Consider the following 66,451-nt stretch of genomic DNA (forward strand, 5'->3'; position numbering starts at 1 on the left):
TTACTGTAAGTCCAAATTCCTTTCTAAGGAATAGTATTCAATCAGCTGATTAAAGACAATAATTGTAAATTTATGTATAAATATAGGGAGGGATAAAATAAGGAGTACTCCCTCCACTTTTGGGGCCTCCAAAACAAGAAGGTCATTGAGCTGTTGGAGCAGGCATAACTTCCCTCATCCCCCCATCCACCCCCCACCCCCCCCCAAAAATTGTGTATCCTTTCTGCTTCCTACATCAGACCTCCAGACAAAAATCTTTTTAATTTTCCCAATTTAGGGAAGAGTCAATAAAGTTTTCTTTGCTTTGCTTTTTGAAATCATCTCTGTTAAGTCAATGGACTTCCTGTGTCTTACAGCCATATTTTAAATGTTAAGTTCTATCAGTTCTATCAGTCCATCAGAAAAAAAATCTCATAAGCTGACAAAGATAGAGCTTAGATTTGCTTTGCAGTTTTGAATGTTTAAGATATTAAAAAAAAAAAGGGTGGGGGGGGGGTGGAAGTAGGGGGTAGGGGGGAGAAAGCCAGCAAACAATACAGTTCAAACCTTAACAATAATTGATACTGACTTTCTGGTAAAACATATCCTTACCTGGAATCCAACTGGTTACTTCTGCCGCCTGCAGACAACAGTCAGACCACATATTCAGCACCAAAAAAGACAAAGGATGGCATATCAGTTCTTTCATTAGAAATGAGACTACAGTTTGCACATCTGATTTATTCCTACAAATAAAAGTAAGCTTGCGATATGAAAGAAACACCTTACAATATAAAGTATTGTGCCTCATATATTCATATTTAATATATGTACATCCTAGCCAGTATGGCAAAGGAATATGTAATCTGTTCCCTAATGTGATTTTGTATGAATAAAGGGATGATTTAAGCTTTTTTCTATCAGTATATTACAGAAGAAATTACAATACTGTTATTATTGTATTTCTTTGTTAATCTTAAGAACTTCAAAAATAAAGAATGGAAACTTCAACCATTTTATTCCTAAAACTAACAAGTATGGGAAACATTTCCATATCATATAATAAAATATATAAAAAAAGAAAGTGTAATGTCAACTTCTGTATATTCAAGAATATGCAAATTATAAAACAAACAATGATCTATATTTTAATATTTCTTCCCTCTATGTTAGGGAATATTGCTTCCTTTTTTTCTGTAAAACAGTTATGTGTAACCAAGAGTCAGTGTACTTCAAAACTCTTTTAAAGAAAACAATGGAAAACTGATGCATTTGTTGAGAAATTTGGTCTTTCCTTTCTTTGTTTTCCTCTATGATGCATTATAGTAACAAAAAAAAAAAAAAACTTCTAGGATTTGTTTCAGATCAAATTGTATCCAGTGATTCAGTCACAAAACAGTTGTGTTGCGAACATTTGTATTTTACCTCAACATGTCTTCTGTCTGCACCTGGGAAATTCTAAAGCATCTCTGTAGTGAACACGCTTAAATCACAACTTTCAATTGCTTAGCAGTACTAACATGTTTTAAAATGAGTCACTGAAATTGAAACAATTTTTTTGTTTTAATTTGAGCACATTTTAAGAATGGTGTTCAAAGGATAACTGCTTGCATTTCAAGGATCTTGTGAAATGCTTTCACTAAATTTTGCACATTTTTATAGGTTCCTAATGTCATTACTTTGTAGCATTTGGTTCTGAGTCTCCAGTTAAGCATTTCTTATTTGCATGAAAGGAAGCAAAATATTGACTATATGGCTTTATCAGAGGAATGGCATTGGAGCTTGGCAATAAACTGAAGTCATAAGCACTTTTTCAGAATCATAGAATGGCTTGTGTTGGAAAGGAATTCAAAGATCATCTGGTTCCAATACCACTGCTGATGGCAGGGTTCCAACCAATAAATTGGGCTACCCAGGGCCCTATTCAGCCTGGCCAAGGATGGGGCATCCATAACTTCTCTGAGCAACCAGTTCTAGTGCCTCACCACTTTCAAAGCAAAAAATTTCCTCCCAGAATCTAGCCTAAATCTCCCTTTTTTTTTTTTAGTTTAAAACTGTTTCACCTTGTCCTATTACTGTATGCCCATGTAACAAGTTGGTCTCTTTCCTGTTTATAAGCTTCTTTTACATACTAGGAGGCTACAATGATGTCTCCCCAGAGCCTTCCCCAGGCTGAACAAGCCCAGATTCTTCAGCCTGCCTTCATAGGAGAATGCTCCAGTCCTCTGATTATTTTCCACAGACCTCCTCCAGACTTGCTCTATCAGCTCAGCGCCCTTAGGCTAGAGCCCCAGACTTAGATGTAGTACTCCAGATGAGGCCTCATGAGAGCAGAGTAGAGGGGGACAATCACCTAACTCACCCTGCACACAACCCCTCTTTTGCATCCCAGGATACAGCAGGCCTTCTGACCTCCAAGTGAACACTGTTGGCTTCTGTGAAGCTTTTCATCCACCAGAATCCCTAGGTACTCCTTCTCAAGGCAACTGTCAGTGTGTTCATCTCCCAGTCTCCCATAAATGGATTGCCACAACCCAAGGGCAACACCTTACACTTGGCCTTGTTGAACCTCAGTATAGGCCCACCTGTCAAGATCCCTTCAAATAAAATCCCTTTCTTTCTGTTGATTCAATTGCACCACTAAGCTTGGTGTCATCAGCAAACTTGCTGAGGGTACTCTCAATCCTTTGCACTTAGGCAAAGCTAGTACCAAGATCTGATCTGAAAGATCATTTCCACATCCTCACCTTTGGAAAAAAATTCCTGAGTTCTGCTGGGCTCCTCCTCAGAACTACATATCTTTGGAGTCTTAGAGGAAGAAACAAAATTAGAAAGCACAGCTTATGTACTTCTGTTGACAATCTTCGTCTTTGATCAGGGAAGATATTCATAGCAGTTCAAATAAGAGGTGTCAACCAATTGCATCAAAAAGTCTTTTTCTGCCTCATAGCAGCAGTTCGTTCAATGTCCCTCCTAACAAAAAATACCAATGGCAGCAGTGGAAGAATTAGCACATACTACAATTGCTGGATCAGCTAGATTTAAATAAACAAATAAACAAACAAGGTATCAGCCAATTGCATCAAAAACCTTTTTCTGCCTCATAGCGACAGTTTGTTCAATGTCCTTCCTAACAGACAATACCGGTGGCAGCAGAGGAAGAATTAGAGCATATTACATTTGCTGGGTCAAAAAAAAAAGTCAAGATGAGAAACAAGCAAGTAGGCATGCAATAAAGAAAAACTTCTTGGAATTAGGATATATCTTGAGGATTCTCCAAGGCACTTGTAAAAGACAGAATAAAAACTGCATCCGGACTGAGTGTGCTGTATTCTCAAGACAAATTCCAGGATCTGTGATTTTATATCACCTACAAACAAAATCATTTCAGAGACATCTTGGAAATCCTGCAGAAATCAATAAGATTGCATTGAAAACTATGTACAAATGAAAAATAAATCATTGTTAAAAAGGAGGGGCTTCACTAAATTTGAAGTTAACTACTGATCTGAGTTCATTGTGCCCTTTACAGATGTCCACATTACCAAAATCACATAAATTAATATGTTTGTTGCTAATTTCAGACAGGACAAAGACCCAAAGAACATTGAAATATTATAGTTCTATAGGTGGTCCCCGCAAAAAGAAAGAGGAAGATTACGAAATTTAAACTGCTGTTGTGTATACTTCTAATGAAACAGACATCCACTGCCAAGGCTGTCAAGAATGGTCAAAGTTAAATTCACAAAAGACACATTTTAAAAAGTCCTGATCTGCTTCTTTTTCCTCTTACACACATAAGAACTTTTCAGCACTTTAAATTTATTGCATTTTTCTCTTTAGCAGAAGGTAAGTAAAGGAAAAAAAAGGCAATTCCTTATTAAGTTAGGAAAACTACTTTCCTCACTGAAATGACATAAAAAGCTGCTGAGCATACATGGATAAGTCATGAACCAAAAAAAAAAGAAGATCTGCAGATTAAATATGCCAACTATGCTTCTGTGATATTTCTGCTTTCTGAACTTCTCGTCTTCTTGCTTTGAAATGATAGTACAATCACAAGAATCCTGCAGAACTTTAATTTCAGAAGTTTTTGTCCTTCCCTTGAAAGTGAAGGAGAAAGAAATACATGACAGAATTCTCAGCAGATTTCATCCATGTTGAATTCCATTTGTCTTCAATAGAAAGGATAGAAAGATGAACTTTTCTAACTAGATCAAAGCTAAGAAGAATGAGTTACCTCCCAAAATATGAGCGTATCTGGCTTGATCAAAACACTATTAAGAAATACCCTTGGCTGCTCTACCTGGCACTCTGCTTGGAGTGCTGGTCTTCTATTTTCTCACCATTCATGGATCTGTTGCAAGGGAAGAAAGGAAAAAGGGAAGCGGAAAAAGAAAGTTGCACATATTCTGAACACAACAGCTGCCATAAGTTGTCCGTATATTTGCTGTGACCTACACAAAGATCCTGAGACACATGAAAAAGATGAGTAAAGACATAGCTGCAGCTATGTCTTAGGTGGATAGCACAAACAAGCCTCTCTTTACATTTTTTGTATTGGAATATGTAGGCGCTCAGGTAAAAGGCGGAAGTGGGATGGCAAAATGAAAAGAATCTGCTCATGAAGATTTAATCAAGGAATGTCAGTTCAAAATAATGAAGCCTCATAAGCAGATATAAAATTTTAATAATAAAAATGTCTGCACATGTACTTACGTCCAAAATTGAATCAGATAACACATCTTCAATGTTTAATAATCCTTAGTTGAAAATGTCAATTTAGTGATATGGTTATTTTTACTCAGATGAGTTCTACATTAATATGGCCTGATTGTATAAAAGAAACTGTTTTTCTACTGACATTAGTTTGCCTTTAAATTCCTTAAGGGATTAGACACTTCATTAACACTTGCTATTATACAGGTCTATATACACTACACAAGTATCATCAAATGCCACTAAGAATTACAACACTTATTCTGCTTGCTTTATCATAGGAGATCCATTATTATCTATAAGAACTGATCTGTCCTGGTAAGGATTTCATGTATTAGATTAATATATCATTGTATTATGTAGATATGAAGCAGATTCAGTGTGGCAAAGCACAGATTTAAAGTTATAAACTTGTATAAAAATAGAACACCGGCAAAAAATTCCACCACTTCATACACTAATTAATTTGATAGTGTAGGAAAAGTACTATCTAACCTATAAGAATCCCTATGCTACACTGTAAATCACAGAGAAAACAAAATCAAGCATATATAATATGAGGCTTAATTTAATTTCCATTCTTCTAACAGACTAAAAATAATGCAAAATTTGCACATGCAAGTGATGTCTTGTTTAAGTGGGAGAAGGGGCAAAAGCAGGGACAAAAATAAAGGAGTAGGATAGCTCTTACACTGTAGGCAGAAAGAGTAAATTCTTTTTAAAATACTGAGTTTAAAAACTGTCATCAGCAAAAAACTTAGTAAAAAGAAAAGGCACTCCATAATTCATTTCAGAAGCAAAGTAATTAAATACACACTTGCCTTAGCAAGCTTAAGAAATTCAATTATCACTTGTAATCCAAAGTTTTTTTGGCTTTTGTTTGTTCTGTTTCTGTTTTTTATGTTTTGTTCTTGTTGTTGTTTCATTTTATTTTATCTTTTACTTTTGAGAAACCTGGGCTGTATACACACAGCAGGAGGACGTGTTCATGGCGTATGAGACAAAAGAAAGTATTATATAGACACAAAACAAAGCAGGGACTTCAGGAAAGACACACAACAACGTGACCCATCTGTGTCCTGCAACTCTTTCGTAAGGTCCCGCTATTAAGATCTTATTTCTAAATACAGCTCCAGCAAGAAGCCTCTCTCCTGAAGAGTTGATGAGACTTAAAAAGGAATATTACTAAAATTCACTTGATATGTGTAGCCACTACATGAGGACCACTAGCAACCAAGCAATATGAGATGACAGGTTACAATCCATAAAACAATGAAGCATCCCCAAAAAAATCTTTAAGTGCACTGTGTACTCTCTAGTAGAGCACCACTGTGACATTAACACAAAGGCATTAATGAGGTAGTAATGTGTTTGGAAGATGTGCTGTTGGTTTTTCCATCAGGGAAACACGTCAGAGGAAGATCAATTCATAAAGCATATCTCCAAAAAAATGATGTACCCCAGGATCTGTGTTCATCTAGAAAAACCACTGGAATGATGCGGCCCTGTTGAAACAGGGAAAGGTTTCTCAGTTGAAACACTAAACCTTTTACCTTGTATTTCTACTGCAGAAAGCTTCTAGGACAGTACACAGAATTGCTCAGGCTGGAAAAGACCTTAAATATCATCAAGACCAACTGCAACTGTATAATTAATGAATGTACAGATGTTATAATTATGAAATATACCAGAGAGTTTGGCTAAGTAGATTATTATACAAAAGAGAACATTTGGAATGCTTACCTGTGTCCTGGGCTCACAGTAAAACTCCAGTGGAGGGATCTCCAGAAGAGATCCTTCCCTACCGGTAGTCAGCTTTTAAACGGATCTAAGAGAGGTGGAGCCAGGCTCTACCCCTTCCGGCAGCACAGACAAATTGCCTTTTCCTGTGCTCCCATGGCTGACTCATTGCTCACCTCAGGTGATCAATCAGAGGTTCAGGCCGTGATTCAGCAGTTCCCATACACTCAACCAAACCATACTACCCTAACAGCCCTCCACTAAATCATATTCCTGAGCACCACATCCAAACAGTTTTTAAACACATCCAGGGATGATGACTCAGCCACCTCCCTGGGGAACCTATTCCAGGGTTTACATGCCCTTCTAAGCCTTATCTCACCAATCGGAAAAGAACTACAGGAGGAAACCACCCATCTGGAGAATATGACTAAAATTTGTGTTCCCTGGTAAATTCAAAGGAAAACAAAACTCAAGGCCCTCTACTGATTTTAATATTTAATAGTTTTGTAAGAAAACCTTCCTATTTTGCACTGAATACAGACCACTATCAGTGATGCAAAACTGAACTAGCTAGAATTTTGGTCCAATCCAGTACATCCATTTATACAATTTTGCCACTACTGCTTATCTTGAAAATGTTGCAGCGGTTTCAAATTTATATTTAGTGCTCTGAATTTAAAGGCACAATAAGATAAACATATTTCCTATTCCTCCTCCATTCCAACTGCAATGATTACAATATTAATATATTTGCACAGTGAAAGTAGAAATTAAATTAGTAAAGTTGAATCATCATGCTTTATAGGAAAAATATTTTCTCAAAGTCAAGTACAAACTTGGTATGTTCAAATTGAAATTTCTTACAGAAATTCTAAAACATTTCCCTTTCCCCTATAACGTTTTCATACAAATAGATGATTTCTTGTGTCCTATTTCTCACATTGTGTAAAAATATCAAGAATATGATTACAATATTTTTCTCTTTTTTAAAACTGCAGAGTTTGTTAGAGTACTCCAGTACTTTTATTTTACTTCTACAAAAAAAAGCAAGAAACTTTTTTTTTTTTTTTTCAATCTTTTTGCAAGGTTTTTTACAATAAAAATAAAATTTTCTTTTGTAAACTACTATGGTGACCTCTCCTGGTAGAAAAACATATGACATTCAACCATGAACAGATTCGTCAGACTAATCCTCAAAGAAGGAATTAGACTTGGTCCTTTTTAGAATTTATTTTTAGTGATATGTTCTTAAAGATCTTGATGTCATTTACAAATCAAAACTGACACATGAACTACTAGAAAATTAAGAAAACATTGCATTCTCCTGATAGATAGGTAAAAACATGTAGAAGAGGCTTCTGCAACTTTTTTAAAGTAAATTTTTCAACAGAATAATCTTAGCAGAAAATAAAATTATAACTTCTTCCATTGGGGAATAAAGATATGGGACAAATGGAAAGGGCAAAATGAAGGAAGCTTGTGAAGAAAAAAGGGATGAGCAAAAGCATGTGCAGGATTTGCAGATTGTATTTCTTCCTATTTTGGCTCTTGTTTTATTATCAGTGAGAAACAATAACTTCTATAGGAAATGTAATGAAAAATACTCATCACTATTTTCTTTTCTTTTTTTAATCTCAGTCACTTAGCTACTGTAATCTTAGAATTCGACAGTTCTAAGGTTTGTCTATGGTCAAAAAAACATCAGGCAACTCTAAGAGCTGTACGCATTCTTCAGAATGACCACCAATAGTAACTGGTTAAAATACATAAATGCATTGTATAATACATGCCCACATATGAAAGAAAGCTGTAATCTGACTATATATCAGGAAGTTGACACAGCCAAAGGAGTTTGATGACCTCCCAGTGAGAGTGGCTGAAGAAAATGCACAACTGTAAATGTTACAGCAAAGAAATTCTAGAAGATAGTTTGTAGAACAAAAAGTATGAAAAGAAGACTTAAACAGAAGTTACAGGTATTAAAAGTAAAAATAATATTAAAAAAAAAATGATAGGGACATAAATAATCAGCACTGATTTGACTGATCTATTGAACTTAACATGAAAATCTCAGTGAGGGAAAAGAGTAAAATAATGAAGAAGTAAAATGGTTAGAATTCTGGAAATATGGTAAATGGAATCATGATAGAAATCCAAGGTAATGATTTTAAAAGCAAGTGAACTTCTAAGCAGTATTTTTGGGGAAAGAAAAAAAAAAAGTTTACTATAGTAACACTAATGCTATTTTAGTATTTAATGACTTTCATTTCTCTTACTTCTTTAATACAAAATCAACTCTAAATACATCAGTGAAGAACTGAAGTAGTATTTCAAACAAACAGGGTTTCCAGTTAAAAAAAAGAAATAATAATATAGATATTAATGTCTGCTTTCTTAATTTTTCAAAATACACATTTTTTTCTAAGAATTTGAAGTTAAAAATAGAAAATCAAGAAGTAGGACCAAAACCATAGCTTTCAGCTTTTGCCATTTTCATGATGAACACGCTTCAAGAGCCAGGTTCCTGTCGGAAAACTGAAAGGGGTCTCAGATCTGCAGGTCAAGCGAGATTTGTTCTACATTCCATCACATGGCATTTCAGGAGTACTTATGAAAACCATTTGAAAGGTAAGCAGATAAACAGAAGTAATAACAAGGAGTTAAAAGTAATAACAAGGAGTTGATTATAAGAAAGACAGTGAACAATGCTGACTCAAGATTTACTGTAGAGAATCCCATAATCAACATTCTTAACTTGTATTTGGGAGAAGCTATGAAAAATCAAGCAGAACCTGAGGAATATCTCTATTAGTGCCAAAAGTATCCAGAAAGTCATTAGGGAGGAAAGGAATTAAAAATCACCACTATTTGACAAGCTTTTACTTTCTTGTTTATGAGAAGCATTAATCAAGTTTATAGAATTCATTTTAAACCAAACTCACAATTCTGACATTCACCTCATGCTGGGTAAAGTCATGTAGTATTCCAAATTTAAAAGGCAGGAAAGACACGTTTCCTCTCCTATCCCCAAATATTTACTCTTAGTACATAGCATGTACTCTGGTTCCCCATCCTTTGGTACTCAGACATGGCAGAATAATTTGTGAGGTCATATTGCAAATTCATAAAAGCCATCCTGGACAGGATTATTTCGAAAACTCGGGTTTAGTACACAACAGATGAAATTCTCTCTTTCCAGCTATTCCAGTCACAGAACTGGCAAAAGCTATCCCTCATAAATCCCTCATAAAAAGTTTTGTTTTGTTTTGTTTTGTTTTGGATCAGTTTTGCCAATTTGTTATAATTATCAAAATGAAGGAGTACCTGCTCTAATATTTAAAGCATTAAGTGTTAAGGGAAATGAATAGAGACATCAGATAGGGGACTTAGTAGAGATGTGATGGACTCTTCTTCCAGAAGTTAGGTTTCTCCAGTACTAGTTGCACTAAATCAGTATTTAACAATAGTATAGGTGATTTTTTTTACAACACTATAGGTTATGTCATGATGGAAGTTTGTGACAGAATGCTTGATCGGGATTAAAAAAAAATAGTCAAAGACTTCTTTAAACAACTTAAGAAAGTTTCTGGATCACATGTCCTGTTTCTTATGGCTGACTTCAATTCAGCTAAGACCTGTTTGAAGAGCAACACACAAACATAGAAGCAATTTAATAGATTTTAGAGTATTTCAGGAGCAAGGAACAGGACAACCAAGAATGAATCAGTTGAATCTGCTATTTGGATACCCAAAGTAAATTATTTAGCAATGTAAGTAAATATAGTGATTTGGTTAGATTTGCTTAACATTGAAATGCAGGGTTAAAGAGTCTTTTTTTTCCCATCTAGAATAGACTTGAATTTTTAGAGATTTGAAAATGTATGTGGGTTTCAGAGGTAGTGAGTAACATCTTGGGGCTTATTTTAGGTTTCACACCAAATGATAAGTTATACCATCCATCAGACTGTTAAGTCTTTAAAAGAAGATTTCAGTGGCTTAGCATATATCCGCTGCTGCACATCTGTTACTAATGTGCTATAATTTCCCCCAGAGACACATATTATTCAGGATTGTATTTGACATGACATTTCACCCTCTATAAGAAAATACAAACACACTGAAGTGTCTACAAGTGCCAAATGATCCTTCTTGTCAGATTCTACTGACTTCCAATATTACAATTTTGAAGTTCTTTTCAACTCTTAATCTACCTCAGTATAGTGAGAATCAGTTTTTCTACAACTGGGCAAACACCATCAGCATGACAGGCCAATATTTATCAGCTACAAACACACAAAGAACTTCAAGTTTTTTGGATCAGGAGAAAAATCAATTTCATTCTGACTTTGATCCAATAGATGTTGTGGTCCAACCTTGTTTCTTGTCGCACTGGCAGTCTCCATTGCTCTCAATCAGCTAAATATTAAATCCCTGCTAATATTACTTTTTCTGGTGGTGGTTATAATAAGCTGTAATCACTCTACATTCTTCAGTGCATATGACTGGCAGAATGCTGCACATTTGACACTGATTGATGCTTAAAGGCCAATTAACATGATTAACATTAGACACAATCCCAAAATAACTCAGGGATCCTAGTGGTGTCTTAGTTACCTGAATGCAGAAGCCATGTATATGTTACAGGAAAACAAATAGTAATTCATTTTTTTGTTTTCAAACCAGCTGGAAAACCAAAATCTATCACATTAGAAGTCAGCATTTAGCAAAAATTCATTACAGTGGGACATCTGAGATTATAGTTAAGATTAGAGTATTCGAGTGGCTAAAATCCATATGTTGTGAGGAACTGTTTGAATGCAATTTACTCCGTTTTAATGAAGGAAGTTTTATCTTCATTCTCAAAATTTCTAGAGGTGAAGAGGGGCATGAAGGAACAGCCTCTGGAGTCCTTGTGCAAATTTCTTGTACTTTAATTCCCACCTTCTTCAAATTAGCATGTCAAAATATCATTTGTATTTTGCAACAGTTCAGTTGTTGCTAAATGGAAATTCATAGTAGGTCAGGACTGGTAATAATATTTAAGCACCTTTCTCCTGTAAACTATAAACTCAGTTCAGCAATAAAAAAGGACTGTTACTTGGCCACTGTGAAATAAAAAGCAAGTGTAATCACTGACTTATCAAGCATCTTCTTAGCTTAATAATCATTCCTTTTAAACTGTCATCTTCTTGTAAAAGAGAGTGGGTAACATTTTAACTGTCCTATTGGTATACTTTGTATGAGGATTTTTTAAAATTATCTCTCTTACTCAACTAAAGCAATTCACATTGACTAGTATATTTCCCAATAAATTTCACTTACTATCCAAAAAAGGCTTCCAGTGGCAAATTCAGAATAATGCTCTATAGTAGATAGTACATTGATCAGCAATGAGAAATCTGTAAAAATAAAGCTGTATTTAGTGATTTTTCAAGCTCTATCACAAAGTAAATTCTCATTTTAGCTCTTCCCTTCATACAACACTTTAATCACAAGTATTTTCTATTTAATCAATTCATTTTATTCAAGTGAAGAGTGTGTTCTGAATGCCATCATTTTGCATTCTATAACTTTTACGAAGCTGAAACCAATAGAGGAAAGTCACAGTATCACGTACAATTTCCCAAAGAAACTAGTAATAATATTTCATGTGAAGCCACTGATTGCAGTAGAATTCATACCCTTCAGTACCAAGTTATCAGAATTGAGATTATTTTAATAAAAGTAGAATTAGACATACGACTGACATGAAATTCAGTAATTTTAATGAAAACTATGTCATTAAGTGTATTCCATAAACATCAAAACTCAAAACATGAATAAATACACAAAAATGAACAGCTCCCACCACAATATTTCTAATATCATTATCCAGATCTAGAACAAAAAGCCTCAAAATATGTATTTCTTCCCACATACAAAGAAAGCAGATGTGCTCATTGACTTCTTTGCCTCAGCCTTCACTAGCAATAGCAAAACTGTCCAAGAAGCAGAAAGCAAAGGTAAGAACTGGGAGGTAAGAAATGGGAGAAGAAAGATCTTCCCACTGGATGTGAAGCTCAGGTTTATGACCATTTAAAGAATGTGAAGGTGCACAAGTCCATAGGAGAACTGGTAAATGAAGCTGATAAGCTGGTATCTATTATATTTGAAAGATCATGGAAGTCTGGTGAACTTCCCACTGATTGGAAAAAGGGAAACATTACCCCCATTTTCAAGAAGGGAAGAAAAGAAGATCCAGGGAGCTACAGGCAAACCAGTCTCATTTCTGTGCTGGCAAGATCATGTAGTAGATCCTACTGAAGACCATACTAAGGCAGGTAGAAAATAAAGATGAGGTGATTGGTGGTAACCAACATGGCTCCACCAAGGGCAAATCATGCCTGACAAACTTGGTGGCCTTTTATGATGGAGTTACAGTGTCAGTGGATAAAGGAAGAGCATCAACTACCCAGACTTATGCAAAGTATTTGACACCGTTCCGCATGACATCCTGGTCACAGAACTGGAGAAAAATGGATTTGATGGATGGACCATTTGCTGGATAAGGAATTGGCTAGATGGTTGAACTCAGAGAGTTGCAGTGAATGGTTCAGTGTTCAAACAGAATGATGAGTGGCATTCCTCAGGGATCAGTGCTAGAACTGGTGCGCTTTAACATCTTTGAAGGAGACATAGCCAGTGGGATTGAGTGCACCCTCAGCAAGTTTGCAGATGACACGAAGCTGAGTGGTGCAGTTGACATGCTTGAGGAAAGGGATACCAACCAGGGGGACCTGGACAGACTTGAGAGGTGGGCCCATGCCAACTTCATGAAGTTCAGGAAGGCCAAGTGCAAGGTCCTGCACCTGAGTCAGGACAATCACAAACACAGGTTGGGTGGAGAATGGCTTCAGAGCAGCCTTTAGGAGAAGGATTAGAGGTGCTGTTGATGAAAGACTCAGCATTATTTGTTAAAATTCATATGTGACTGTACTTGTAACTTGTATTAAAAGATAGAAGAGATATACGATACAAATTCAGAATTTCTAAAATAAAAACATACATAAGTGTAGTACCAAGTTTTTGTAACTGCAAATTTGGTGGAATATTAATAGCAATTTAGAATGCATTTATTTTAAACCCTAACAAGGAGACAATGCAAATTTGAAATAATGCTGTAAATTTATGCTCATGGAAGCCACTGAACTTGTCCTACCCAGAGGAGATTACTAAAGAAACTTTCAAGACAATACCAAGTACACATACCCACTTCTACTTTGGTTGTTCATATAACATAAATAGAATATAATTGCGTTAATTCAGATGAAAAATTAAGTAATTAAGGAAAACTTGATGATTAGCAAACATTATACCACTAATCTGCTGAAAGATCTGCTGAAAGAGTAGCTACCTTGATGTTTACATTTCCAACAGCAGCACATGCAGTTCATGTCTAAGCCTGATTACTACAAGAACAGTTTATGCAAGTTTATGCTCTGTGTAAAACAGCACTGTGAAATCAAAGGAAAGAAAAGATCATATAGATCAGTCTGTTATTTAGTTCTCTTGGTGATGAGTTTGCAAAGATAGTGACCATGTTTACCCTGATTGAAGTGTGAACTCTGCCGGAATAAGTACAACTATCCACTACTACACATTTTGTTTCAGATAGTACTGTAAAATATATTTCCAGATGCTTTCAGATAAGTGTGGTATCATAATATAAAATGATAACTAAAAAAAAATGAGAGCAGGACAGTGTGATACTCACTTGGTGGCATGGGCATCAGTGATTACATTCTCACCTTTATTGGAAGGGACCATGAAATGTTCAGTGCTTTTGACAGTCTGTTCCAGTTGGCTCAGAAATTGATAGAGACAAAAACGCTTTTTTTCTTTAATTGCTAAAACATTCTGCCATTACATGCCAGAATTTTATCCTGTTGTTGATGAAATTCATGGTACAGGGGTATTTTAGAAAGTCTTGGTCAGCCAGTAATAGTTGGAGACACTCCTGAGGGAGAGATAAACAGGAGAGTTCATTGGCAACAAGTAGAAAGACCTAGCCAAACGGAGGGGAATGATTTTAGGCACGTAGTTGAAGTGTATTTTATATACATGTATAGATTTTTGTATGTGTGTATATATATATACACATACACACACTGCTTTGATTTCCAAATAGTTTTTCTGAAAACTGCCCGGAGGAGACCAAAGAACCTAAACAAAATAAACAGCTTTCTGAGGCTTTTAGTGTTTAGTGACCTGGAGCCTTTTAGTAAAGCTAGTAAACCTCACCTAATGCCCAGTGTTATCCAGGTCTTAGCCAAAAAGCCATCTGGTAAAGAAATAGAATTCAGCAGCACAGTGTGAGAAAATAAGCCAGATCTCGGCTCTAAGAGTTAAGGAGAGATGGGATCAACAGGGAGGCACGTTTATAACTCCTCCTGAAAGTTCAAATCTCATTTCTCTGAGTCTTATATTCTTGAAGAAGTTTCACCACTCTTTATGGTGCTAACAAAGAAGAATTTGTTCACAGAGACCATTTCAATGATTTCTTTAACAGGAAATAGCTGAGACAAGAACGACTTTAGAAAAAAGTAAGGGTGAAAGGGAAAACAGATCCAGATAACACACCATAGTCAGAGCGTTGTTAGCAACACCACTAAGGGGCAGATTTTAGCCATGTTCTCATGAATTACTAACTACACAGACTATTACCCCATCCAGTGGTTGTCTAACTTCACACAAGCTGCAAAGCGCTTATCTAGCAGTTTTACTCTCACGCAAAACGTTTCTCTCCTTAAAAATGGTGGTATGTTATAGAAGGTAGAGTGATCTGTCCAAGTCATAATAAAATTGTCATACTGCTTTAACAAGCCACAACACTGAGATCAAAGAACTGGAATTTCTCTTCTTTGTTCATGGCTCCCACAAGCCAGCCAGCAGAGGGGGCAAAAGTCACACAGTCTTCACACAGACACTATTACAGACAGGGGGACTGAAAAACAAATAAATCAATGAAAAAAGGCAGGGATGGGGGAGGAAGGAAGAAAACCAGAGCATAGCCCTAAACACAAACCAAGAGATACCGAAGCACAAATGAGCCTTTGTCAAAAGTAAAAGAGCAAGATGACAGGGAGTCAACAGCAGAAGCAACCAACATTCTAAGAGTGAAGGCATGGGGATATGCAAATCTTTAGCCTTTCCTTAACATAGTAGGACTGCTTTCCATGTGAAGAAAATGAAGAAACAGAAGTAAGATAACCGAGGTCCTAAGATTTTCCTTTTTGCATTGAATACAAAATGATTACACTGGCACTCAGAAACCTTCACAAGCACTGGGGGGATACCAAACTTCATTAAAAGTTGTGCTCCACCAGGCAGTTCCTTTATCCAGACAGCTTATACTTCCAATTAGCAATCCCGGAGAAAGACATAAAGAGGTTAACAGGCATGTCTACACAAGTCTGAACAGCATCAAAGGTATATAGATCTTTCATCTCTTGAAGCACAGACCTTCACCCATTCAATAGATGTGGGAGTATAGGGACATGGCTAACCACTGAAGAACAGATAGATGCATCAAACAATTAAAGTTTACATTTACCTCATACTCCTCAGAACCATCCAGCCTGTTTGTTCTCATCTTTCTTATAAGATTGCTTTTCCAATTCTATCACTGTTACAGATCTCATTTCTAAGCATGTGTGAAGTATGGAAAATTTTGTCTGAGTATAGAGTGCTGTTGATTTTTTTCCAGATTCCTGCTATTTCACTTACTTCTTTTTAAAATCCCTTTGTCTTATTTTACTGCCCTCAATAGTAATAAGTGAAAAACAAAGAATTTAATTGGAATTCTCTTGGGCTTTTTAAGCTATCAGTAGGAATACTATTAAAAAGGTAGATAGTTCATATGTTTTATACTGTAAACAATACAAACCAGATTTGTTATATTAAGACAAACATTAATATACACATCCTATCACAATTGCTTTTAACAGATTTTAAATATGTACTGCTCAGATATTCACTGCTTTCTTTTTAGCTCTATATATTGTAAAGAACTTTTACCCATCACAGATTGACAGATAAGTCAAAGACTCAAAAATGAAACAGCAGAGATTCAGTAGGGCAGGGAGGAAAACTCCCAACATAAGACCAGAAGAGAGAAGAAAAACATAACTACAACATCCTAATCCCCTTTTCCCATGGACAGAATAAAAAATTAATTCCTTTTTCTCCAATGACAGCACAGGAAGGTACACGCTGTGCAGTGCACATGGCAGTGGAAAAGTTCGTCTGCTATTTGTTTTCGGAAGAGCTGTTTTTTGACGTGCTTAGGTTAGGTGCTGGTACCATTGCTGTGGAACTCAGACTTTTCAGGAATCCTAGGAGGATTTCAGTGAGGTCTTTGTTCACTGCACACTCCTTCTTGTGGTTACATTGCTTTCAGTATCTCACATGTCTTATTTAATGCTGGCTATGAATAGAGACAGTCATGAGCTCAACTAACGCTCATAAATACTGTAAGAGAGAAATCAGGTATTTTTTTTTAAATCAGCGATCTGATAGTGCATAATTTCGTAGTGGTAGTTAATGTCCTTGTCTGGTCAGAGCTAACATTACTTGTCCGCTATGTTAGAATCATTAAGAAGCCAACAGTCTGAAACAGGTGAGAAAAGTGTGATTTCTTTTCACTAATAATCATAGCAGATCTTCAGGAAAATTGTTTAGCTACAGATATACATGAACTGAAGATGTTATGCTAAATCAGCATACATGCTAAATCAGCCTGGAGGTTTTTTTAACTTCCTGTTAATTGTTTTCTTCCTGCATTTATTTGCTTAAACTCTCTTTCTCTCTCTTTTTCATTTAATTAAAACCATTCAATGAATTCCTAGAATTCACTCCATTTGTGGCACTATATATTTCTGTCCAGTGAGCATCACTCCTTCTCAGTAAATGACAAAAATGCAATTTATTTTCTAGCACAGGATAGACAAGATATTCCATAGACAAAGCATCGTATCTTCTCATAAACTGCATTTATTTGAAATCTAGGATCATTAGTGATCACTTTTTGGCCATAAAAAATCAAGACTTGATTTTCGCAAAGGAGAGAGGGCTAGCTTCAGAGAATCTGGATATATTCCAGTTTCAATAAATTCCTAATCCAAATGCTAATGTATAACTCTCCCAGTAACATTGACAGAAAGTCTTTTCATTTTGCACACTAGATTTATAAGAACTTGTGCTCAAGTGCCTATATCTAGAGATCAGGTTTGTCACTTCTGGCACCTGCATGACACAACAGAACGATGCCTACAAAGTAATAAAAATGCAAGTCTGTGAGCAAAGACAACATCCAGGCATGCATTCCAAGCAATGAGGCTATGATGGTATCAGTACTAAGCAGTATGCATCATCGCAATGGATTATTCCAGGAAAGATCAAAATGATGGCAGATGGATATGAGAGTCTTCACCTTGATTCCAGAAAATTAGGAATTATTGCAGCCTGCTTATTGGAATATGAAACCTGGAAGAATAATAGAAACAGTCAGCGACAGTCAGAAATCTTGATATTCAGTCTGGATGCTAAAAAGGACAGATCTGAGTAATTAACATCATAATGGGGAAGTCAGTATTGTCTTTGTCCAAGTGATAAAAAACTAGACTCAGTAGCAGCCAGAACAACTGATCTATAAGCATGAGGGCAGCTCGCATAGTGTGGGTACAGAGTAAATTGTGGTGAGGACAAAGTTAAAGAAAACCATAGACTGCAGAAGTCAAGATCTGGAGTCGATTATGTCCTCCCTCTAACATATCTCATGAGTTACTGAGAAGTTCCTTCCTACCCTGCCTCATAGAACGTGTGCTATTAGACTTCAGAACCTAGGAATTATTTCTTGCAGCCTTAATTTCACCATAATGTAGGTTAGTCTAGGGTTTTCTTTGCTGATCAGCAGTTGTAACTGTTGGCTATATCAACTGTGCTGGTAACCAATGGATATAGTATTTAAAAAATCATCAGAAAAGTGTATGTAACCCTTTGTCATAGTTTTATGATTTTGGTAATTGGTATTCCACATCATAACATCGTGTAGTGCACTGGGAGTTAAAGAGTTTATGTTCAAGTTCTGGGTACCTGTCCCAGAAGAGAAGAACTACATTCCCAGAGGACTGTTTGTTGTTCTGTTACCAGCGGAAGCTCAGAGCGAAATATAAAACCATTCAGATCACTTGACCTGGCCTTTTTTTCATCACCTGGCTTGTCTCTGTTGAGCGTGCTTTAATGCTGGATTAAGACATTTCCGTGAAGGTTGTAGCCCACAGCAGAGATGTGTTTCCCTTTATAGGCAAAGCCTGAGTGACTGCAGCACATCTGACCCCCAGGCTGAGTTAGAGAAGACGTTACAAGCAGATCACCCAGACTGCTAAAGATCATTTTGCTACCTGATGAATAGCAAGAGAAAGCACAAATCCCATGAGCTGATTCACTTTTTCTATTATTGAATGACTGCAAACGTGATTCTTCATTCAAAACCAGATTATTTGGTGGAACAGAAGCTGGAGCACAGGAAGTTCCGCACCAATGTGCGCAAGAACTTCTTTACGGTGAGGGTGACGGAGCACTGGAACAGGCTGCCCAGGGAGGTTGTGGAGTCTCCTCTCTGGAGATATTCAAGACCTGCCTGGACGCCTACCTGTAAGACCTGGTGTAGGGAGCCTGCTTTGGCAGGGGGCGTGGACTCGATGATCTCTGGAGGTCCCTTCCAACCCCTACGATTCTGTGATTCTGTGATTCTCTGATTAGCCAGACAAATACATTATATATCTTGTCCTAAGAAATTAAGAGTGGGGACTGGATTGATGAAAGCTGCTGGAGCCATTCAGAAATCAGTTGATTCATTAAACTGAGAAAAAAATATATATAAAGGAAGAGATATATAAAAGAAGAGATTTTATTCTTCTTAACCTTTGGTCTTCTTATAAATATCAGAAAAGTTCTCACCACTGTGGATTTTCATTCAGAACTATTATTTGATGCTTTTTACAGCATTCACGGCATACATGTTTGGACTTCTCCAGTTTCTTCTGTAGGCAGGAAGATTAATTCCACAGACTCTGGCAAAGAAATCTGATGAAGGATTACATGAGAAAACTAGTGTGTAAAATGGCCATAAAGAATATCTGTTATTTAAGTGACTCAAGCTATCAGTTTGAGTTTTGCTATTTGATCATTTATCATGTTTCTGTTGTTTTGTTTGAATGCTAAAGATTCTTTACAAAGGTAATAAAATCTTGACACCATTTTAGATGCCAAATTGGAAACAAGAGGAACTTCTCCTGCAGGTAATACCTGCAGCTCAGTTTAATTTCTACTCTAATCATAAATGGTCATCAATCCTAAAGATTACAGGATATATGATTAAATTTAATATTGCTTTTACTAACATATTTTCATAGCTTGATATTTTTATGTTTACTACCATTCTATTTTTTAGTTTTTAGAGTTAATATAGTGAAGGCTAAAAATATACAGAATGAATTTAAGATATCTGTCCTGTTAATATAATTTTCATATTAGGAATCAGTGCATTACAGAAAACATAAAACAGATTCAGACTTTTAGCTCTGTGCTCAAGATATAATAAAAGCAAGAATCCTCAAACAGGAGTATTTAAAATATTATTAGTTTTAAATAACTTGGATAACTTGGAAAACTCAAACGTATCAAAATAAAGTTAAACTTTTTTCTAGCAAAGGCAAAAGCAGCTTGAGAAGCAGATAGTAATTATTTTCTGCTAACAGGTTCAGTTTTCATGCAGGTGAGAGCTGATACTCAAATTAAATGTTGAATACTTTTACACACCATAAAGGATGACAGTAAGAATTGACTGCCTGATGTATAAAGAAATAATTTAAAAAAAAAAAAAGAAGCATTCTGACTGTAAGCTGCAGTAACTATTTTAGAAGATGTAAAACATTTTTATTCAATGACAGCAGATTTTCTCCTGCCTTCAGCTCGTTTACATAACTTCATGATTGAAAAAACATTAAGTATCACCTGCTACATTTCACCATTCTGCATGTTCTCTACAAGGGCAACCAGAAGATCATGTGAAGTAGATTTTTATTTTTTAACTACCTAGTGGGAAGCTTCAGCACCTCATCAAATGGCAGGGATATGTAGACTCCACAAAATCAGGTACTGATGCTGAAGAGTACAAGCTTCCCCATTTTGTGTGAATTGAGATTCGAGCCAGTACTCAGACAACAGTAGGACGTCTTTCATGAACTCAGTGGTACCACTGAGAGAAAAGGAGAAAAACAGGATACAGCCCAGAGGAATAATCTCTAGCTATGTGAAAATGAAGAACTTCAGCAACAGTGTTATTTTCACAGCTGTGTTCCAGTGCATGTGTGCACATGTATGCAGGTGTGCAAGGTCTGAAATTGTGTTGAATCACAGCAAATTAATATTACTATCAAATCCAGGGTTTTTGTTCAAATATGAAATTGTATAAAATAGTGAGCTGGGAGCCACATTTTGGCAATACATACACATACAGAAACATCAGAACACCAATACACTTTGGCAGTGGCAAGTAGAGGGCATAACAGCAAAATACCTTCAAAAGCCAGATTAAAAAAAAAGTGTATTTTACTGTACATTACAATCACAGGGAAAGGCTGTACAAGATCATGTTTTATTCTGTGTATGACAGAAAAACAAACGTTCAGCAGGCATATACGGCACTGGTTATTATATAGAAGATCCAAAATCTAGAAAAAAATATATAGTTCATGTAATCCAAATAAAACAGTCTGTCTTTCCAGTACTACCTATCAAGTGAAAGGTCTCAATACTACTGCTCAAGCGTACACTTGTCATGTGATAATACTGTGGCAGTTTTTGCAGTTTTTTTCTTCCTTCAGTCCTAGAGACAAGTTTTATCCACAGCAATGGTGCTGTGCATGTTCTCAGCATGCAGCAAGCAGATGAAAGGAAGCCATAGGATTTTGCTGGGTGAGCAGGCCGTACCTGTGTTATGATAGAAGTGCTGGGGACGAGCAGTGGAAACAAAGGTCCATCCTCCCTGCTCCCCATAAATCCACGTGCTTAGAAACAACTGTCCATTAGCACCTTTTCTTCTCATGGAGTGAAACAGTATTTGCTTCATCCTCTGATACTTTCTCAACCAGCACACCTTGCCTTTTTTTTTTTTTTTTCACATTATTATCCCTGTCATTGAACCATGCACCAGAATGCAAGTTAGTTTTAGACACCTATTCTTAAATTGTTTAATTAATTGCCAACTGATTTGCTGAATCCAAGAAGCCATAACTCTATTGCCTCTGAGGCAATCAGGGAATGTTCCTGCTCCTGACAGTCTTTGGGCTTCTAAACACAGTTTTAAAAAGTGACTTTTTAAAATATGCTGGAGAAAATGAAAAATAAAGTAAAAATAAAAATGAACACTGAATTCCCTATAAAGAGCATATTGGAAATGTGATACCACAAACAAAATTTAGCAACTCTCATCATTAAAAACTATAAGCTTAAGCCTCATTTCATGTTTAAGTTTGAGAAACAATCTGTTGCCTAAAAGATGATGTCAGCAAAAATCTATTGTCAGCAAGTGGTTACTAGCTGCTGGAGCTACCTAAATATTTCTGATTAAATTTCTGGGATACTTACAAGTAGGGTAAATGATGGATGTGAGTTAAATGTCATTGGCTCAGCAAGAAAGTCTGTCATGCCTGCTATATGGCAATTTCCCTTTCTTCACCATCTGCTTTTACTCGGTCGCTACTATCCATACCCTCTTCTGCAGTAGGCATTGTTGTATTATAAGGGGGTCAAAACAGGTTGGGATTGTTTACTTGCTTAGAAATTGCTATTTACAGAGAACTGCTGGCTAGTCTCACTGGCTGCTTTTCAGTACCTACAGGGAAGGGGCTGATCAGGGGGAAACATAATTACCTGGCAGTGGAGATGGCCTACTCTTCCCTACCCTAAAAGAAATGAGGTGCTTTTTTCTGGTGCCTTGTAATCTTTGCATTTTTCTGTGATTTCCACAAACAACAAGCCATATTTTGATCTATTACTTCTGTAAATTCTGTTTTCTACTATACAGTTGCTAAAAATGGAGGATATAAGTCTTACCTCTCAAAATACCTGCCTTTCTTTCCCCTTGTATTTTTTCACTTTTCTTGTGACAGAAAGTTACCTCATCATTTGTTTGCAGATTTTCTCCTCCCTCTCTTTCTCTCTCTAATCTGAGAGTTTTTTATTAGACTTTGGAATTTCACTTAATATAGTGCACACAAATAAAAGGGCTTTCACAGAAGAGATATTGCCAACATACACTATACTTTAGAGATTCTTGATTTTTCCTTAGTTTCTTAATCTTTATGCACACAACGGGAAAAAAAAATCTTCAATGTTTTTGAACTATCATCCTATTTATTCTACTTCTTAACAAATTTAAATTAGTTGTGCTAGTGTATTGTATAGTTGATGAACCAGTGTTAGAGATTCAAAGTGAGTGCTTCTCTTTGCCCTGATCTCCCTTAAACACAGGACCATTCTGGAGAGTAGACAGTGCAACTGTAAACATATTTCTGTTGTTCTTGTAACCAGGGACAAATTCTGCTTAACAGACTAACTGGGTATGGGCATTCTTCATTTAAACGTACAAACACTTGGAACTAGTATGCTAGCTAAAACACTGAGAGCAAAGTGATGTCAAGTGTTTTATCAAAAGGGAATTCTTTCAAGGTCATGCTGTAATATTTTCCATGGAAGACAAGCCTAATGAAAGCTCTTAAAGGATAAGTAGTAATCATAACCAGAAGTAGTAACCAACTTTTGAGTTGTAATAGTAATACTGTATCTAGCAAAGAATCTGTGCGCAGGGTTCTGGTTTTTTTTTTTGTTTATCTCCTGCAAACAAGTGTACTTGAAGTGTTGATATACAAGATGTTTGCAGGAATTTTATCTCTTGAACAACAAGAAAAGGAAGGGGGTGGAAGGAACAAACATCAGCTGGAAGATGAGATATGTTCCTTGGCAACTAAGAACAAGAGAGTTGCTTCATGGCCTTTTGGGCTTGCCAAACTTAATTGACTGCCAAAGTGTGTTTTGAGAGAGGAAAACATTCTTAGAAAATGTAAGCTCCCTGTACAATAATCAATGCAAACTGTTATATAGAAAAACTAAAGAAATCTATGCTAGGATTTAGATACCTTGATCATGAGTCATTGATGTTTTTACACAACCACACCTGTTTTTCCCCTTATGTCCTCCTTTCTCAAAACAGAGCTTCTGTGACTTACAAAACAGAGCTTCTGTGACTTACTCCTATATAAAAACCCTTCAACTGGATAACTGCAAACCACAGAACCACAGCATGGCTATGGTTGGCAGGGACCTCAGGGTTGATCTGGTCCAACCCCCTTCTCAAGCAGGGGTACCCATAGCAGGGTGCCAAGGCCCAGGCAGCTTCTGAAGATCTCCAAGGAGGAGACTGCACAACCTCACTGCGCAACCTGTGCCAGTGTTCCATCACACGCACACCACAGAAGTGCTTCCTACTTTGTAGAGGAAGCCTTCTGTGCTGCAGTTTGTGCCCACTGCCTCTTGTCCTAGCACTAGGTACCTCTAAAAAGAGGTTGGCTTCATCTTCCATGTATTATCCATTCAGATATTCGTATATACATGGCTTATTTGTGTCTCCAGTTTAAATTATAACCAAAAAGGGCTTTTTTTTTTTATCTTTCTGGGATAAAATTTTTATTCTATCTATTGTTTGCTCCAGCAGAATGTTTTGTACTAACAAAAAGCAGGAAGATAAGAAATCCAGTTTCTTCAGCTAAAGTCAAATTACAAGAGAAAGAGATCAGATCAATGGCAGCGTGCTTGAGTACACCCATCTGAACTTTGGCTTTTTTCTTGGTATTAGGCAACTGAGTTGACCAGCCCAAATGTTGAGAGCTTTAAGACAGCATTTAAGACAATTGTAAGGGAAAGCAAATGAGTTTAGCTATCATAAAATAATATGACGGGTTCCGGAGATGTAGGTTGTTTTGTAGGTTATTTTAGGTGGCTATTTTAGGGCAGGCATATTGAGGTGGGCATGTCCATTTTTTTATGTTATAAAAGTGTATTCTATTCTCATTTCTGAGTGCATGAAGTACATAATTTTCTTCTGCATACTACTGTACAGTTTAATGTTCAACAGCCATATGATTCTATGAAACATTCTTTCTAGTCTAAGCTCATTCCTATTGCTAGTGTATTTTTGTTTTACAAAGAAATCTGTGACCAAGTCATAAAGAGAAGAGGTTGCCTGTGTGCCTTTGTAGGCAGGTTTTGATGTCTATCAGTTCACTTATAGCTACATTTCCAGTCTCCTGAGTCTTGATGTTTTGTTGAAGGATTTTGTGCTTTTATATATATAATCAGACACAAATTAGAGTTGGTCGGAAATGTTGGTAAAGGAAGAATTTTTTTCTGTTGAAAATACCAAGATGTTAAAATTAGAAAGGAGTCTGGGAATGTGTTGGTTTCAGCAGAACTGGAGAAGAAGGCCAGACAGGTTTAATAGAAGTTTGCCTAGGCTTGGACTCTACTAACTGGCAGCCTGTCTGGCAAGGAGTTTAGACATATCTGACTTTCTTTTTTGCCTCATAATAAATATATTCAGGGATTTTAAGCTTTCAACCAAAGGAAAATTCCAGCCATAACATGAGTATACTGAGGACGTCTGTTTTCAGATTTTTCTTCAGCTTATTCTAGGCTGAAGCCAGAAAAGACTGATACTAGCCCAGTGGCACATAACACAAAGTTACCCATCTGCCTCCAATCAGAAGAAAAGGATCCAGTGTGTGTCTGTTCAGCTTGAAATCTTACAAGTCTTGATTTTTGGTGGGAAGGAACATTACTGTTTGCTTTCAATGGACATGAAAGCTGTTTTTGAATGCTCACAACCTGCAATACAGCTTGCTTTCCTTGTACAAACTCTTTCACAGACTGTCCTTTCTGCCTCAGACTTATAGCTGTCTACATTGCACTGCTACATTTTTCTAAGGGCAAAGTCAGCCTCAGCTAAGAGAGCCTCAGGTATATGCCTGACCTTGCCTCAGGGCATGCCAGTGTTCTGACCATGGTAACTATGAGGACAAGACCTAGGACATCAGCTTCTAACTTCTTCCCTACAATATAACACCATCAAATATATTTAGAGGATGAAATTTGCATAACTTTCTTTAGAACTGTCAGAAATACCAATTTGGCAAAGAGATGACTGTTGACACAAAGTCTTGACATATTGTTTCTGTATTTTTATTTCTCTGCTATAAACCTCCTCTCACATGTAATCACTAAGTCTCATGATCTAACAGGTCTCGTGATCTAACATACAAAGCTACTTCAGAGCTATCTAAGTTTGACATACTGTTTGAAACTTTGCTATTGACTATTACTGCTTTGAGAATAAAAACTAAATAATTCTCAAGGTTTTGTCAGAGTTTTAAAATGCCTCATGATTCATCAGACATGGTCAACAGTTTACCTTAAAAAAAAAAAAAAAAAAAAAAAAAAAGACATTTTCTAAATGGTACTTTTATTTTTCCTAAAATTACTGGAATTATTGCATGCATCATGTAAAAAATGATTTATCAGTATCATAAGGTGATGAAAAAGAAAGAGAAGAAAAAAAAGGAAAAGAAAAAACACTTCCTCTTGGTTAAATTAAAGTGGAATCTTTCAGTCGTTTTATTTTTAGAGCACACAAAAATTGATACAATGCAAATTCAATTATCTTTAATAAGTGAATGAAACAAACACAAAATTATTTTTCAGATTTTACTCATTGCTATTCAGAAACTAAATTGTCCAAGCTATTTTTTTATGACCACTCCCATTAATTACTGCCAGTACTTCAGTCTCCTCTAAAGGGGGATAATCTTGTCCTAAATGTCTTAGAAGTAACTACCTACTATTTCTAAAACATCTAGAAAATCAACAAAGGGATTTACAAACATATGTTACTATTCTGAACCTTTCTTGTGAACTTTGAGCTGCATATGTATGAACTATCACCAGCTTGAACCACTAGCTAGCAATGCTGTTCTAGTCATAGTATGAGCCACATATCACAGAAAAAAAAACACTCACTTGTAACCAGCTTTCTGAGTCAGCTGACCAAAGACTTGTTATCCTTAAAACATCTTTCTCATATTAGTAGCAAAGACTTCACATTGTCAAAGTATCTAACAGTCTAACCTACCTGCTGTTCTTTAGAGAGCTCTACTGCTTGGATTTTGCCTTTTCTCTGAATTTAACCTGCACTAGTCCAAAACTAGAGCACATTTATGCATTACAAAAAATGCAGTGGTATTAGAAAAACTCTTTTTCAGTGCCCTGCCATTCCTAGGGTTTAAATTCCTCTGTTCAACTGAGTATCTTTCATTAATGCTTTCTTTGTCTTTTAGCTTATATCTCCATATGTCCTCTTACCTGTATGCTTGGATGTTCTTTCTGTCCTTTGACAACAAAAAATCAACTTCTGTTTTGATTATTTGTCAGGGATGCCACACTAAGTCTCTATGAGAAAGACCTGATCACTTCTTCAAACATTCACAGAAATAGTTCATCATACAACAACAGGACTTTATGATCAGTTTTTGTGGTTCTAACATATTTTCACTGGCCTTGGCTTTGAAACAGATCAGTAAGTTTTGGCATGTGTCTTCATGTCATATCTTCTTAAAATGCTAATTCACAGAGACAGAAAATTACCGCAGAGTAACACTGACCTCTTTGTAATGCTCACATTAATTACTATATTAAATTAATATAAAAGCTTATAATGATGCAGTGCAACTTTATCCAGTATTAGGTTAATGCCAGCTTGTTGATTATCATAAAGAAGTCTAAAGCATTCCTCTTCTTAAACTAGCTACCATGTAGAGTCCACAGTTTAATGAGAAACTGTAACATTAGCATCAAGAAACACATTTTTGTTTTACTGCCATCTGTAACAGCAGAAAATTTTTCCACAATAGCGTAACAAAATTCCATCATCAGCACCGTATCAATGCCACAGCACAGTGTTTGTTTTCACTATAGAAACAAATGGCTTCACTATAGAAAAAAACATTAGCCTGTGAGGACATTAGACCATGCAATGATCTATTGCATGGTCTGTTACAAAATTGAGGTTCTAAAATAAGATGGATTAAATTTCTTACATAAATGATGGAAAAAGTCATCAATGATTTCAAAAAATGAAAATAAAACTTAGACAGCTTGTGGCTTTGTGCCCTGTGGTTAGGTTATTCTGTGCCTAAAAAGAAGGAAGCTCAGATCAAAGTTCTTCCTTAGAACTTTCATAACATCTCTCTTTTGAAAACTCTTTGGTGCCAATGCCAAACAATTTAACTGAGCTCAAAGTGAAGTGTTTTCATCTTTGGGATTATTAATTTTTTTTTTTTTCCTCTGTCCAACTGCTTATTTTAACAAAGCTTGAAGAAATTTATCATCTCTGACATGTCTCATCCTCTGTCAATATTTGCTGAAACTTGCCAACTGGCTCAGAAGTTTTTGGTAAGGCACTTTCAGACAGACGCACTCAGTGCGGTTGCATAAACCTAATTTCCTTAGGAAAAGAGGCTAAACATTAATGACTGTTCCCATATATTTTTAGAACAACCTAATCTTGGACTTAAGAGAATCCTAAATATAATTCTCTTTAATATTAGTGCATCTCCAATAGCAACTTAATTCACTCCATGTTATCAATCAGTTGAACAGGTAACCTGAAGCAGTAAAAGAAATGCACCACTTCAATAAAATTAATAGTTCTTCAATTTCTTCCCTTTAATACTGCTCAACTGTACCTGAAGTTATCCTCATAGACAAGACACCAGCTTAATGCCACTACACAGCTAGTATATAGACAAAATGTAGCTGGAGTAGCTCCAAATTTGAAAAACTTGTCAGTTCAATTTCTGAGTAAAATATCCAAAAACTAACTGCTATTATGAAAAAACAAAAACAAAAACAAAACAAACAACAACAACAACAAAAAGCTGAATCCAGCAATAATAACAACCCCCAATTTACCTTTATGAAAGCATATCATATCCAGACTTAAGCTTTGACATCAAGGTCAAAACCAGAATCTTAAAAGCAGTCATATGCTTATAATTACTCTGAACTTTAGTTGTTGCTGGTATTACAATCACATCAAAATGCAAAATACCAAATGCATTCTAGAGATAACTGCAGGAAGGACAGTGCTGGAATTTGACAGTCCCTTTGAGATAAACATATGAAAATAATGGGCTATAGGTTCCATTTACGGATAAAACATAAGCACTGTGTAAACTTACTTGCAAAATGTATTCAGTTTCATTGAGAGCTACTACAACCAAAGAATCAAAAGAAACAGAGTCATCTAAAGGAAGTAGACTAATATTTTTGCCTCTTAGTGTTTTTTACACTAGTAGTTGTATGCCAAACAATAATGGAATATCAGTACAATGGCTCTCAATTTCATTAGCATTGACAGAACATGACTGCAGCATTTCCTACACAGAGCTGAGGAAAGTAAAAAAAAGAAAGAAAAGCAAACTTTGAAGATAAACAATAATATGATAACTTTCCAGTTTTTAATTTGTCTCACCGATTAAATTATCTTCTTTATTCATTATGCATGCTAACACAGATTTCCTTACATAGTGCCCCTTCTGCAGGAAAAATCCTAGCTAGCCAGCCAAAATTTTCTCCTCCCAAAATTATAAATCAGTTATAAATAATGCAGCGTTTTTCATGTATTTGTAAGAATAGTCTGTTTTGAAATTATTCAACTTAGTTATTTTCAGCAAATGGCCAGGAGTGTGCATTTGTGTGTGCATATATGCCTCTGCATGAAGAAGCTGTGGAAGCCAGTGCAAAGGAAGAGAGGTGTAATAAAGCAAACTCAGGGCATGTTTTCACCAACAACAGAGCCAACATCATACTCTGGTGGCAAAAAGGAGAGCTCTCATTCATCCTATTGCACTCTTGACCAGCTGGTTAGGATTTTCTCCAGCTCAAGTCAGACCAATTGTTGAGATGGTCTAACTCCTTACTGTTTCAGAAGACACTTACTCTTTTACTGGATATGATTTCTGTATCTTAGGAGGGCTACAGTGAGGGCCAGAAGCAGCAGGCTTTATGATAGAGGCATGTGGCCAGGAGAGTAGGGAAGGTGAGAGGAAATTTTACACTGTTGGTAGTGGTAAACTATTATTCTAGTTGTGAAACCATACTCTGGGAAGAACGTTGTCCTTGTCTTTTCCATGCAGTCAACAGAAAGAATGATGGCATTCTTTCTTTCTGTTTTGAGTAATTCAGAGCAGTAGCCATTACCCTCTCTGAGCCACCTCAGTTCCTCTCTGAGGAACTTTTTCCCCGTAAGTTATAAGCGAACCTGGAGAACAGGCTTTGTTGCTAAGTCAAGTTTGCATTTGTGTTTTGCAGTCAAACAAAGTGGTCTACAGTACCTGCCAGATGACTTGTTGTTTTTTATGATTTTTTGTTATCAGTATTCCACACCATAACATCATGTAGAGCATTGGGAGTTAAAGAGTTAATGCTTCATTTCTGTGGATTGTTGATAGTTCTGGGTGTGCCTGTCTCAGAAGAGAAGAACTACATACCCCAGAGGACTTTTCACTGTTCTGTTTCCATTTTCTGCTCAGAGGGAAAGATAAAACTGTTCCCAAGTCACGAGACATCCCCTTTTTTCTCTTTTCTTCTCGTCTCTGTGATATTTGCTTCCTAGCTGTCTTGCCTTCAGCATTAGAGTAAGGCTTTCAGTTTGGGACACTCTTTCATTTTATTGATAAGCTTCAATTCCAAATATATTGTATTATATTGTGTTATCTTGCACTCCTATACCATATATAGTAAACTAAGGCAGTTTTAGTGCTCCAAGGATAGTCAAGGACAATCAGAGCTGTCAGAAGCAAGCTGAATGGCTAAAGCAGATGTGGGAAGCAGAACTGGAGGTAACCCATTAGCAACAGGCTGTTACATCAGTTCACTGTGTCTCAAGGGAATCTGTGGGATATTTAGAGCGGACTGCCTATGAATGGGAGCAAGATCTAAGATACATTTAACAAGTGGTGAAACCACCACAAAGTAACCTTGAACAGCTGCAAGCTTGTACTTAGACTTTCTCAGTGTTACACTACAAGCAAGTTGCAGGTGTGAGAATAAAACCCAGGAGTTCATCTCATAGGTCTCCTTCTTGCCTCAGACTTACCTCCCTTCTCAACCAGCCTGTAGTTTCTCCGCTGTCAGCCTGCAAGACTTTCAGCTGTGCAAACTCCAGTAGTGATGCTGACATCTGTCCAATAAGAACTGGAATGAGACCAATGGCTCTTTTTTTATCTCCCTGCAAACCTTATTTCTTTGGTATTGACTTGGATGAGATTCAACTCAGTTGCCTATGGGAGAAAGGTCCCTTCTCCCACTATGATTCCATGCTCCCTTCTTCCCCTAGCTTCCTGCCATCATGTCCTAAACTTTCCTAGTGGCTCTCTTTGAGCTTCTTGACCTATTTCAGCTGTCCCACAATTCTAGCTTCCTATGTCTAGTCAGCCTTCTGATATCCGAGAGGTAAGCCTTGTTAGTTTGTCCTTCCTGTAATTCCTATGACAAGTAAACCTAGCCTTCTATGAAAGCTTCTGTTTCTTTCCTGGGCCCAAGGAGGTGCAGCTGTGCAGCACAGTGCTACACTATGATGCAGATATCTTGGGTTGGCAGTGTCCTCAGTCACTCACATTCAGAACAAATTAATAAATGAAAGGAAGCAGTTACCTCTTCTCTCTGAGCACAGTTGAAACCATATGGTTCCATAAGCTTGACATGAGTCAATAGTGTATGCTTGCGGCCCAGAAGGCCAACAGTACTCTGGACTACTTTAAAAGAGGGGTGGCCAACAGGATGAGTGAGGTGATTGTCTCCTTCTTCTCTGCCCATGTGAGACCTCAACTGCTGAAGGATGTCAAGAGGAGGGCCACAAAGATGGCTGCAGCACCTCTCCTAAAAAAAAAAAAAAAAAAAAAAAAAAAAGCTGAGAGAAGCCTGGAGAAGGCTCTGGGGAGACTTTATTGTGCCCCTCCAGTACTTAGCTGGAGTTTATGAACAGGAGGGAGACTCACTTTTTACATGGGCAGACAGTGATAGGACATTAGAGAATGGTTTAAAACTAAAAGAGGGGAGATTTAGACGTTAGGGGGAATTTTTTCACTCAGAGGATGGTAAGGTACTAGAACACCTGGGCTCCCCAGTGCAAAAATGACATGGATCTCCTGGAAAGAGTTTAGCATAGGACCACGAAGATGGTAAAGGGCCTGGAGCACCTCTCTAATGAGGAAAAGCTGAGCTACCTGGGTCTGTGTCTGTTCAGCCTTGAGAAAAGAAGACTGAGAGGGGATCTGATCAGTGTCTATAAATATCTCAGGTGCAGGAGGTTTTTCAGTGGTTTGTAGCGATAGGACAATGGGAAATGGCCACAAACTGAAGCATAGGAAGTTCCACACAAATGTGTGTAAGAACTTCTTCATAGTAAGCACGACGGAGCACTGGAACAGGCTGCCCAGGGAGATTGTGGAGTCTCCTTCTGCGGAGATATTCAAGACCTGCTTGGATGCCTATCTGTGCAGCCTGCTGTAGGGATCCTGCTTCGGCAAGGGGGGTTGGATTCGATGATTCTACAGGTCCCTTCCAGCCCCTACAATTCTGTGATTCTGTGATCCCGTGAACAGGCTGCCCAGAGAAGCTGTGGATACTCCATTCCTGGAGCTGATCAAGGCCAGGCTGAATGGGGCCCTTAGCAGCCTCATCTAGTGAATGGTAACCCTGCACATGGCAGTTGGAGCTCGATGATCTTAAAGGTCCCTTCCAACTCAAGCCATTCTATGATTATGTAATTCTATGATTTTATGATTCTATCTCTTTAATTATCAGTTGCCACTTAAGCATAAGTGTGTGGCAGGATACATGAAATGAACCTTTAGCTTCAAAAGGCTTGAGTTACATCCTCCTGCTTCTGGTTTGATGTCTCTGTGAACATAGCAGAGAAGCCAGACCATCCCCACCCCTTGTTTATGGCCAAGGTGGCCTGCAAAGGCTAGGCAACATTCCCCACTCAGAATTATGTACCTGCACTTCAATCATATACACTGAATCCTGCTTTTGGTTTATAATACTTGATATCTAAACTGTGGTCAATAATATCACTAGCAGGAAAACTGTCTGGTATCATCACTTTCTACTCTACAAAGGTATGTGTACAGAATATAAAATATTTTAGCCAAATTAACACCATATTCTAGACTATCATCAAGACATCTGCCATTCTGGTTGTAATTATAAATATATGTATTTCAGAAATGTAAACTCATCACATGAAAAAGGCTCTGCTTACAATTAAATGTGTGGATTTGCCAAGTAATTTCATTACCATACATCACTCACCACCAATATATAAGAATACATAGAAGACTGATACCAATAAATAAGAACTTGCATATTGTATTTTTCATTGAGAAGATAAAATGTGAGGTTTCTATTCCAATATTTCCATTCCAATACCTTCACATGTGGCTGTGATGTAAACAATGTGTAGTTAAACTTAACAAATCAAATCCAAGCCAGTCAGCCACTTCTTTTCCTGGACTGATGACTACATGTCTAACAGTTGGACTCTAACATATATTGATATCCAGTACCTTAAGGCTCTTACATGGCAGCAAGAACTGCCTAGTTAGGATCAATGTACTGCTACTGCATGTCACAGCTGTTCCTGAAGATCTCACTTCTGAAGTCCTCTTTCTAATTTGTCAGTGTAGTCCTTTAACTTGTTCCTGAGGCTTTAAGGAGTTAAGTATTTCACAGTATTTTCTGTGAAGCCGAAAATTACCTAAGTGACGAGATCTTGGGGATTAGGAGGGTGAATTCTCAAGCAAACTTTTTTCACCTGTTGAAATATTTTTTTCTGAAACAATTATTTTAGCCTGGAAAAACTACACAAAATCAGCAGTAAATACAAATTAAATTAAACAAAAATAATTCCTATTTCTAACAGATATCGCAAGGTTTCTTAGGAGCATGAGTTTACCTCCTTACAAAGAAACTTTAAGTATCAGGAAAGCTATAAATATTACACGAGACAAGAGATTATTTTGCTAATTTCAGAATACAAAAGTAGTGTCATTTTCGAGTGTTTTCTCACTTTGCCTGTTTACAGAAAAGTTAGGTTTTTTTGTAGCAAAACTGGCTCCAGATCAGAAGACTCCATTCCTTCCTAGTTAGAAAATTCCCATGTTTGTACCTGACTTATGTGGCCCTTATGGCATACAAAGGGCAAAATGATGATTAAAGGGAGCCTGGGTGCTCCCCCAGGCTACACAATATTCAGCTACGTACTTGGAAGTCTGGATTTGTTATTAAAATATCAACAGAACAACTTTAAATAAATTGCACAAATAAATAACAAGGGAAACTTTTAAAAAATAAATTACAGTTTATTCTCATTATAAAATAAATTGTATTTTAGATCATCTCTCTATTGCTTAAAAAAAAAAAAAAAGGTATTTAATGTTGTATAGCATGTTCTTTCCAAAACAAAAACTAAACAAAAACTCAAAAATGGATATAACCATTGTGATAATTATGAGGACAAATACACTTATGACAAAATGCTGCATAAAAGCTTCTAAGCAGTCTTAAAGGAAAAGATTTCAGAACAATTAAAACACTAAAAAAAAAAAAAAAAAAAAAAAAAAAAAAAAAAAGATGAAGGAACAAAAGCATAAAACTAGTGGGATATTTGACCCTGGTTTTGTGAAATCCACACACCTGTACTTCATTCTTGACGACAACTGTTCACAAATGTATGTACTGCCAAAAAGTGATGACACAAAAAATGTGTGATTGTAAAGCAAAGGATATTTTTCTCTGCTAAGATAGGGATTATGAAAGTCTCACAAAGAGAAATTATCAGATTTTTGAATTGAATATCTGATAGCAATTTTATACATTCCATTGGAATTCCACTGCAAGTTATGTATTTATATCAACTGAAAATGGTCTTGTAAATGCAAACTGATGTGGATTTTTGGGTAGCCTTGGAAACACAAGCTGCCAGGTGCAGTTGATCAACCCAAGGGAAAAGATGCCACCCAGAGACCTTAGACAGGCTTGAGCACATTGAACCTCATGAGGTTCAACAAAGCCAAGTGCGAGGTCTTGCACCTGTGTTGAAGCAACTCCCACTGCTAATACAAACTGAGGAATGAAAGCATTGAGCTCAGCCTTGCCAAAAAGGACCTGGGGATAATGCTGGATGGCAAGCTGGATATGAGTCAGCAATGTGCCATCGCATCCCAGAGAGCCAGCTGTATCCTGGGCTACATCCAAAGCAGCAGGCCATCAGGTTGAGGGAGGTGATCCTGCCCTCTACTCTGAGATCCTGAGACCCCACATGGAATACTGAGTTCAGAACTGGAGTCCTCAGCACAGGAGAGTCATAGACCTGTTGAAGTGCATCCAGAGGAGGGCAACAAAGATGATCCAAGGGATGGAGACATTCCAATTCAGGCTGGATGGGTCTTTGAGCAAATTGCAGAAGAGTGGGACTAGATGACCTTTAAAGGTCCCTTCAAACTTTAAGGATTCTATGATTCTATTATCAAATTTCGTATCAAAACTGAAAGCATGGCTGCATATTCTTCCCTGTTCAGAGATCTGTCAGTCAAAATGCATACAGTTAAGTGCCATCATTTGAGTCAGCACTGCACAGCACTGCCCTCCCTGTGCCCTGCTTTCAGTTCACAGCGACGGTTTGATTGCTGCTGAGCCACGGGCACATGACAGGGAAGTTTTATAGCACCAGGAGGAGGTAGGCTGCAGGTTGGACTGATCTGTATTAAAGGTTAACTTTAGACTAAGATAACTAAATAACACGAATAATGAAACAAATGCATTTTTACAAGCTTAATAAATCCTAAATTGAAATAGGCTTAAATCCTGATCATTCACATATTTAAATCTACACAAATTACATCTGTGTAAGACCTAGGAATCATTGCATAATAAAAACCTATTCCATGAATGAGGTTTCACGAATCAAAATATCCTTTTAAAAAAGTCAAAGATGATCTTCAGAGGTGAATGGAAATAAATATTGGTAGGACCATCTATTTTGTAGAATATTATTCATTATGATTCATTCTTAAAATTACTATATCCTTCTCCGAGTAGTTCCCAATTGCAATAACTGATCTGTATCTGAGATGAACAGAGTAATTCCAATGCACTGCATTTCTTCAGGACATAGGAGCATTAATAAAGGCAAGGACTTTTGATACAGTTTGCAATCACTTTAGCCAGTGAAATTTCCTCTATCTTGGTGGGCACAAGTGGACCCTTTCTACAACTAAGACAACATATTATTAAACTGTTTAGCAGCATTTGAAATAGTACTTCAAGTCCAGCTAAGTTTGACAGATGCTGTAAGCAGCTCAGAGAAAATGGTAGCAGCTGTATTAATTTATTAAGTGCTGCTTCACAAAGGCAAATATAAGTTTTATATTCTTTTTTTTTTTTGTACTATAAACTTGACATAATGAAAATTTTTTGCTAAATTTGTACTCATGTTCACACCTATAAATTAATTCAGATGAGTAACGTTATGACTAAATGTTTTTCCAACAAATTACTTCAGCATGAGCAAAATGTTTTTATAAAAGTGCCAGAAGTCTGATCACAACTAAACTTTCCACCTCAAGCTAAAAACTGCAGTATCTGAAGCCAGAACAGTGTAAAACAGCTAAGGCAGAAATAAAAGATGTCATGAGCATCTAGGACTTCAGCTCACAAATATCACGTATATATAGTACATCTTTAAAGATAACTATCAAGAATAAACATCTGTAAATGTTAATGAATATGGTGACTGATACCTTATGAAACCAGCTTTTCCTTTGTTTAGTATGGCATTATTCACTTAACTGAAGTTTTCAGACTTGGAGATAAAGTAATGTGATTTCTAATTGATAAAGGGGATAGCTTCAAATTTTTCTTAAGCCAAAGATTATGTAAAAAAAAATGTAGCTACACAGTAAAATGACAACAAAACACTTGCAACCACTGGGGCCCTCCAGGAAGACATCTACCTGCGTACTGGTTTTAGTTAACTAGCAGTTATGGAAACAATTTGTTGTACAGGCCCTGTGGATTTTACTTGTCAAGGCTGAGGCCTTCATGCCTTCTTTGGGATTAGAGGGAATTGCAGATCCATTATTCATGAGGGCACCTGGAGCCAGTGCCACCAAAGAGTACTGCATGTTGCTCGAGTTCCTCTTGACTTTCAGTGAAGATGCAAATTTACTATTTCCATTCAGATTAAAAAGCTGGGAAATGGAGACTTGAACCTGTAGACAGAGGTTATACACTGGGTGCCCAGTAGTTTCTCTGTTATCACAGAACACTCTGTAACAGTGTGTAGGTATTACTAACCCTGATCAATATTTTAAATCATAGAAGTTAATGTATGACATTCTTTTAGCTAAAAAATGACTGAGATGACAGAACAGGCTTTTTCACTGAAGTCAGGCCAGTCATCCTAGTTGGAAAACACATAAACTGAAGGAGGAACAAAAACAGTAGTAACTTAAATGCATGTTCACACTATATTAGATTATCTAACATCTCCAATACCTTTATGATTACCCAGAGTTTCTAAACAAACTGTATTATTTAAATAATTTGTGTTCTCCACATCTCATTTTTATGTAAAGTCATGGTTTTGAATAAACATTCTTTTCCCCATACTGAAACTGGAAATGCTTTGCAAAATTTATATCTCAAAGTAAAGGAGTAACACTTGTATACACAATAGGTGCACAAATAATGTATCCTGAGGTAAGTTCATAAGGCCAATCCATAAATCTGTTCATCTAAACTTAATGTACTCATAGGTGAATCACTAGAGCAGCAGTGTTAGGAATATCTGTTTAATCTTAACTAAAGCCATTCAGATGAAGTTCTTAATTATAAATTTATGGATTATATCTTTTTTTTTTTTTTTTAAATATGTATTTCTGGAAAAGCTTGCTAGGATGGAAGAAGACAATATAGAAAAAATGCCAGCAGACAAATCTTAATTAAACAGTAGCAATGGTCAAAAACACAGTGAAAATTAACATTTATTACAAATATAAACTTAGTATTTTCTCTTGGTAGCAATTTTTAATAATTTGTGATGATGCATGGAAAATAATATTTTATTTCTTTTGCAATTGTATTGTCCTAGAGTCACTTACAGGAAAATTGGATCTTCATTATCTGAATCTATTTATTTTTTCTTTCACTCTTCAATATAAAAATAACATTATTTTCTCAGTTGTTACTGAGCTAACAAGACAAATTTGGACTTATGTCCCGTTGTGTTTTAACTTAGCAGGTGGTTAAGCACCACACAGTCGTTTGCTCACTCCTCCCTCTCGCCAGATGGGAGAAAGAATTAAAAAAAGACAAAAAAATCAACAAACTGATGGGTTGCAATAAAACTACTACTAAAATAGAGAAATGGGAAAGGACAATAATTATGATATACACATATTTATACTCACGTATACATATATAAATCCATATAACAAGTGATGCACAAACAATTGTTCGCTGCAGGATGAGTGATGACCAATCAGCTTCCCAAGGAGCAGAGGGAGTGAGACAAACTCCCATCTCCTTCAAAATTCCTTCCACGTGATGTCATATGGTATGGAATATCCCTTTGGCATCTTAAGTCATCTGTCCTAATTCTGTTCTCTCTCAGCTCCTCAGGCTCTTTACTGAGAACAGCCTTCACTCTATACAACACTGCTTATAGCAGCAACTGTAAACATCTCTGTGTGATCAACATCGTTTTTCTCCTAGAACCAAAATATAACAGTGTCGTAACAGACACTCGGAAGAAATCAGTTCCTGTCCCAGCTGAAACTAAGACACGTCATCATAGGGAAACAAGGAAAAAGAGCAAAGGAAATGCTTAAGAACTAAATAATTCAAAACCAGGAAAGAATACAAAACATTATTCTAAGTTTTGCTGTTGTTATTTTTGTTGTTTGGCTTGTTTGGGCTTTTTTATTCACACTTACTTCCTGGTAGGTGGTTTTTTTTCTCCTTTTCTTTCATAAGAAATCAGCTTTGATTGTGTAGACTGTTATTTCTTTTCAGGTATACATATGTTGGAGAAGCCAGCCAATATGAAATTGAGAAGATGTCCTGAAAGAAGACTTTAAGAAAACTTGAAAGGCTGCAGAAATTCTTTTAATTTTAGTGTATTTTCTAGTCTATTCATATTATCCTTCATTACCACTGCATTAGAAATTTTCAAAGTATCACTAATAAAACAGTGAAAAGGGGGTGAAGAATCAGATGAACATGATGAGTTCAGCAGGGAATATCTGCATATGAGGCACTTCAGACTACTTCTAATCACCTTTGAGAAATCTGAGACTGTATTTAGCTTAGCTTAGTCAATGTAGTCAATAAGCAATCAACAAGACACCATTTGATCTGTTTAAAAGTAGCCATGGAAAAAAAAAAAAAAACCTGCCTCATAAATAAGTATTCTTGAAGAAGCTGGGATTCTTTAGAACTGTTTATTATAGCAAATGCTTTCTTAAAACATTCTTCTGAAGTAGACAGTAGAGCAAGAGCATAGGTGTGTGTAAACACAGAAGGTGTTTCTCTGAACCTAGATAATGATGTATCATTATGACAGCAATGGAGCGTGAATCACAGATAATCCAAAAGTAAAAAGGCAGTAATGTTTTAAATTGTAAAAGCAGGTACTATATGTAAGATATATTTCTGAACTTATTCCGTGGTATTCAGTGTAATTTTGTACAGCTTATGTAACTAGCATTAAGTATACATATTCTGTGTCTCTTGAAGCATGTATGGGATTCTTACTACTAACCATCAATTTTATAGCCCAAAGTACATTCAACCTCTTGAAGCACTCAATCCAAAATCCTCACTAAGATGCCCAGCTCTCACTGATCTTTGGGCACTTAGCATTCAAATTACCTTCCTAAGAACTTCAAGATACCTTGTTTTGTCCTTTTACCAAGTGCTGTTAGAAATGAAGTGAATGATCTAAAACAGAAATTTTGCAAAAAGCTTTCAATTGAAAAGTTTATCCTGTAATTATTTTTAGCCATTAAAAATTATCCACTAATAATAGTGCATTCTGAACAACGACTACGTGAATGTGGATGAAGTCATGGTGGAGCCATTGCAGATGCTCTATTAATAATAACAAGGCAAACTACATTATTGGTACGTCGCAATTCAAAACACTTGGCCAGCAATACAAGTTTACTGCTACCCAAACAAAAACAAAAACCTTCACCATATCAGAGCTGTATTCAACTGTTTCTGAGAAACAGAAATAAATAAATAAATAAAGTAAAATTGAAGCTATCTAGTCACTTACAGGTTGATTTACATATATGAAATTGTGATCCTTGGTTTCCAATTCGTACTCCAGCATGTCAGAACCCATTCAGGTTTTAGCTAAGGAGAAATAATTTCCGAAGAAGTGATATGAAAAAACACTGACCTGCACACAGCCTTTCCCCTATCTCTGCAGTACCAAACAGTCAGAAGTTGAGAATGCAACTTCCTGACTGAATCACTGGCAAGAAACTCATTCTCTCTAAAAGAGATTTAAAATGCTGTTCCTGCACAGCAATCCAGTGAACCTCCATCACAGGGGCAGCTGAAGAGTCCCCACAAGAGCTGCCCCTGTCCTGCACAGACTTACTACTACGGGTGGGAGGCACACTTATACCTGACCTACCTCATCCCACGTTGCGGACCTCTGCTCTTTCGCTTAGTTCCCCTTTCACATATGCCTCCAGTTGACACCTTGCCTGTGTCCTTATCGCCTCTATCAGTGATCCTCTCCTGCTTTAGGGAGGCAAAGAGCAAAAGAATTCGTACAAAGGTACTGAGCAGTTACATACTTTTTTATTCGCGAGACGAAAAAAATTCGCTAGGGAGCATCGCTCTCACCCGACACTCCTCGCCCAGGGATCCGCTGCACCCGCGGATTCCTAACGCTGCTGCGCAAAGCACGATAACGCAGCAAAGGAAGTAAGCTCAACTCAATCTCCGACTATTTCTCCCTCTTTTACCCATTCTGCTTCTCTTCCAGAAGGAGACGAATCACTTTGGGTGTTCTGCTAAGTTTGCCCTTCCCCTTTGTAGGCGGGAAATATCGCACGCAGCTCCTCTCCCGAAAATGGCGGCGGCGGCGGCGGCGGCGGCGGCGGCGGGCTGGGCAGTGTCCGGCTCGGGCCGCTGGCCCGCACTGGCCCGGTGCTGCTGGCGGGCGGAGATGGTTGCTTACTTCTCTGCACCAGCTGCGAGCAACAGGGAAGCCAAACAGAGGGAAGGTGAGGGTGGCCCGGCGCGCTCCGTGACGCTGCCGCCGGGCATGAGGCTGAATCTGGGCCGTGCTTGGTTACGGGCGGTTGGGCCTTGAGAGCGGGTGGGGAGCTCGGCCCGCTGCCTTCGGGTCAGGATTCTGCTTGTCCCAGCAGGCCACTGCCTGAATTTAAGTATTCTAAATTAGAATCTAACAGTTGCCAAGGGATATGAACTTGTATTGTGTGTTTGGTTTTGTGTCTGCCCCCAAGCTGAGCAGTTTTGCCTTTTCAGAGTCCAGATGAGTCCAAAGCGTTCAGAGCAGTCAGGGCTGTTACCAGCGTTTTTTCTGAGGGTAGTGTGGACGTTTGTCATTTGCAGATTGCCAGGTTTGTAAAAGGGCCCTTGAGCGATGTCAGGTGGTGGGGCTCATTGGGGCACTCCTAATCATAGACTGTGGATGTTTGTGACTGGAGGCATAAGGCTAGTATGAACTGTGTGTGTCTGTGTATGAATGCTCCACAGAGGTAATAGTAGTTGTTGCAGAGCTCTATATGTATTCTTTATTTTAAATTTCTTTATAGTAGGAGGAGGTAGAATGGAATTACTTTATGATATAAGTATATGTTGGTTTTGCAAGAGAAGAAAAATGTGCAGTGTGTGCTGTATTTTTTCAACAGAACCACATGATAGTTTATATTGAGAAAAATATTTCTTATTTTTTTCCTTCAGACTCATCAAGGAGAAGAGGCAGGACATCACAGTTAATAAGATCGGTAAGAATTGAGTATGTTTGCAGCTAATTCGGAGGTGGCTGAGAACATTTTCCATGCTCAAATAGTCTTAATAGACTGAGAGGGTCCTGATCCAGGTCAATAAATATCTAAGGTGTGGGGGGCAGAGTGGTGAGGCCAGACTCTTTTCAGCAATGTGTGGAGACAGGACAAGGGGAAACAGCCAGAAACTGCAGCATAGGAAGTTCTGCACAAGAACTTCTTTACGGTGAGGGTGATGGAGCACTGGAACAGGCTGTCCAGGGAGGTTGTGGAGTCTCCTTCTCTGGAGATATTCAAGACCCTTCTGGACACCTACTTGTGCGAGCTGGTGTAGGGAACCTGCTTTGGCAGGGGGGTTGGACTCAATGATCTCTGGAGGTCCCTTCCAACCCCTACAATTCTGTGATTCTGTAATAGTCTTAATAGTTTCTATAGGAATCACTTAAAACAACGTGAACTGATTTATAGTTTCTATAGGAATCATTTAAAACAAAATAAACTGATTTAATGTGAATCAATTCCTGAATGTACACTTACCTTCTTTAATCTCCTAACTCTTTTCAATCTGTAATCTCAAAAAAAGAAAAAAAAAGGCTTGTGCAGAGACCATGTACTGCAGGTCTTAAAAGTAACTTAAGGTTGCATTTAAAAGAAGAACAGGTACCTTAATGTTACATACAGATTGGCAGGATTTGTAGTGTTTGCTTTCTGGCATAATTAAAAAACATTTGTTTACATGTATAAGTGAAATTGTTCTTGCACAGTAGAATTGGTCTGATATCCAAGGAAGTAATCACTAGGAGTTTTGTCACACAAATTTTAAAAGCAATATAATACTATGTGACGTGGTTTTAAAAGCAAGTACTTAAAAATGGACCAGGTGTAAATTTTTGTTCCAAAGTACAGATTTAATGATAGAAGGAAATGACATCATATATATGTTTATCTTTTATCCTTCTAAATGATTAAAAAAAAATCAACAAACTAAGACTTTGGAAAAAGAAATAGTGGTTTTACTTTTTTGCATGTATATCCATTTCTTTTAATGGAAACTATTCACGCTTTCGGAATTCAAAAAACTTAAAACTCATGTTCTTGCCTCCTGCAGTGAACACTTGAGCAGTTCAGGCAATTGAGTTTGATTTTTGAATTTTTCCCTTCCCCACTTCTTCCCCAACTTGCCAAGGCTTCTTTTGAAATATTTCTGAAATAATGGATTTTTATTATTTAGGCTGGGAAGGGCATGCATCCTAACCTTTGATAGCTTCTCTTTTAAAAATTCCTTGGGAAGTGAGCACTAATTTTTTTTTATATTAAGGTGTGTCATGAAATTTTTAGTTTGGAGAATTTATCCCTGAATAACTTTTCACGTATGTTCCTGCTTGATACCAGAAATCAGTATGTGCCCCATCAACCTTGTACAATCTTCAATTTGTTAGCATATACCTCCCAGAACTGAGAGGATGGCTGTTGACCAGGACTGGAGCAGTGTTTATCCAACAGCAGCTGCATTTAATCCTTCATCTGTGCCTCTCCCAATTCGAATGGGCTACCCAGTGAAGGGAGGAGTACCTCCAGCAAAAGAAGGCAACTTAGAGCTTATAAAGGTAAGTCACATTCTACTGGTGTGCGATAACACTGAAAATTATTATTCATTAGGATTGAGCTATTTTAATTGAAATAGTTTTATTGGATACTGTTTTCTATAAATAGAAAAATATTCTATATAACTTCTAAATTAAAAAGTAGCGAAGACAAAGCTTAAAAAGAAATACAAGTGAATCAAATTAGCAGGCTTTGATTGGGTTATCATGCCTGTGACTTATTACTGAACTTAAAATATTTTCCTGAATGAAGCTTGAGGAGTTTTCTTACCTTTATCTTCTGTTGAATGTATTGAATTACATTAACAAATTCTGAAAATGTAACCAAATTTCAGTAATGCCCTTTTATTTATTAAGAGACAAAATGATATTATTTTGGTAACTCTTTGTATGTCTATTCTAGATTCCCAATTTTTTACATCTTACTCCTCCTGCAATTAAGAAACACTGTGCAGCTCTCAGAGGTAGGATTTTTATTTGTTTACTTTGTTGTTACTTTCTTAGGCTTTTTTTTGTTGGGGGGCATGTGTGTGTGTTTTTGTTAAGGTGGACATCTCTGAAGCTGTTTTTTTGTCAGGCTTTGGCTAGTATAGTATTCTTTGGTTTTGATTTATTATATTATACAGGATAAGCAGATAGGTCTTGTGAGCTTTCCAAGTACACCTGTGAGACTTGAATTTTACCCTTCTATTAGACCCTGCTTGTACTGAAGAATTCATAGTTCAGACTCGTAAGGTAAATGGATGATGGATATGACCCAGTTCTCAGAAGATTAAAGCCTGGTTTAATAACAGCTAATCAATGGTCATTCTGGTATATATTTAAGGAAAAAAAAAAAAAAAAAAAGCCACATATCTCAGATTGTGTGAGATTCAGTGAAGAGCAAGAGTATCTACCAGCCAGAGAGTGAATTAGGAGTTCCTAATGGGGTTAGCCCAGAGAGAAGTGGAGGGAGGAGGTGGTAAGAGACCTGGCTTGAACTACCTGTTTACAAACACATGCAGCATTTACAGGAGGAATTACAAGTCTGAAGAGTCATGAAAATGCAAGGAGAAATCTTGTTCCTGTCTGATTCACAATCATGCAGGGTGGAGGAGCTGCTGATCTGTCCAGCTTGGATATGGAGGTTTACTGTGAGATGGGTTACAAGCCAATTGAGAGTCTGGTGGGCAGCCTGCCTGAAGAAGCAAAAGTAGATGAACTGTTCTTGAAATAGATGAAAAACCCTCACAGTTACCATCTTCAGTACTGATGGGAAGCTATAGCCATCTAAACGTTCTCTGGAAAAGTAGCAGAATGGGATAGAAACAATCTTGGAGACTTGTAGACTGCTATCAATGTTATTGTGTTTGGATCCTGGGCAAACTGTCCATGAGAAAATTCTGTTTTATGTGTGTTAGTCACAAGTATGGAAGAACTGGCTTTGGATTTGAAAGCTGATGGCAGCTCTTAATTGTGAAAAAAGGTGTTGGAGTTCAAGATCTTGAGAGAAGTAAGAAGGACATTTAGCATATTAACAGCAATTTGTTGATGCACAAGATCTACCAGTTGACTACAACAGATGCTCTGCTGGATTTGTCGTTCACAAACGAGGAAGAGCTGATTGCACTTGAGAAGGTTAGGGGCAGCCTTGATAACAATGATCATGAAACTGGAGTTTAAAATACTCAGAGAACTGCAGCCGGAACTTCAGGAGTTTGATATTGGTTGATTCAGAAGTTTGCTTGGCAGATCTTATTGGAGATAGCGGGGGTGGGAGAAAGGGAGCTTTTAGAACTGCCTCCTAAAAGCACAAGAATAGTCCATTCCAGTCGGCAAAAATTTGAGCAAGTATGGTAGAAGCATGGGTGAGCAGGGAACTCCTGAGTAACACAAGATACAAATACAAAGATTACCTAGCATTACCCAGGATGAGTAGGATATTTTTGCGTGAAAATTTCATGAAGGATGAGGGTGAGAGAGAAAATGTCAGAAACAACAGAAAATGGTGATGAAGCAAACCTATAAGCCATTTCCAAGTATGTGGGAAGTGTGCATTTTAACAAGTTGGGTGATAACAGAGAGCACCGCTTCATGTTTTCAGATAGTAACAAATAGGGGTGGAAGTAAAACATTCATTGGAATGTCAACAGGCAGGAAAAAAATCTGCTGCTAGGACTTCCACGAAGTTAACTAAATGTAAGTAGTTGTGTGTCTGGGATGGAATAGCTCATGCCAGTTGTACGTGAGGCCTGCAGGGGACGAAGGTCTAGAAAGCATCTTTGTGGACAAGACCGTGGAGAGTCAGCAGGCTTTTGAAGGTCGAATGTGGAACAGCAGTGTACCCTTGCAACGATGAAGTCTAACTGTATTCTGGATTGTACTACCAGAAGTGTAGCCAATTATTTGTATTTAGGAAATTATTTTTTTTCCCCATCTTTGTAATTTCTGAGACTACATCTGGAATACTGTGTCCAGTTTTGAGGAACCCAGTACAAAAAAGACATTGAAATACTAGAGTGAGTCTAGCAGAGATGCTCCCATTGCCTGTGATAAAGTATAGTTTCTCTAGAACTACTTCTAAAAACATAAATGACAGTAAATTTGAGAAAAGAAATTACTTGGGTTGTTTTCTTTTATTATACAGATTTCTGCACTGAATGGCCAACTGCTTTGGACAGTGATGAGAAATGTGAGCAGCATTTTCCTATTGAAATTGAGACAGTGGATTATGTTTCTGCAGGTACATCTATTCGTAATCCCAAAGCAAGAATAGTGACTTTAAGAGTAAGTAGTACTCTTGGAAAGCAATCACCTTTGTTTTTAACGCCCAAATACTTGACTTTCTTTTAAAACATTTTAGAAGTATGGGAATGTGAGAAATGGTTCATTGAATGACCAAAAAAAGCAGCAGAGAATTTCCTTATATATTGCAGGATGTTAGAACTCAGCTTATAATGATATGGATACATATTTATAAGTAAATTCTGAGCTCTGATACAGACAAAGTAGCATACATTCTTAAAAATCAACTTTTCCATATGTGGACATGGTAGGTGCTATGTTATCACTTGAACAGTATGAGGCTACATGCTGTCCTTTATCAAAAAGGGTTTTTTTGCTGGAGATCTCTTTTCTTTGGTTGAGAAATCTTAAATAATATCTGAGATCAGACGACCCCATTTTTTTTGCTTTGGCATATCATTGTCTGTGGCTTGTACACTGCATGTAATCAGAAAACTGTTAGATCCAATGTTTCAAGTAGCTGATTGGTGCTGTAGTTGTGGGGGTCTCAACTAACTATTGTTCAAATAATTAGTCTTTCATAATACTAATGATTCAATGTGCTCTGACTTGGGATGCTTAATATTAGCTTGATAGAATATTATGAAGATAAATAAGAAATGAACAGTTTGTCCACAACCTTTCTAAATATTTAATTTTTTGAGAAGACAAAATGCAGAAGAGACAGTAGCATTGGGAACAAAAGACCAAGAACCAGAGGGGAAAAGGAGAGTCGGCTTTCTAATTTTACTTAGTATATGCCCTGTAGAACTGGAAGATCTATTCATCTGCCTATCTTGTTTATTTTCGTGAGTTCTAATTAATATGTGTACTGAATAAAGGCAAGCAAAGCAAAATCTCATGGAGATGTGTAATAGCTAACATAGGATCATGCGGATATAACTAAACCAAGACTTTTTACTACTCTATTGGTTGTAAATGGTGTGTTTTCTTGTTCCAACCTTCATATTTCTATATGCACACTTATATTAGCAAATAATGTTCTCTTGTACGTGTTGGTATGGATAAAAACAGTATTCAGGGAAGAAAACTTCAGGAAGCAGTGTTAAGGAATTGTGAACTCTGCATACTGCATTGTTTTTTTAAAGGCAGGTTTAGTAATAACCTAGTTAAAGTATTTCTTTTTTTGAAATCAGCTAGAATTTATTTGTAGAAATTCATTAAGTATTTGCATTTTTTTCCTGAGCCCGGGCTTCTTATAAGAATGGTTCAAGGAGGAAATACCTGAACAGGTTCTTTTGCATTGCTTTTTCTTTTCTTTTTTTTTTTTTAAGCACTAATGAATTATTTCAAATATAGTCTAAATTAAATTTTCTCTCTTCTGTGCTGAATTGTGACGTAAAAAGAGCATCTTTAGATTTTTCTGTTTTCAAGCATGCATTGAGAATATGTATCTGGCACCCTAAGCCCATTCTGTTTTTTGATTTGGCATGTTTCAACTTTTTTTTTTTCATAAAGATGCTAAAACGTGTAGAAATCAATATAATATGATGCACTCTGGGAAATAATAGAATGTATTTGATACGCAACCTCGCTTTGAGCAATCAGTTGAGGTGTTTTCCTGTCCTTGTGGTATAAAAGTTAGGCCTGTGGCTTTTGAATATGCCTTCTGAGACTAGATTTGAGCCTATTCTAAAAGCAGCATCAGTGGAGTCAGTGATGGCTGTATTCTTTTGGTGCAGAAGCAAAAATGCTGCATTAGAGCAGCTTTGTGGCATCTAACTAGGGCAACCAAACAGCAGTAGTTTGTTTTATCTGTAGGAGGCTACATCTTCCCTTTAGATTGTAAAACATTATTGCTTGGAATGTAATTCGGTTTGTCATTGACTTAAATATACATTTAGCCATCTATTAGCAGTAGTTTCCCTTTTTTGTCACTGCATGTTAGAGTTTAACTGTTTGTCTCTTAATTCACATTCCTAGTAAATGCCAGATTTTTGCAATTTGTATGTATCGTGAATATAAGTAAGTTCAATGAGAATATAAGCCTCTGGTTTTATGCTGGACTGTGAATGTACAGAAGGAGACACTCATTTGACCTCACCCTGCTCCCCCCCTCATCATTCCTGTGTTCAAAGCATTCCCAGGACAGTGGTGGGCACGGTATCTCAGGTAGGGCAAAGAGCTCAGCTGCTTGGTCAAGCAACCTTCAGTCGTCTCCTCTCAGTAAAAACAGTAGATTGTGAGAGCATGCAAGTTTCTTGCCTTCTAAATCATGTAAAATGTTACTAAATATAAGTCTCTTCTTTTAGATGAGATTCTGAAGACATAGGATGTTGGTCTAGGAGACAGTAGAGAGGATAATTCAAAATGATACACGGAAATAAGTTTTTATTATTCTGTCTAAATCTTCCATTAATGTTAGCTGGCTCTGATTCCTGTGAGGCTTTATATGGTTGTCCATTATGCATGCTTTATAGAAAAGGGGGAGTGGGAGACAAATGTGGAACAACTGTCTGTATGCCTTTTCATTTATAGATACTCTCATCTCAGACTTCATTAATAAATTAATTGTCTGGTACTTTGTGATTAATCCTCTGACGACAGAAACTGCTTAGGGAGGAAGAAGAGAAGGATTTAAAAGTGAAAGTAGATGACATTGGGTCAGATAGGGTTGAGTTTGTATCAGTGAGAGATTTTTCTGTTTGCTCTGTTGCAGACTGTTACAGAAGAAGATATACTTTCTCATGGTTCTTTAAGAAAATAATGAAAACTGTTAAGAATTAAAAGCAAAAATTCTTACAGAGATTTTTTGTTTGTTTTAAGTTGAGATCTTACTGTAGATGCTCATTTTTTATCTGTTGTAGCCTATTGCCTGTATTTCTTGGTACCAAGTTTGTCATAGTCTGGTCCCAAGTGCAATTGTCGGAATTGTGCCAAACAACAGGATTTAAAACAAAACTATTTTTTAAGCAATCATTATTCTTTGTGGAGCTCTAGCTTGTCTAAAATTCAACGTAAAATAGCATGCAACATTTCATCTCAGAATTCTAAGCTCTCTAAACCATATCTTGTTTTTGAAGCAAGAAGCCGTGCAAACATTTGTCACTTTAATATGACTTCGTTTTTTTTTTTTTAATGTTCCTGTAGCATAGGTAACAGACCAGATGGTTTTCTTATACAAGATTCTAGGATTTGATCAGTTCCTTTGTACTGCAGTGATGTGTTAGGAAGGATATAGAGATGGCAGGGGGAAAAAAGCAATGGTCCAATTCATGAAAGGCATTTAATGTCTTAAAATTTTTAGTTTTGATCATCAGCTTACATTTCTAACCCCCCATATCTTCAGATATCTAGCTTTGCTATTTGCTGTTGTACAAGCATTTAATAGCTAAAAACACCTTGCTTTACTTATCATACTTGTAACTATATTCAGAAATTAGCTTCAGAGTAACTACTTAATTATGGGTTTTCTGTGTTGTGGTGTTTTTTTTCTTTTTAGAAAAGTAACAGTTATTTCCTTATATTTGTGTTTGGTTTTTTGTTTTGTTTTTGATAGTGTAAGAGAAGGGAAGCTGTTAACACACTGGTTTGATGTATTATGTGAGATGGTTTTGGTCCCCTGGGTTTGTATGCATTTTGGTATACTTGTATTAATGATCTTCTAATAATGATGGTGAGAATTCTGAGTTGATGACTCTTGATGTCTTTCCTACTCTTCTGGGTGCTTGTAACAAATATTTTTAAAATATCTTAATATTACCCTTACCAGTCTATATCTAGAAAACATGAATTTGCTAGAAATATGTATTTTCCACATTAAGTTCATATGAGTATGAAGTGAAGGTACAGATGGAACTGACAGCTTTTTTTCCCATCTGAAAGAAGTTTAAGTCAAAATATTCTCTCAACCCCTCTGGTATTTAAATGAGAAGAAATCTATTACTTGAATATTGACATTGTATTTACCATGCATTTAAAAGTTCTTGGTAAGTGATAAAACTGGAAGAAACTCTAAAAATGCATGTACAGGTATGAAAGATATGTCTAATCATATCTGAAAAAATTTTTCAGGTTGCAGAGATTGAATTTCTCCAAATAATCATGAGTGTTTTCTCTTCTACTTCAAGGTTAAACTTTCTAATCTGAATTTGGATGACCATGCAAAGAAGAAGCTCATTAAACTTGTAGGAGCGCGGTACTGCAAGGATACAGATGTACTCACAATTATAATAGACAGGTATGATTACAAGATGAAAAAATGTCTTGACACTGGCAGTAGAAAAAGGGGCCAAATCTTTTCCAATTTAATCAGTACCAGTACTTTTGTTCATAAGTGTTAAAAAATGTTATGAACAAATCACATAATATCAGGCATAATCTTTGTTTTATCTCAGTTTTATCAGATATTATATTTGAAAATCTTTATTATAAGTAGTAGCAGTTGTTCACAAACATCTTCTGTAGGTTACAACAATTTTCATAAGAGGTGTGGGCAAGAAAAATGAGGACATCAGTGCTCAGACATTGTTCAGTGTTTTGATGTTCTAGATTTTAAAAAATCATTGTAATTATTCACATTTATTTTCAGAAAACTGCACTGGAGAAGTTTGTTTTCTGTGTTTGAATTCTGAAGCGTTTAAGAGAATCCATATGCATTGCTTTATGTGCTTTATTTCACGTCTGCATTCACAGTTAGGAAAAAAAATATTGGTAGTCTTATCTGTTAGCTTTTTAAAATTATTATGATTTGTTTTCCCATAATTAATTTCCTGACTTTCAGTCAGTTTTATTTTTACTGTTAAAAGGATAGTTATGTATTCCTTTTGTCTTGAAAGTCTGGGTGGCTTACTGGGACCACGTGAGCTACAGTTTCTTATCCATGGCAAAACTTACTGTGTGGCTATTAGGATAGCTGAAAGGTATTTCACCTCTGTGGTATTTGTGAATGGTGTCATGAATCATTCCTGGAGGATTTTTTAATGTGCTTATTAATATTTCACTTTATTTCTAGTAAACTCTGAGGCTTAATCTCTGTGCGGTATCCATTTTGTTCTAGGCTAGTATTTGAAATACTTTTAAACTGAAGTTTTTTCTTTGTGAAGTAAGTATGAGGAAGCTTGAGCCCTTTTAAGAGGTTATTTGCTAGAATAGTCAGTCCCTAGCCATTCAGATGAATGTTTTCAAGGCATCTCAGATGTAGTATTGTATAATTCAATCCGTTCTGTATTCATCAGTAAGACAAATCAGGGATCAAAAACAAAAATGTATGCTAACTGCTTCCAGGCTTATTTCTGATGACAACTTTTATAACAGACAACCAGTACTTGAATTTTCAGAACTACCATTGTGGGAAATTCCTGTTTTAATTAACTTGTTAACTTCAAAAATTGCAGGCAATCCCATCTGGAGGTGTAAGCTTTTTAAATGGAAAGGTAATACCATGAGTAGTATCTGTCAGTAAAAGCTGAAAGTAGAAATATAAAGTATTTTTTTAAATATTTATTCTCTGGAAATGTGAAACAATCATAATTCATTCAAAGTTTCATACATAGTGACAGTCGTAACTCTTACTACTTAAGGTTCCCACTGATCCTTAGAATAACGAAAAAATTCATGATTTGTGGGTTTTGTGTAACTTATATCGTTCAAGAGTACAGTTCCATAGTCACTGTAATCTGCTGTAATTCAGTACTGCTGCTGAAAGAGTTTGTCCCTCAGAAGGAAAGGTGAAGAAAAGAACCAGCTTTGTCTGGTATCAGTCCTTGATCTGGTTCACTGCAGAGCTGCTGGAACTGAGATACTATATTGTGTGTAGGACAAATAGTTTCCTAAGTTTCAGTGTATCTGCTATATGTTATTCTAGAAAAAAGAGAATTGAACTCTTGTTTATCAAAAAAGTGGGAGACAAAACAGCCTCTTGGAAAAGGTGTGAGGAAGAGGAGGTTACTGGTGATCAGCATGAGAAACTGATTAATGTCACCAAAATCTCGGTGGGCATTTTGTATTACTACTTTTAAGAAGTGCTTTTACAGTGATGTGCCTTATCCGGACAAATGTAGCTGGTGATTCTATTTTGATACAAAGCTACATTGACTTAGAGAATTTTTCTGTCTAGATTATTGATTAGGTCTTGTGTTCTGAACTACACTGAATTGATTTTCTCACCTTTTTCTTCCTTTTAGATCTAGGTAAAAAAAAAAAAAAAAAATCAGGTCTTAAGGCAGTCTAGACTAATGCATTTTGGATTCAATTTTGGCTATTTCTGGCAGAGGAATGCAGCACATGTTAGTCTGTTTTTTAACAGGTTCTGAAGGTCTGTAAATTGTTTTTGTACATTTTCCTTTAGACTATAAGATGTTCTTTCATGTTTTTATGATCATGTTATTCTTGATAATGTGTAATTCAGAAGTGTTAGAATCAGACACAGACACATTTCCCTAGAATTGCCTATTTACAGATTAGAAATTTTGGTAAGTTTATTATTTTCTTCACGTATATTTACATATTTACTGTAGTTCAATTTCAGAAAGACTAGCTTTGTTTATGAATTTTTCAGATGTCCACTAAGACGACAGAACTATGATTATGGAATACATCTCCTCACAGTTCTGTACCATGAATCTTGGGTAAGCAGTTGGGGAAGAAAATCTCGCATGCTCTCTCTTTATCCCTTCTGTCCTATCTGCATAAACAAAACTTACCTGAAACTTTAAAATAAAAGTTTCTGACTGCACTGCTTAAGGAATATTACCTTAGATGCTTTTCCCCATCATGTTTCTTCAAAATCAACAAAGATGATTATGCTTGGATCATACTTCCACAGTTAACTAAGACTTCATTTCATTACCTTTATAAGGCCTGTGCTGTTTTTATTTTGTGTGTGTATTTTATATCTATACCTGAAATGTTGTATTAGAGGGTTTAAAAATTCTCTGAAATTTCCTTTTAAGACAGATTTTGTTTGAATTTATCTGACTCGGCTAATTAACTGTTTCCAATTAGTCTAAGTTTCACACATAACTGAGTGTCACGTGTGTCATAATGACGTTTGTTTGCTTGAAAAGTCTCCCTACATGAATAAGTTTGTTTTATCATAGAATCATAGAATGTTCTGGGTTCAAAAGGACCTCAAAGATCATCTAGTTTCAACCCCCGTGCTGTGGGTGGGGTCACCAACCACCAGACAAGGCTATCCAGAGCCACATCCAGCCTGGCCTTGAATGCCTCCAGGGATGGGGCATCCACAACCTCTCTGGGCAACCTGTTCAAGTGTGTCAGCACCCTCTGGGTGAAAAAACTCTCTGCTAATATCTAACCTAAACTTCCCCTGTCTCAGTTGAAAACCATTCCCTTTTGTCCTGTCATTATCCACCCATGTAAACAGTCATTCCCCCTCCTGTTTATACGTTCCCCTTCAAGTACTGGAAGGCCGCAATGAGGTCTCCCCGGAGCCTTCTCTTCTCCAAGCTAAACAAGCCCAGTTTCCTCAACCTTTCTTCACAGGAGAGGTGCTCCAGACCTCTGATCATGTTAGTGGTCCTTCTCTGGACTCATTCCAAGAGCTCTGCATCTTTCTTGTGCTGGGGCCCCAGGCCTCCAGCACTCCAGATGTGGCCATGCAAGAACTGAGTAGATGGGGAACAGTTGCCTCCCTATCCCTGCTGGCCACCCCTTTTTTTTTTTTTTTTAATGCATCCTGGGATGAAGTTGGCCTTCCAGCCTGCAAACATGCACTGCTGGCTCATGTCCAGCTTCTCGTCTTCTAGGACCCCCAAGTCCTTCCCCACAGGGCTGCTCTCAAGGAGTTCTTCCCCCATTCTGTACAAATACCTGGGGTTTCCCTGGCCCAAATGCAGCACCTTACACTTGGCCTTGTGGAAACTCATTAAGTTCTCACAGACCCACTTTTCCAGCCTGTCCAGGTCCCTCTGGATGGCTTCCCTTTCCTCCAGTGTATCAACTGCACCACTTAGCTTGGTGTAATCTGTAATGATTTATGTGATGATTTATGTGGCTGAAAAATATCATCTTAAATAAACAAAACATCTTTAAACATGTATTTGAAGTTATACGAAATTATAAAAAGTTATAAAAACTAAAATATAGCCCAGTTCCAAGCTCTTCCTACTTACTAATTAGGATCTGTCATTTCCTGATCTCTTCATGATCTCTTTTAAATCACAACTGTAACTTGGAAATATTCAGCTTTTAAAGTACTCTCACAAATTTTTCCTCAAGCTGAAAGGAGTGAGGACTGAAAGTCCTATTCTGAGCTCAGAAAAGGGACATCATACCCAACTTCTGTTGACTTTAGAGATAGTTGGCACTATCAAATAGTGTAATTGTGCTCTTTGTATCTGTTGTAGTTTCTATGGAAACTAACGAGACATTATTTTTGGAGCAATCTATGGATGATCTGCCAAGCTGGGAGGAAGCATTAATATGCTTGAGGAAGGACAACTGGATAGGCTGGATTCATGGGCTGAAGCACAAGGTCAAGTGCGGGGTCCTCCACTTGCGTTGTAACAACCTCACGCATCACTATAAGCTTTGGGCAGAATGACTGAAAAGCTGTGTGTAGAATGGGATCTGGTGGCGTTAGGCAATGGTGGCTGAACAGCAGTGTGCCTAGGTGGCCAAGAAGGCCAGTGGCATCCTGACTTGTATGAGAAATAGTATAGCCAGGAAGAAGATGATCTCTCTGTATTTGGCACTGATAAGGCTGCGCCTCAAGCAGTGTGTTCAGTTTTGGGCCCCTCACTACAAGAGAGGCATTGAGGCCCTGGAGCATGCCCCAAGAAGGATAACAAAGCTGGTAAAGGATCTTGAACAGGAGTCTTGTGAGGAGCTGCTGAGGGAACTGGCATTGTTTTGTCTGGAGGAGGCTCAAGAGAGACCATGTCACTCTTCACAACTACCTAAAAGGAAGTTGTAGTGAGGTGGGGGTTGACCTCTTCTCCTAGGTAACTAGTGACAGCCTTGGGCTGTGCTGGGGTGGAGGGAGTAGGGTTCAGGCTGGTTATTAGGAAAATCTTCTCAGAAACAGTAGTTGAGCACTGGAACAGGCTGCCCAGAGAGGAGGTGGAGTCAGTGTCTGTGTAGGTTTTCAAGAAATGTGAAGATGGGACACTTAGGGACATGGTTTAGTGGGCGTGGGTGATGATGAGTTAATGGTTGGACCAGATGATCTTAGAGATCTTCTCCAACCTTTACGATTCTATGATTATTTTTAGGAGAACTAGAATACTACTGGATAGCCTTTGGGGTAATATAAGCCCGGGGGATTTGTAGTTAAAAGTAATATTGCGCTTGAAACTAGCATATCTTACCATTTTAGACAAATATAAGCAATTAACTTTAGCAAAATCTTGCTAAAGCTGAAGGCTTTTTTTTTTTTTAAGAACTGTTAAGAGTTTTCTTAAAAATATAAAGAAATGTTACCTGATTTTTACACTAATTAAAACCCTTTATTTGGAAGCAATAATTGTGATGTTTATCTTTGTTCCTGTAATGAATAGTGTAGCCCTTCCTTTTGGCAGCAGGTGTCTTGGTATTTTTTGATAGTCCTTGTTACTTTCTAGTGGATAAATTTGCATGTTTATTTGTTTTAGTAGGGGAAATGAAGGAAGAGAGGAAGAAAGTGAATTTATTGTTTGGTTCTTAATCTGCCTTCTATTATTGCTGTTTCAAATAAGGTGTACATAACACAGAACAGCTATGGGAAGGTGTTCAAAACATGAGTCAAGTTATGTTCAAAATACTCAGATTTGAGAACTTAAGAATGTTAATTATTTAAAAAATACTTATTTTAACATGCAGGAAGGTCTCCTTCATTTTTAATAGTTATCAGTGTTGTATGCAGTAGATATCTGACGTGCACCATCTGTAGCAAGAATCATCTTTCTTTCATTGGACTTTCTGTGATTACTTTCAAATTATTTCCCAGGATTGTGCCTGGAGTGAATTCACCAAATGAGAGAGTAAGATACATTAAGTACATTATTAAACAGCAGATAAAATAGTTGTATTTCTGCTGCTTTATGTAATAGTACTTCTTGAATGCTGTAACCTCAGCTTTTAAGGTATTAAGTGGTTTTTAAAAAGTAATGGTTTCCTGCCCCCAAGTGGTTAAAAAGAGCACGTAATTGAGATTGATAGTTTGTCACTATAAAGTGACATCCTGTATGAATTTATAGTGGAAGGGAGAACAAAGTGGAGCACACAGTTCAGCTTTGAATAAGAAAAAATATTACTAGTAACTATAAAGGTGGTGGATATGGAAAAGATAGTGAGAAGGAAAGAATTCACAGTTGTTTCAAACTTGTCAAGATTACAAAAAGTTGCAACAGTATTTCATGGTCCAGATGGACATGATTTTCAACATGCACAAAGCAAGATGATACAGAATGGAGGATATAATTCTGCATTACACAGATAAGATCTTAAAAGATCGTTAGTGAAAAGTTACTTAGGAATACAAAGTGAAAGGGCATCTCTTAAAATAAAAGTGCAATCTGACATACTAAAAACAATAATAATGTGCACACTTCTGATCTCTTGCTTTTTCTAAAAGTATAAGTACAGAAGAATGATTAGAAATAATTTGAGACTTGAACAGTAAGGAAGGAGGCATGTAGGAGTAGAGATAATTAGATAGTGGTTTCTGATAGAATATGTACAATAATAGCCAAAGGTCTTCTGGGTGCTTCCCTTTCTCATACGTCGTATGCATTGCAATTAATACTTGATGAACGGAAGGAACAGGAAAGTTGAAGCAGGAGGGTAGATGGGAGAAGAAGAAAACAGTGGAATGTACAGGACATTGTGATACTAAAGACTTAATTAAATTTGTCTGTGAACTCCCAAAGCTGTATGTATTAAATGAATTTGAGGAAGACATCCCACCTTGCTTTTATGTTCCTTTTACAGTAGAGCATTTAACTACAAGACACAGGTGGGATGAGGAGTATATGCTTGCTTGCAGCAGAATGAATATTTTACATAACCATTGGTTATCCCAGTATCCATGGTAGTTTTCCTCTAGACTCAAATTCACATTTACATTGTATTGCCTTTTTTCTCTTTGGTCATTTGAAGCCATTACAAAGATATTTTTATCACTTCAGGTTATATCAAGAGAACTTGACAGCAATGGAACATGGTGATTTTCATAGTAGGACTTCAGTATTTTTATTTGGATTATAAGATAAAGTTCTGAAACCTAAGCAGGCCTTGTTATGAACACTCACAATGCTATGACCTATGGGTTTTAGGATTAAAACAGCAGGCAGAAGAATGGCACTCACATCTTGCTGGAACTCTTTCCCTGAGTGGGAAAAAGACTCGATGCACAGAAAATAAAGGGAGTGCTGTAACCAGTGATTGGTGAAAGACAGTTATCTATCTCTGAGCACTGTTTAGTGTATTTTAAGACTTCTTTGGTTAAATTTCATGACTTTGAGATTGCATAATAAAGTGTGATATAATTGTACCATTCTTGAGTGTTCTTTCTCAGTATGTCCTTACACCAATAACGTAAACTGAGGCTGAGGTAGGGGTGATTTCTAAATGCTGTGATACTTTATGTTACATTTCCTTATGAACTCACTCATAATAAAAATCTAACAACTTCCAAAGAGTCTTTATCATTAATGTCAGTCAGAAAAGCTAAGTGGCATAATAGATAATTTAATACACTTTCCTGAATTCAGAAATTTAAAATCAAAAGAAATTTTACTGACAGGAAATGCTCACTTCAGTGAAAGAAAGAAAAATAACTTCATCACACAAGGGATGAATATTTAAGCAAACATCACAAAGCTGGAATTGAAACAAAACTGTGGCTTGCAGTGTTTCAGTTAAATCTTGACAGTGTGCTATTTCAGACTGTAGTAGTTTTTTGCATACCTTTTGTTTAGCCTTAATTTTTCTAGTTACTGGAGAAACAAGTCTCCTTTTTAATGCATAGATATTTTTACAGTTGTGTCATATTCTAAATATTTGAGAGAAAGTCCTGCAGGGATGGGTATTAGCAAATTCAACAGCAATTAAAGAATGGGACCATTAATATCACCAGTGTTTTTGGTGAGATCAGAATCTTTCCTGATTCAGACAATAGGAAACAACTGAGTGAAATAAATACCTTTCAACTGACCTTTCAGAGGCATGACGATTCCACAGTCTCTCTGTGCAGCTTGTTGCTCAGTCACCCTCAAAGTAAGGAAGTTTTTCCTCATGTTCGTATGGAACTTTCTGTGTTCCAGTTTGTACCTCTTGCCCCTTGTTCTGTTGCTGGGCACCTCTGAGAAGATCTCAGGTCCATCCTCTTGACACCTGTCCTTTAGGTATCAGTAAGCATTGATAAGATTCCAGTTTTAGTTTTCTCTAAGCTGGGGGTCTCAGACTTTCCTCATAGGAGATGTTCCAGGGCTCTCATCAGTTTTGTGGCTCTCTGCTGGACTCTTGCCAGTAGTTTCTTGTCTTTCTTGAGCTGGGGAGTCCAGATGCACTACTCCAGCTTGTGATCTCAGGAAGGCAGAGTAGAGAGAGAGGAGTAGCTCCCTTGACTTACTGGCCGTGCTCTTTTTAGTGCACCCCAAAATACCATTGGCCTTCATTAGCACAGTGGTGGTTTGTGGTTAACCTGTTGTCCTCCAGAACACCTAGATCCTTCCCTGCAGAGCTCCTCTCTTGCAGGTTAGCAATTAAATTGTACTGATATGTGTGGTTATTCTTCCTCATGTGTAGGACCCTTCACCTGCTCTATGTATATGCCTTTTTCAGCGTGTCAGATTAATCATTTATTTTGGAAAGTTTGCAAGTCTTTACAGTGTTTAAAGTGCAAGTTTTGCTTTAAAATAAATCCTTATGCTGTTTGTGATGTTAAAAAAAAATCTGTTTATTTGTATTGGCAAGTATATTAAAAACAAATCACAGTCATCTGTGCCTGTTTAGTACTAGGTTTGGTTACTTTGTTTTTTAGATGAAGAGGTGTTTTTTCTTTGGGTTTTTTCTTTGGGTTATAACCCAAAAGAAATTCCAGTTCTTATTGGAATTCTTGTGAGAAAAACAGTTGAAATTACCTACTGAGCATATTATCAGCCAAACTGGTTAATATTAACTGAAATTCTGTTTCACAACTCTAAAAGTATGTTACACAATTTTCATTGTTTTATTCTCTTGCTTGTAAGGTTCTTACTACATTGTTTACTAACACATTAAATTCTCAGGGAATGAAAATAACTATAATAATACGGTTTGGGATTTGTTTTGTTTTTTAACTGAATTGGAATGAGGAAGAAAGAGTCTACAAATTATTTTTGCTTTGTTTCCGTTTTTAGTTTTAAAATCAGGTATATTTTCTTTCAGAAAACTGAGGCATGGGAGAGCGAGAAGACTGAGGAAGACATGGAAGAGTATATTTGGGAAAACAGCTCCTCTCAGAGAAATGCCCTGGCTACTCTACTTCAAATAAAAGCCACAGAGAATGTCAGTAATGTAACTAAGGAAGAGCTTCTTGCATCTGAAGTAGTTAGAAATTACAGAAACTCTGTAATTGCACTTAAAAATGAAGGTGAAACAGCAAGTAATATGTCTCAGTATAAGGAATCTGTGAAAAAACTATTAAATATACAAGCATTACCATGAAAGATTCTGCAGGTACATTTAGTTATTACAGAAATACTAAATTATAATATGTTGATACTACTGTATGATATGGATTCAGAACTGAACAAAAACTATGAAACTTGTTGATGAGTTAGTCTTGAAAGTAGTTAGTTTTCTTTTTCTTTTTTTTTTTTTTTTTTTAGATTTTCTTGTAAACATAACTTTGCTGTCCAGGAATCTTGTTCTTAAATAAAGTATGCCTTGAGTCATATATTGGTGACTTGAACATTCTGTTCTGTACTTTCTTAGCCTGCGAAATCCTGTCTTAGTTCTGTGTTTAATCACATTCTGACTTTTCACTTCTTCTGATGTATTATTTTTGAAAAGTTTCAAGTTATAGATGACTTGAGTTCCAAGTTCCATTAACTTTGAGGTTCTTAATTAAGAGATCCAAAGTTTTTCAATGCTTTCCAAGCATCTCAAATTTTTTCTACCTCAACTTCCTTTCTGGAAAGTAAAGATTGTGTTACCTAAGTTTAACTGTAGGAGAGACGTTGAAGTGCACTGATGTGAGGTTCTCGGTTGTCATCACAAGGGCTAACATACTCTAAATTAAAATACAATAATGGAACAAAATGTGGCAAGAGATCTAAGAACCACCTTTATTGTAGGTGCTTAAAATCTTTTGTACCCATGCAACAACTTGGTTACATCTAGGAGACAGGCACCTTGTGTGTGTTTATGTCTGGCTCAAGTAGCTACTGAGCTTGTTCACTCATTAGCAAGGTAATGACTTTCATTGTCTCACAACAAAATAAGGTACAAAATGACGATTGCAAGATGAACTGACAGTTATTTACAGAATACAAAAGTACCTTGGGAAGAAAGAATGAGGGTTGCTGAAATTGAGGGCTGTAGCTTCCCACTTAATGCTGTGAAGCACAGAGGAAGTAGTCCATATGGACGTTTATCTTACATTTAATAATTTTTGGTTGAAAGGAATTGATTCGAAACTCTGAAATTACAAGAAACTTGCCTGCTCACAATTAAATGAGAATTCCTTAAAAGTACTAGTTTGAAAGGATAACTGTTACTGTACCTCCCTGGCTTACTAAGATTTGAGCTTAGAGAGAAAGCCTTTTTCTGGAAGGAGTAGAGGAGCCTTTGTTCATCAGACTTACAGATTTAGGGTGACTTGCAGAAAAAAACTTTATAACCACAAAGTAGTTATAAAGCAGATATATATTTTTATTACAGCTCTGCGTGCACACGCTGGGTACAGAGGGGGTAGTCCCTCCTAATTTGCACACTGCAAAGTGACAGTTTGAGGATATTTATAGAGACAAGTTACACATACGCAAGAATAGGACAGGATATTACAATTGATTATAAGAAACTAGGCATAAAGTATTCTGATATTACAATTAGAATAGGAGAGGAAATTACAGTTGATTCTAAGAAGTTGTTATCATATTCTCCACCACAATTGCTGAGTTATTCTGACTTGCAGGTTGTAGCGGAATTCCTAAGTCACAGTCTGAACCAGTATGTGAGCATGAGTGCCTGATGCAAGAGAGACAAGACTGCATTCCTCAGCTTGCCTACTCCTCGACATCCATGTTAGGGAGTCTACAAACAGGAGGGGAATCAACTCTCTGAAAGGGTTGATAACTGCAGGACTGGGGGGAAATGGTTTTAAGTTGAGGGAGGGGAGATTTAGGTTGGGTGTCGGGGAAATTCTTTACAGAGAGAGTGGTGAGGTGCTGGAACAGGCTGCCCAGAGAGGTTGTGGATGCCCCATCCCTGGAGGTGTTCAAGGCCAGATTGGATGGGGCTCTGGGCAGCCTGGTCTAGTATTAAATGAGGAGGTTGGTGTCCCTGCATGTGGCAGGGATGTTGGAGCTTCATGATCCTTGAGGTCCCTTCCAACCCTGGCCATTCTATGATTCTGTGACATCCCTCCCTGTAGCGTCTGTTTTGCCTTAGTTCACTCTATACCCCCTTGCATAGTTCATAATTAAGTAAATGCCATTCTGAAACAATTCTAAAGAAATACGTTCCGCATCAAGGGATCCTTCTTTTTATGTTTGTATTAATGTAAAGTTTTATCAGAAACTTGGAAAGTTTGGAATTTATCAGGTTGTTCCTTGATTCTAGGATAATGAGAATGCTGTTTAAAATTCTCATTTCAAGTATTATTTAGTGTTATTACTAACCTTTTTTTGAATGGCCATGAAACCAGAGTCACAGAGTGTGACAGCAGTTTCACTCATAGAGTTGTATGGTTGGTGGAGGAGCACTTGGCTTTATTCCAAAGGAGATTTAGTTCTGATCTGTGTGTAAAAGAATTGTTTCCTTAATTATTTTTGTCAGTGTTTACATAAAGACTTGTGTACAAGCAAGCATATGTTACTAACTTGTGTTTTCAGTGGCATGACTTGTACCAGATGCTCATGAATAACTCCCTTTAGATGTTTAGGAAATCTTAAAGCTTGCTTTTTGCCATAAAAAATGTCTTTATGTACTCAAGACATAGGTGCACCTAATAAAATCCTTTTTGTAACAGATAGCAATTAACTTTTTCCTTTGTTCATCATAGACTTGGAATGGATTTAAGTAGATGCCTGTGAAAGTTGTAGTTCAAATAAGTTTGATTTAATAATAGCAGTAGAAAGAACAGCAGAGCAAGAGAAGTTGATTTTTCATTTTATTACGTTAGCATTTCATTAACTTGGCAGCTAATTCATGAAAAACCTAAAAATAACCAGGCTTCCAGAGTTCTTTCTGAAGTATTTGAGCCAAGCTTTTATATGTTCTATAAATGCTTCAGGAAATACAGACAAGATAAAAGCTGACTTATCTCCTTAGTGCCAGGGCATTCAAGTGGTGGATTGTAACACCACCACATGAGTGGTGTTTGTTTTTTTTCCCATTCTGGCTATTTAATGGGAATTGCTTAGAACAATATTGGGACTAATTCACTATGTTCCATGAAAACATCCAACACTTACCATTAAATCAAAGATACCAATTTTCCAGTCATTTCTGGCTTACTGACTCTCTGGTTACAGAATGCTTGGCCAAATGGCTTTAAAAATCTACAAGATTGACCTCCAACTTGCTTTTCAATGTCTTTGTCACTTCCCCTCCTTGCTAAGAAACATATGAGCAAGAATAAGATCTTTATAATCCTGCAAGTGCTCAGTCTAACTGCTAAAAAGGAAATATCAAATTCAGCCGCATGTGTGGTTTTAGCTAATGATCTGTGTTACAGTGCAGAATTTGTGTAATGCAGCAGACTGGATCACAGGTAGACTGGATGATATTTTGAGCTCTCATCTCATGTATTTCTTGTTTCTTACTTCTCCCTCAATATTGTTTATGTGTTTAGGGGTGACAGTATTTTGCTATGATTTTGTAGAATACGTAGAACTCTGGGATCTTAACTCCAGTGTGAATCCTTCCGACTTTGATTTATAATTTAGAGCATGTTTTCATGAACTAAATTACACATCTTTATTTTCCTGTATAACACTTGCAGACCATCTGATTGGAAACTTTTATTGTAGTTTAAAAGCTGTGAAGAGTTAATAGATTTGCAGGTTATAATAGCAAATACATCCTTATCAGTGATCAGTATCATATAATATAAATGCATGACTTTAAGGTTTGTATCCCTCAATACATCTATGTGCATGTGAGTGGATGTTCACTTCTGGTACAGGGAAGTGCTCAGGGTTTATGTCACTTTTAAATGGCAATGAAGATAGTTAACAGTTATTTATTTAGTTTATATTAGTTAATATAAATGAGGAATCAGGGTAACCCCCCAGTACATACACTGGGAAGTAAGGAGGAGCAGAAAATGATATACAGTATCTGGAGACATTGTCTCTCTTTTTGGGCAATTATTTTACTGGTGATTACTGACCAAAAGGCTGGTTCCTGGCAGCCGTGACCTCAGGCAACTCTGTCCATCACCAGTTGAAACTTGAACAGGAAGGCTACTAGATGTAATTCTCTGCGGTCATTGCTTCTCTAACCTCCAAGTAGCAGATGTCTTATTTCAAATCCAAACACTTGCCTCCACAAACTGGAAAAGTTCCTTGCTGCAAGGGAAAAATAAGCTGCCTCCGATGGGAAAAAAAAAAAAAATCACAGAAGTTAAGTTCTTGGCCCTCTGAAAAAGTTCTGATGCATAGTTTCACTGGTGCTGTTGAGGAGCCTAACCTTTCTTTTATCTCCCATATAAACATTCCAAAGAAAAGTTGAAATCTAATGTTAGGTCAAACAGGAAAAGAACTTGCTTTGTCAGGATTCTGACTAATTCTTTGCATCTTAGAAACTGCTGTAAGCACTGGCATAAGATGTCTTTAGTAAACTGTGTTAGGAATTGTGAAGTGTTTGTTGTCACTATGTTTTTTTGGCGTTTAGTGTCTGCATTGAGTCATGCTTTTGCCATTTAAAAGCAACACCAAACATAATCTACTTCTTAGATTTGACAAAAAGGCTGTAAGAGAGACATGATTTGGTCTTTGGCAGAGAGGGTAGATGTTAGAACTGGTTGGGGTTTCACTCAAATGTGACTGACTGTCTGAAAAGTCAGTTATAGACAGTCTGCTGGACTTCTGATATTCCTGGCAGGAGAGTACACACACTCTTGATTGTGTTTTTGTACATACTATTGCTACAATCAGAGCTAGGAAATAAAAGGACTATAAAAGGGACACGCTATCTGAACAAAGTATCTTTCTACCTAGTCCCTGGTACCTAAAATGTATACATTAACTTTCTTGTTACTCCACTAGTCTGTAATAAAGTAGTCCTGCTACAGCTGTGTTTTATACAAAGGCTGCTCTGAAAGTAATGCCTCCCATTTTACTATGTGGGCCCATAACTTCAGAGGTGGATGTTGGTGGTATGGTAGGAGAGGTTGAACGTTCCTGCCAATATTCCATTACATTTTGCTGCTGTGTGACAGATGGCAGCGGAGAGGGGCAGTCTGACAACATGGCATCTGACATGGAAGTGGATATGAAGCAAAGGTATTTAATTGAATTCCTCCACGTGGAAAAAAATAGCACTCATTATCATTCATCAGTGCTTGCTGAACATATGGAGACCAAACAGTGGATCTCAGCACAGTGGGGTGGTGCATTTCGGAAGTGGTGAGAGCGACATGAAAGACAAGCCACCGGACAAGCTTCTTATCCTGTGTCAGTCTCTCTTTTGTGACATGTAAATTAGTAAATATGTTCTATCAAAATTAGTAAATATGTTCTATCAAAATTAGTAAATATGTTCTATCAAAATTAGTAAATATGTTCTATCAAAATTAGTAAATATGTTCTATCAAAATTAGTAAATATGTTCTATCAAAATTAGTAAATATGTTCTATCAAAATTAGTAAATATGTTCTATCAAAATTAGTAAATATGTTCTATCAAAATTAGTAAATATGTTCTATCAAAATTAGTAAATATGTTCTATCAAAATTAGTAAATATGTTCTATCAAAATTAGTAAATATGTTCTATCAAAATTAGTAAATATGTTCTATCAAAATTAGTAAATATGTTCTATCAAAATTAGTAAATATGTTCTATCAAAATTAGTAAATATGTTCTATCAAAATTAGTAAATATGTTCTATCAAAATTAGTAAATATGTTCTATCAAAATTAGTAAATATGTTCTATCAAAATTAGTAAATATGTTCTATCAAAATTAGTAAATATGTTCTATCAAAATTAGTAAATATGTTCTATCAAAATTAGTAAATATGTTCTATCAAAATTAGTAAATATGTTCTATCAAAATTAGTAAATATGTTCTATCAAAATTAGTAAATATGTTCTATCAAAATTAGTAAATATGTTCTATCAAAATTAGTAAATATGTTCTATCAAAATTAGTAAATATGTTCTATCAAAATTAGTAAATATGTTCTATCAAAATTAGTAAATATGTTCTATCAAAATTAGTAAATATGTTCTATCAAAATTAGTAAATATGTTCTATCAAAATTAGTAAATATGTTCTATCAAAAACTAAAATTTCTTATAAGCTTCAGCTCCTTAAACTGCAGTGATACTCAGTGTGCCCTAAAATATAATTTTAGAGTGGTCTTTTCCTCCGAAACCAAGCTGCTCAACTGTAGTTAGATATACATGGGATTTTTCTAACTTTATCACTATAATTATTAAGCTTTATATAAATCTTACTATTTTTAACATAATTTGCTACATAGACATATGACAATCAATTTTATTGTTGTTTGTTTCCTTTAATAATGTGAGTGTAAACTCATCTAGGATATAGATATTTCTTCTTATAGCTAGTGAATAAAGTGAGAAACTCTGAAATATCAACAAATATAAAAGAGAAAGAACAATCCTGATTACTGCTGAAAATGTTTGCTTTCCTAAGCAATCTTCCTGAGCAAGGTAAGTCAAGGAAACATCTTGTTGATGTAGTCATTTGATTCATGTTCAGGAGTAGCAGTTTTATGAAGAGTACACAAGATGAAGAAACAAAAAGTTTGTTTTTAATTATAATGCTAACTTCTAAAGGTTTAAAAATCTTTTTTATATCTCTGTGCAATGTACATTAAATATCCGTATTAAAAAAAGCAAATGATGTAAATGATAAATATGTGTGGGCACAATAAAGCAAGTCAAGGTGGACAGTACAAATTGACCATAACATAATTCACGAACAGTTTGTGGTTGCATTTGTGCTTCCCTTAGTAAGTAGGAGAGTGGATCTGTCAGTGCATCACACAGCAATTAAGTTTAAAAAA

General features: G+C 36.6%; 1 protein-coding gene across 1 annotated transcript; it reads left to right on the top strand.

The window, feature by feature from the left end:
* The first annotated feature begins 40,482 nt into the window (after positions 1-40,482).
* MRPS35 (mitochondrial ribosomal protein S35) lies at positions 40,483-59,921 on the top strand. Its single transcript, XM_090147776.1, has 9 exons — positions 40,483-40,662; positions 40,777-40,964; positions 41,668-41,711; positions 43,151-43,318; positions 43,719-43,779; positions 45,942-46,081; positions 50,170-50,279; positions 52,599-52,668; positions 59,411-59,921. The coding sequence occupies exons 2-9, from the start codon at positions 40,811-40,813 to the stop codon at positions 59,687-59,689; spliced, it is 1,026 nt and encodes a 341-aa protein (XP_090003902.1). The 5' UTR covers positions 40,483-40,662; positions 40,777-40,810; the 3' UTR covers positions 59,690-59,921.
* The last annotated feature ends 6,530 nt before the right edge of the window (positions 59,922-66,451 follow it).

Source organism: Phasianus colchicus, chromosome 1, assembly GCF_987193195.1.
Source record: "Phasianus colchicus chromosome 1, bPhaCol1.hap1.1, whole genome shotgun sequence".
Lineage (NCBI taxonomy): Eukaryota > Metazoa > Chordata > Aves > Galliformes > Phasianidae > Phasianus > Phasianus colchicus.

Coding starts and splice junctions, on each gene's coding strand:
- MRPS35 (XM_090147776.1), top strand. CDS start 40,811: ATGGCGGCGGCGGCGGCGGCGGCGGCGGCGGCGGGCTGGGCAGTGTCC. Junction 41,712..43,150: donor CATCACAGTTAATAAGATCG/GTAAGAATTGAG, acceptor TCAATTTGTTAG/CATATACCTCCCAGAACTGA. Junction 43,319..43,718: donor GCAACTTAGAGCTTATAAAG/GTAAGTCACATT, acceptor TGTCTATTCTAG/ATTCCCAATTTTTTACATCT.